Raw genomic sequence first — 54949 nt, forward strand, 5'->3', positions numbered from 1 at the left:
GCAAACACACTGTGCGTTGATCATGCTGAATTTCTGACATCGTAGGCTATCTTTGGACGCAAGACCGGGAAAGAGGCCGTCTTTGAACCTCTCTCATTGTACGACATAGGACCACCGATGAAGAGCCACGATCACAGAAATCGCGACGATTGTTTCACGATGGCAATCTTTCGTCTGGGACAGCCAATAATCGTGCAGTGTATCCCGGGCTTAAGGCAGTGGCTGGAAGTTGTAGTTGTAGTTCTGCTCATTATCACCAGGTGTCTTCAATAATCAAATAATCACTCAAATGATTGCTTAAAGGGGTCATATTATGAGATTTTTTTAAGATGTAAGATAAATCTTTGTCGTCCCAAGAGTGTGAAGGTAAGGATTTAACTCAAAATACCCCACAGATAATTAATTACAGCATGTTAAAATTCCAAATTTGTAGGTCTGAGCAAAAGTGAGTCGTTTTGGGTGTGTTTTTTAAAATGCAAATGAGCGGATGAAGTCCAAACACTGATCACAATGATGGTGATTTGTTGTAATTGAAACTCAATTGTGCTGTCAAGTCCTTCTTTTCTCTCGGAACTAAATGACAGTGCTGTGGTTGGATAGTGCAGATAAAGGGGGTTGATCTTTATCACATTTTCTAGGTTGATAAAAGCACTGGGGACCCAATTATAGCACTTAAACATGGAAAAAGTCTGATTTTCATGCTACGACCCCTTTAAGTATCTTATTAACTCTAACACTGCTTCGGTGTTACTTTTAACACCCTGCTGGTGGTACCCATATAAACACCGAGCCGGTGTTAATTTAACACCGGGGATTTTGCTGTGTGGGTTTAATGTGGGCACATTAGGCAAAGTGTGGGTTTACTGTGGGAACATTGGGCAATAAATAGGCACCCTAGCTATAAATACATGTGTGTCCGTTAACATGCAAATGAGCTTAGCTCTGATGGATATTAGTCAGTGTGTCACTATTTGATTTGTTTGATTAGAAGGTAAAGAGACAAATAAAAGATCTGCACAATATTAGTTTACAGCTGTGTCACGAGCTGAGTCCAACTGTCAGCGGCCATCAACATTCAACATTAAAGTTCATAATGTATTAGTCATATCGAATTACTAACAACAACATTGCTATACACTTATTTTAATGAAGTGACCAGGAATGATCGAGAACTTACCTCAGAATTTGCCACAGAAACGAAAACTGTCGTCTGAGGAGAACATCAGTTAAATCCAGAATGCCCGGTGTTTGAACTCACGAGGCGCGTGCCCGCAAATAATAGGTGGGTTCGACTTCATGCGGCGCTGCAAGAACCGACACGCCGATGACGTCGAAGTACCGGGAGAGCGATTCGAAATTAGACTTCTCGACTTGCTCTCGCGGTGCGTTGCCGTCATTCCCCTGTCGGTTCTCGCAGCACCCCATGAAGTCGAACTAGCCTAATAAAACATAACGAAATACCATATGTAAAAACAAAATAAAGATGGAAAAGAAAGTGCTTCTTCAAGCGAAGCATTGCGTCCATACGGAACCGAAAATGACTGTATTAGAACTCGTTTAACATTAAATATTTATTTTATTAAAATAAACAGAAATATTGGACAGACTCTTATAAAAATTAATTATGCTTTTATGATAGTAAAAGTGTAGTAACTATGGTTTTTGATTTAACAACAACAATAAACATCAAAAGGAAATTATCTGATAAGATAATAGCAACCAATAATAATATTTTTTAATATAATAATTTTAATAATATTTATTTTAATAATTATTATTATTACTACGATTAATGGCAAAATAATGGGGGCTAGCTAGAGAATATGGGGCCTGGGTTGGCAGTTAGTTAATCCATTTAATAATGTTAACACTTTACAACAATGTACAACTTTACTGTAAAGTGTTACAAATTATTTCATTCAAAAACCTCTCAGCATCTGTTATAGATCTGCCTATTACAAGAAGTGAAACACAAAGTCCTGGTGTCCAATACAAAGGACATCAAATAAAAGTTGGGTTTCGTTTCATAAGGGTCAGAATTATTTTACATTTCTGAAATACTGATAAGTCTAGACTCTCATGTTGAAAGAACAATTGATGATTATCAAGACAACATATTATCTGCAAATAAAGTTTTTCTTACTACCCTTGTTGCCATAAAATGTGAAAATTGCAATTGTCATAATTTTGAAAAGAAAGTTTGTGTGCTCTGTAAGACCCATCCCCACAAATAATGGTATTAATAGAAAGCCCAGGATGTCCTCTTCACAGGACAGTAAGAGTCAAATAGATCAAACAAATTGTGCTCGACTTCGAGGTCTGAAGTTCATGTCCACTACAGAACACAATAATGAATTGTTGGGTCTCAGGAGGCTATATTGATATTTATTCATTATTACTATTTGACAGTAACAGAGTAACGCCACCAAATGTAGCAAAGTTAAAGTACAGTGTTTTTTTTTTACTAGAAATGTACTTAAGTAAAAGTACCCATCTTTAAATATACTCTAAAAGTACTAGTTACCAAAAATATTTACTCAAGTAAATGTAACGAAGTAAATGTAATCCGTTACTACCCACATCTGATGTCAAGATGCACAGCTGATAACCATAGGCCTACATACATCTGAATTATTCTTATATGGCTTAAATGGTTTTAATATTTGTTTGTTTACCCCAAATTAACCAAAGTTAATATTTAAGTTATTTACAATAATCTACTTTATTTATATAAACTTGTTCAAGCATTTGTTGAATTTCTAAGTGTTCAAACATAATGAATAAAATGTCACTCAAAAAATGTGTGTGCTCCAGAATTCAAATTAATCCAAGTCAAATCAATAATTTAATTAAACAGGCCAAAAGGCACTAAATGTAATGATGAGAGTAGGCAGTAGATCCAATTGCAGGTAAGATTTATTATAACAAAATAAAACAAGATAATCCAAATGGATCATTACAGAAACAACATCACAGTACTCCACTAAGGACAACTGAAACACAAGGGCAATACACCTGGGTAACAAGGAAACAAGACACACCCAGGGAGACAATCAGACATGGACCAATAAAACAAAAGAACTACAAAAGACTACAAACATGGCAGACAACGACAAGACTTCAAAATAAGAGACATGGACAGGGGAAACACAAGACAGGACTGTAACACTAAACTAGGGTGGCCATTCGTGCCAGTTCCGCCGGACACGTCCCGAACATGTTTTCGGGTTCGTTCTCCGGAAGTCTCGTTGGTCGACCGCATACGTCATCAAGGTTTAATATTTCAGGTTTAATTTCAGAAAAGCAACCATTACATTTCAAGGTAAGAATGAAACTACTATGATTAAATGACTTAAAATATATAAATCTTAATTTTCTAATGTATTTTAACTGAAATGTGAGAACCTCGATGACGTATGCGGTCGAAGCAACGCGACTTCCTGAGAACGAACCCGAAAACATGTGCGGGACGTGTCCGGCGGAACTGGCACGAATGGCCACCCTACACTAAACCCACCTGTTAGATGCTGTATATATTTAGGGGTGATTTCTTGGAAAGGTCTCAGTCTCAGACTATAATGCATGTTTGATCTGCCTTCATTTAAAAACCTCTTGTATTGACACATCTTAACATATATCAGTGCCATTGTTATGTCTCAGGATGCACAACAGTATTGTTATTTTGTATGGTATGTTTGTAAAAACTACTTAAATGTCTCAATACAACTAAGACCTAGTCCTGGATTAATCTAAACCCTCTCCGGAAAACTGCCCCTTAATCAAATAAAATGTTCTGATATGTAGTTAGTTGACAAAAATATGACCAAAACTAAATATAATTTTAGTCAAAAATAGAAATGATAAACTTTGAATTAAACAGTGTATCGAAGTTTATACAGTATTGAGGTTTATGAGATCACTGCACACAGTGTTAGACTTTTAGGGGCAGTTTCCTGGAAAGCATTTAGATTAAACCAGGACTAGGTTTAGTTATATTAGGACATTTAAATAGTAAAAAAAAAAACAATTCTGGTGTGCATCTTGAGACAAAACAATGGCACTGATATATGCTGAGATGTCAGAAAAAAAATCTGCATTTTAGTCTGGGACTAGGATAAACCGACCTGTTGTCTCCTATATCAGATGTAGTTGAGCTGTGATTTTGAGGTGTAGTTGTGGTCAGAGACAGATTGTGTTTCTGCATCACAGTTCAGGAGCATGTGGACGTCTCATCCTCACAGTTGCTTCACTTACTCGCATCGATGCATCTGAAAATAATATAAACAAACATATTTTGACATTAAAATACTTCATGAGAATTAATATATGATGGCATGATAAAACAAGACCGTATACACACAACACCAGTTTTAATTAATAACTCATCATCAATATCTGAATATCTTTATGCGTCCGAAAGTAGAAATCCCTCTCAGATGAAAGTAAAATGACAAAATGAATGCAATGCCGTCACATTCATCGGCGACAGATCCTGGGATGCATTGAAGGTTTTGATCATCACAGATTTCATTGCTTCTGGTTGATGGCTGCAGTCATCATTGAGCATCACACTGAACCGGAGCTGAGTCTGGAAACAAAAGCATGAGACATGCAGACAAAACAAACTGATGTTAGATTGGAGGCTGTTGATATATAATGTACACGTTTTACAGTAAGATAGATGTGTGTTTGGTTCGGGTCAAGCTCACTATTGAAGCACTATTGAAGCATAAACATGTTTAGGTAATAAATCAGGTGAACGCTTGGTTAAACAGACGAGTCTCGATCTGACTGATCAAGTGTGTCTGACTCCCTAAAAAAGGAAGGTCATTCAATACAGATAAAACAATGGACAAAATAAACTTTTAAAAATAATGCATATAAATCAACTAACAAATAATTCACTGTATAACACTTCTTTCTTTCTTTCTTTGAATCTTCTTCATTGCTGCAGGTTATACAGTTATATTCAGTTATACAGCTGTCTGTTTGTGGCCATTTGGGAACCATGCAACTCATGATGTCTGCTTATGAGTTAATGTTATTGCAACTGGTGCTTAGTTATGACAATAATGTTAAATGTTATGTTGAATTGTATACCTGTATTTTAAGCTTGTACACTGTACTCATCTGTAATCTATCCTGTTTACTGTTACTATTATAGAAGAATGGAGAAGTCAATTTTTTTAACATTTACATTTTTCTAATTTATAAGTTTACACATATTCATATCAAAGCATCCTCAACAGATTACTCTTATAAACATGGAGAGGACAAAGCTGTGACAGACGTCCCCTATCCCCTCGATTATAAAGCTCACATTTTTGGTGAACTAAGCCTGATCCCCGGAGAGGTCTTAACATTTAAATCTGTTGCTTGACAACAACTACAGGATGAGATTTTAAGATTCAAATAGATCAAAGAAAAGTATTAACAATAAATTACAGCTAACTGAGGAATCAAAGTATTAAAAACAAACCCAGATCTCAGTTTTAAATACTTGTTAACCAATAATCTCAAGTTTCAGTTGTGTACATAATATTTAATTTGTATTTCAGGATAGGGGGGTTGCTTCATTGAAGCCTGCTTCATTTTTTTCTCTTCACGGACAAAACTTGTCTACTGCAGACCGTGAAGGCTCAGTGAAGGCTGTAAATAAAACAAACAGAGATTTAATGCATGCATATTACGCTACACTTTAAATATAAATTGACATTGGTTATGTTCAGAGCCCTTGTAGGTTTTTACCTGCATGGGCAGGTGCAGGCCGCACTTAAGGAGATGAAGGTCTATAAATACATAAAACAATATTATTAAGACCTGTTTCTGCAAATATTTCAACACTGAGCAAAATGTTTTATTTAGAAAAACTGTAAAACAGCTAAACATTATAAAATGGTTAAGTAAAAACAAAGAAAATTTGCTAAACTTACTGAGCTACAGAACTGCGTCTGGCCTTTTTGGATTTTACCTCCATCTCCTCAAATGAGCCTGTGTTGTTTGTCTATAAAAAACAAACAGAGATTTAATGCATGCAACACAACAATTTACATATAAATTGAGTTATGTTCAGGATTATTGTAGGAATATTTTACCTGGTACATAGCCTCAGCCTGCTTCTTGCGAGAGAGGGCTGGGCCAGCTGAGAGTGTAAAAAACAAACAGATATTTAATACATGCACATTAAATTACTTCTTAACTTAAAATTGGCACTAGTTATGATCAGAGCTATAGTAAATTTCTACCTGTGAGACACCAGCGGGCAACAGCTAGACCTGCCAAACGGCCGTGGTCTGGTCCTGCCGAGCGGGCGGGGTCTGGACCTGCCGAGCGGGCGGGGTCAGGTCCTGCCGAGCGGGCGGGGTCTGGTCCTGCCGAGCGTGCGGGGTCTGGTACTGCCGAGCGGGTGGGGTCTTGTCCTGCCGAGCGGGCGAGGTCTTTTCCTGCCGAGGGGCGGGGTCTGGACCTGCAGAGCGGGCGGGGTCTGGACCTGTCGAGGGGGCGGGATCTGATCCTGCCGAGAGGGCGGGGTATGGTCCTGCCGAGCGGGCGGGATCTTGTCCTGCCGAGCGGGCGGGGTCTGGTCCTGCCGAGCGGGCGGGATCTTGTCCTGCCGAGCGGGCGAGGTCTTTACCTGCCGAGCGGCGGGGTCTGGTCCTGCCGAGCGGGCGGGATCTTTACCTGCCGAGCGGGCGGGGTCTGGACCTGCCGAGCGGGCAGGATCTTGTCCTGCCGAGCGGGCGGGGTCTGGACCTGCCGAGCGGGCGGGATCTTGTCCTGCCGAGCGGGCGAGGTCTTTACCTGCCGAGCGGGCGGGGTCTGGACCTGCCGAGCAGGCGGGGTATGGTCTTGCAGAGGGGGTGGGGTCTGGTCCTGCCGAGCGGTTTAAAAACAGACAGAGATTTAATGCATGCATATAACACAACAATTCACAAATAAAATTAGTTAAAACGCACAGATATTTAATACAGTACATGCACATTAAAGGGGACAGAGAATGAAAAACCATTTTTACCTTGTCTTTGTTGAATAATGGTAGTCTACCCACATTCACAAACATACAAAAAGTGCTAGACATGCTAAACATCTCAGTCTCATAGAAATTCCTCTTTTAGAAATGTCAGCCAGAAAACGGCCCAATCTGAAAAACTGATGCTTATGACATCACACCCCTCCACTTTAAAATAATTGTCTACATTTTTTGAGTGGCAGCAAAGTCAGCCAATCAGTAATGTGAATGCAAGTTAAGCCAGTAGGGGGAGCCAAATAGGTGCAAAACCACTTGTTTAAAATCCCCCACCCTAAAAGAGCTATCTGAGAGAGATTTTAAGGAAGCTTCAAAGGCATTACAGACTCAACAAAAATGTTTTTGTCTAAATGTCACATCACAGAACAAGGATAAATACCCTGTTCAATCATTCTATGTCACCTTTAAATTACTTAACTTAAAATTGGCACTAGTTATGATCAGAGCTATGGTAAATTTCTACCTGTGAGACCAGCTGGCAAGAGCTAGACCTGCCGAACGGTTAGGGTCTGGACCTGCCGTACGGGCAGGGTCTGGTCCTGCTGAACGGTCGGGGTCCGATCCTGCCGAACAGTCGGGTCTGGTCCTGCCTAGCGTGTGGGGTCTGGTCCTGTGGAGCATGCGGGGTCTGGACCTGCAGAGCGTGCAGGGTCTGGACCTGCCGTGGGGGCGGGATCTGGTCCTGCCGAGGGGGCGGGATCTGGTCCTGCCGAGGGTGCGGGATCTGGTCCTGCCGAGAAGCCGGGATCTGGACTAGCTGAGAGATTAAAAAACAGACAGAGATTTAATGCATGCATATAACACAATTCACCAATAAAATTTGTTAAAACAAACAGATAGTTAATACATGCACATTAAATTACTTCTTAACTTAAAATTGGCACTAGTTATGATCAGAGCTATGGTAAAAATCTACCTGTGAGACCAGCGTGCAAGAGCTAGACCTGCCGGGCAGCCGGGGTCTGGACCTGCCGTACGGTCGGGGTCTGGTCCTGCCGAACGGTCGGGGTCTGGTCCTGCCAAACGGTCGGGTCTGGTCCTGCCAAACGGTCGGGGTCTGGACCTGCCGAGGGGGCGGGATCTGGTCCTGCCGAGGGTGCGAGATCTGGTCCTGCCGAGAAGCCGGGGTCTGGACTAGCTGAGAGATTAAAAAACAGACAGAGATTTAATGCATGCATATAACACAATTCACCAATAAAATTAGTTAAAACAAACAGATAGTTAATACATGCACATTAAATTACTTCTTAACTTAAAATTGGCACTAGTTATGATCAGAGCTATGGTAAAAATCTACCTGTGAGACCAGCGTGCAAGAGCTAGACCTGCCGGGCAGCCGGGGACTGGACCTGCCGTACGGTCGGGGTCTGGTCCTGCCGAACGGTGGGGGTCTGGTCCTGCCAAACGGTCGGGTCTGGTCCTGCCAAGCAGTCGGGGTCTGGACCTGCCGAGCGGGCGGGGTCTGCTTCTGCCGAGGGGGCGGGATCTGGTCCTGCCGAGGGGGCGGGATCTGGTCCTGCCAAGAGGCCGGGGTCTGGACTAGCTGAGAGGTTAAAAAACAGACAGAGATTTAATGCCTGCATATAACACAATTCACAAATAAAATTAGTTAAAACAAACAGATAGTTAATACATGCACATTAAATTACTTCTTAACTTAAAATTGGCACTAGTTCTGATCAGAGCTATGGTAAATTTCTACCTGTGAGACCAGCGGGCAAGAGCTAGACCTGCCGGGTGGCCGGGGTCTGGACCTGCCGTACAGGCAGGGTCTGGTCCTGCCGAACGGTCGGGGTCTGATCCTGCCGAATGGTCGGGTCTGGTCCTGCCGAGCGGGCGGGGTCTGGACCTGCAGAGCGTGCAGGGTCTGGTCCTCCCGAGGGGGTGAGATCTGGTCCTGCCGAGGGGGCGGGATCTGGTCCTGCCGAGAAGCCGGGGTCTGGACTAGCTGAGAGGTTAAAAAACAGACAGAGATTTAATGCATGCATATAACACAACAATTCACAAATAAAATTAGTTAAAACAAACAGATAGTAAATACATGCACATTAAATTACTTCTTAACTTAAAATTGGCACTAGTTATGATCAGAGCTATGGTAAATTTCTACCTGTGAGGCAGCAAAGGGCTGCCGAACGGTCGGGGTCTGGACCTGCCAAGCGGGCGGGGTCTGGTCCTGCCGAGCCGACGGGATCTGGACCTGCCGAGCCGACGGGATCTGGACCTGCCGAACGAGCGGGATCTGGACCTGCCGAACGGGCGGGATCTGGACCTGCCGAGCGGGCGGGGTCTGGACCTGCCGAGCGGGCGGGGTCTGGACCTGCCGAGCGGGCGGGGTCTGGACCTGCCGAGCGGGCGGGGTCTGGACTAGCTGAGAGGTTAAAAAACAGACAGAGATTTAATGCATGCATATAACACAACAATTCACATATAAATTAACATAAGTTAAAACAAACAGATAGTAAATACATGCACATTAAATTACTTCTTAACTTAAAATTGACACTAGTTATGATCAGAGCTATGATAAATTTCTACCTGTGAGGCAGCAAAGGGCTGCCGAACAGTCGGGGTGTGGTCCTGCCGAATGATCGGGGTCTGGTCCTGCCGAACGGTCCGGAGCTGGTCCTGCCGAGCGTGCGCAACATGCTCCTCACTTGTAGGCCAGCCCAGAGGACGGACAATCTGGACAGGTCTCTGCTGTAAATAAAAGGAAACAGGAAAAACGCATTTAGACCACTTAAAATTAGCACTAGTTATGATCAAAGCTCAGGTGAATTTCTACCAGTGAGACACCAGCGATCGGTCTAGGCAGGAACCGCTGAGGGTGCAAGGACTGGACCTGCTGAGCCAGTGCGACACAACCCTCAAGTGTGGACCGGCCCAGAGGAGCCACAACCATGACAGGTTTCTGCTGTAAATAAAAAAACAGAAAAAAATGCATGTAGACTACTTACAATTGGCATTAGTCATGATCAGAGCTCTTGGTATAGGTTAAAACAAACTGAGATTTAATACATGCACATTAAATTACTTAACTGAAAATTGAGAGCTATGGTAAATTTATACCTGTGAGACAGCAGCGGGCTGGTCCTGCCGAGCGGGCGGTGTCCGGTCCTGCCGAGCGGGCAGGACGGTGTCCGGTCCTGCCGAGCGGGCGGTGTCCGGTCCTGCCGAGCGGGCGGGGTCCGGTCCTGCAGAGCGGGCGGGGTCCGGTCCTGCCGAGCGGGCGGGGTCCGGTCCTGCCGAGCGGGCGGGGTCCGGTCCTGCCGAGAGGGCGGGGTCCGGTCCTGCCGAGCGGGCGGGGTCCGGTCCTGCCGAGCGGGCGGGGGCCGGTCCTGCCGAGCCGGCGGGGGCCGGTCCTGGCAAGCGAGTGCGACATGACCCTCGCGTGTAGGCCAGCCGAGAGGACGCACAACCTGGACAGGTTGGTCCTTCCCTCTGCTTGTAAATCTCGGCTGTAAATGAAAGGAAATAGGAAAAAATGCATGTAGACTACTTAAATTGGCACTAGTTATGATCAAAGCTCTAGTAAAACTCTACCAGTGAGACACCAGCGAAAGGTGTAGCCCGTAACTGCCGAGCGGGCGAGGGCTGGACCTGCTGAGCCGGTGCGACACGACCCCAACGTGTACGCCGGCCCAGAGGATGCACAACCTGGACAGGTTTCTGCTGTAAATAAAAAAAAAAGGAAAAATGCATGTAGACTACTTAAAATTGTCATTAGTCATGAACAGAGCTCTGGTAAAACTCTAACCTGTGACACAACCACAGACAGACTCCTGCCAGGTTCCAGGGCCCGAGGACGCTCAGGCTGTGCAGAAGCTGATAAGATTTTAAAAACAATTGTGCATATAAGAAAAACTGATAGCACTGCTTGGAAATTGAAATGAATTTTTTTTATAACTTACAGATTTCCTCTGACAGAAGAGGTCTGGGGGTGTCCTGCATTAAGGCTCTACTACCTACAGTAGGAGCAGCAGGATGACCTCGACGTCGCTGGGGATCCAAGGAAGGTAGCGGCAAGGGATGTACGGGTCTATAAATAAACATTGAATTATTCAAGGACTACACAATTGCTGTTTACATATTTGTTTTAATAAACATGGCTAAAACAAAAATGGCAAATGATTAATTAAAACAAAAGGTTAATAGCTGAACTCACGAAACGTTAGATCTGCGTGTTACGCGTCTAACGGTCACTTTCACCTCCTCATACCTCACTCTGACAGTCCGCTGTAAATATAACAAACTGAGACTTAACAAATGATCATTAAACTACTTTTTAGCTTGAAATTGGCTTTAGGTATGATCAAATTTGAACCTGTGCGATGTCAGCAGAGCGTATCCTACCAGGGCCCAGACAACGGAGGAGAAGCTTGGGGTATACAAAACCTGATAAGCAAGAACAAAAATTACAAGTTTAAGAACAACTGTAAAGCCCTTAAATGTAAATAAATATTTATCAAAAAATTTCAAAACTTACGTATTCCCCTAGCTTGCCAGTTGGTGGAGACAAAACGGGACTCAACTAAAGAACAATCATTTCGAGCATGCAACGGCCTTGGTGTAAACCCCTCAAAACGTGTCCCACTTGGCTGTAAATGCAACAAACAGAGAATTAATACATGCATTTAACTACTTGGTAACTTGGCACTAGTTATGATCAGGGCTCTGGTGAACTCTAACCTGTGAACCATAAGTGGGACGCATTTGAGGAGTCACTCCCAGAGGTCGTGCAGTACTCCGAAATGAAGGTCTGTAAATACAAAGAAAAACAAAAGTTTCCTTTAGCACTCGTCTGAATCATAACAAGCCCACTGACATTATAACACAGGGGTAACCAAACTCGTTCCTGGAGGGTGTGTGTCCTGCAGAGTTTAGCTCCTACAGGACCGAGTTTGGGTACCCCTGCATTAACAAGTACATGAATTTAAACAGATTCTTTATATTATTTACTGTGAATGTTTTATGTTACCTTTTAGTGAGACCGCCGTTTACTGTCACAGACATCCGCTCCGAAAACCTCATGAGAGGTCTTCGGGGTTGGGCATCTGGACCTGTATATGAAAAGCACTTCATAAGTTTTACAGTTCAAGAGTAAAGGAAAACAACAAGATCGTTCTTTCTTCCTGTATATTATCCAGAAGAGTCAAAATGAGATTCAGTAAGGTGTTAAAGGACATGCAATGTCAGCAACATTAACAACAGGGTTTTAGAGTCAATATCACTATAAAGTGCCTTTTGCTGTCCTCAGAGTCATCATGAGGACAAATGGCCAAACATTTACGCACATTCAAGTACAATGATCTCTTGAAATATGTTTTTGATTGGATGTATGCGATTTTGGCATGCCCCAGACACTGCTTAGCTAACTTTGTGAGTGTAAAAAGTGAATAAGTTACATACATTCCAAAACCTTTAGATTTTTCTTATCGTCCGCAACAAGTTACTTGATAAAACAAATAATTTTTATAATTTATATTCAATTGTCATTATAACATTGAGCATTTTGCACAGGTTCCTGAAATTGCTGTCTACGTACACTGTCATTTTGGGGTAATGTTTAAATTATTCTAGTTGCTAATGATATAATATATCTGAGAGGAGTCTAAAACAAAATGATAAAACACAAATGAATTATAGCATAAGCATGAGTCTGTAGCATGTCCTGACTAAAATGAGATTAAATTATTGTCTGAAGAAATACATTCACCATAGTTGTCTGACTAAATATAATCAACTTTCATTTTTAACAAGTGTTTGGGTTATAAATAAACTTGTACACAAAATACAAATAAAACCAAAAGCATTTCTAACAGCCTAAGATCTCTTTAATACAAACACATGAAGTTAAATGGAAAAACTTAGATTGTGTAGTCTCAAAGGCACTTTATAATGATATTGACCCTTTACATGAACTGTCAAGTTTTTAAGTTAGTAGCCAAAAACGATATATCATGGGGAAAAACTGAAAATGAAATTAACTTTAATTTTTAACAAGTGTTGGGGTTATAAATAGACTTGTACGGAGAATACAAATAAAACAAAAACTGAATTTCTAATAAATATCAATACAATACAAATATCACAATAACCTGATACACAAGTTTATATTCATTTAAATTTCCATTCAGACAAGTTACACAGCTAAAACCAGCCATCCTGACAATCTTAAAACAGCTAAAAACAGCCAGTCTGACCATCTTAAACCAGCCATCCTGACCAACTAAAACCAGCCAAAAAAGTGGTCAAAACACAACCAGCATGATAAACCAGCTTGAGCTGTTTATACTAAAATAAAATAAAATATAATAAACACATCTCATTTTACTGTATAGTTAATAACAGAAGAAATTAGTTTACTTACAGGTCTCCAGCGCGGTGCCAGGTGTCGAAACGGGGCTGTCAACACGATGAACCGGGTTAACCTCGGACCCCACAGCGAGCATCGGTAGACTCTCGCTATGAGGTCCGAAGGCTCCCTCCGGTTCACCGAGTTGCTGCCCGGTGGCGCTTGCCTCGGGCCGCGCGACCCGAAAACAGCGCAACAAGTGAACAGAGATCCAATTAAAGAGACCAAATAAGACCCGCGCGATCAGCCCGCCAAAGAATGGCTGACTGACAGCAGCGGGCCTATTAGGTCCTCGATAACGCCTCATCCTCAAAAGCAAATCGCAATCGCTAAAGACAACAAAAATAGCACAAGTGCTCGCCGAACTACAAACCCACGAAACTATGGTAACTGACGCGGGCTTATATAGGGACATGAAAGTGACGAAATAATCACCCAAGCGCTCTGTCAGAGTTCTGTACGTGACATCACAATGTGCGCCCTAATAACGCTGTGCAGTTTAATTAAAGAGTTTGACAAACTATTTACCACAATAAAATACAAACATGGGCAGAGCTGACCTCAATGCTTAACTCATTTCATTTTTTACACTCATTTCTTGTTTATTGTATTGAACAAAAACAAAAATTATTTTGCATGCAAAAAATATAATTATTATATACCTTATATCATATCACGTGTAATGCTGAAACATGGAATCAGGCCCGTATGTAGATGCATTTAGTCCAGTTTCACTTGCATATTTTGCAGTAATACGTAAGAGGGGGCACCTGCATTTAAATTGCAGAATAAAAAACACATAAAGGTACTCAAAGAAAGTACATTGTACAACGGAAAGGGGCCTTCATAATCTTACAGGCAACATTTTAACAAATACACTGTAACCAATAATGCACAGCAGTCTCTGCACTGTTCTCTAATGGATGTCTATATAGATGAAGAAACCTTATACAAATGTGGAAACACATTATACATGTATTCATTTCACCAGATAGTATCCAGCATCACAGCATGAATTGTTTTGACAAGTTTGTTTACCAAATTCAATTTATGAAACCTATGTGCTGACTGTTCATTACATCCAGAGCCCAATATACTGCAAAGCTATGACATTTACCATCTGTTCATAACATCACTGCACAAGACCCAGAGCTGATCATGACACTTTACATTTTAGACTCTGCATGTTCTAGATAAAAAGGGAATTCATTAAAAATGTATTTGTAATAAACCTAAAAATAAAAAGCATTAAAACACTGTAATGTAGTAAGTGCAGAAAGTACCATGTTACATTGTGAATATAGTCACAAATAAGAGAGACTGTTACACAAGACTTAAATGCAACTTTAATTCACTGTTTCAACCACCCTGCAATAACTGTCTAATAGGTTGTAGAATGAAAAGACCTGTTTTACACAATACAAGTCTCAATTAAAGTTCATATTAAGTTGTTATAGAACTGAAATAAATAGCAATTGACAGACATTAAATGAAACTGATGGCAGATGAGGTGTGGGGATGATGCTGGGTCAGAGTTGAATCTGTGCATCTTAGCAGATCAGAGTGGTTCATCCTAAGTGCTGCATGAAGAAGAGAAAGTATTCAAAAAGATGTGAAAAAAAATTATTGTATAAGAAAAAATGAAATATTTCCCACAAATCAACATTGGACCATCAACCCCAAATTAATAAATAATGCAATTACATGCAAACAAACTGTTCTTCATATTCTGTGTGGGGTTAGTTTGCAAGAGTGACAAAAATACATTTTTCATAAACATTACCATTTGTTCATTGTGTCACTTAAATTGACTTCCAAAAGCACAGTTATCTTACACAGTCTTAGTGTTTTTTTACATAAAAATATATAGATTGATATATTTTTATTTTGGAGATACAAGGACAAATGTCTGCTTGCTGCCTTCATCAGTGTGACCAATAAATGATTGTGTTAAAAACATGGAGGATAATCAGGTGATATAATTATGCTGCGTTACAGACAACTCGAATTTTGGATGTTATGTCATTAAATATCCTACCTCCGACCTCAATGCGTTCCAGTCAATCACGTATCACATTTGCATGTTTAAAACATTTACTAGATATTTTAACATTCATGTTCATATATATTATGTGCTGTAATAGTTTAAAGTTTGTTCGCGGTTTACGCAAGACTGTGAAAGGCTAGCCACACCTTGTCTGCGATGTCAAATGATGCATCTTGCTGAGGTCGGTGTTGATCAATCTGTCCCAAGTTGAGAGGTCGGATACCCAACTTTGTTTGCTGTTCCAGATTTCTTATGGGTTTGAGGTCGATAATATCCAACATCTTGTCTCGAACACAGCATTAGTTCACAGGCTCCAGTTCAGTTCTGTCTGTAACAACATAACACAATGTGAACATCATCACATCAGACCAAGTCGTTTATATTAATTGCACATCCAAAGACAAACAAAAATATGAAAAACATAAAAGACTAAAATCTTCATTTAAATCCAAAGGGGGCATGGTCTTTAAATAATACACCCAAAATGCCTCTTTGTAAGAGTTTTTGATATCTCCACCACAGTTAGAATTCAATACTTTCTCAACACTTATAAATTATAGTTCAATATTATGGTTGTGTAATCAATGAAATGTCAGGCACTTTTATTTAAAGATCATATCCCCTTTGGGTTTAAATGAAGATTTGGATCTTTCATGCCATGAAGGCATCACACCGAAACATCTGTCATTGTATTGTTTGATTAGAAAAACAGGTCTGAGCACCTAAAGCTGGGTTCATGGTGAGGGTGTTGACTGAACTCTAATGACCCATAGATAAAATAATGAATAATGTTTTTTCTTGTCTGTCCTCTCCTAATTTGTGACCATAGTATAAAGAGGATAATCTATGGGTAATAAGGTATTTAGTAAGGCTTACATTTAAAAAATCTTTGATCTCACAGACAATCTTCACACTGTCAGTTTAAATTAGATTTTTGTGCATATCCAATTTGAATGACTGACTGTACACACTGTGCATCACAACTCGTCGGGTTTGATTAAGTAGCAGGTTACTAGTTACTCATGAAAAAATAAATCACACACACACACACACACACACACACACACACACACACACACACACAAGTTACAACGCACGCCACACACGTGCATGCCACAAGTGCATGCCACACGTGCACTGCCTTTTTTGTTCGTTTTTCTTTCTTTTTTTAAACAGCAAGGAAAATCATCAAACTGTTATCAGAAAGTTTGTGTTAACAAGTGCACACATTTATTTATTTAATATAATTGCAACATTTTGCTGTCATAAAATCGCACAGGCTGACATCGCGATTGCGATGCGATTAATTGTGCAGCACTATTTCACTGTGCAGCATTTCTTCATTACTGTATTTTAACTAATTACGAAATTTGTATTTTATTTTTAAACTGGCATTCGCGAATTAATCGGTTGAGTCGATTCCTTACAAAGTATTGCAAATAAATGAGTCTTTTGAGTCGAATCTTTACAAAGCTAACGGGCCAAACGTTTTGATTTGGTTCGCGAATCAGTTTGAATGAATTGTTCAGATCGCTGCAAAAACTGAATCATCTGATGCTATGTAGGAACACGCAGAATATAAACAGTGTTGGGTGACGTTGATATTAAAGCAACACCAAAGAGTTTTTTTTACCTTAAAATAACGCTTCCAAAACAGTTTCAGTCATTCATCCACTCTAAACAGGGTGAACAGCACTTTCACATTCGCTTTACAGCCCTCTATCGGCCAAAACCGCACTAAAGAAGTTTCCAAACGTCGGGCAGTGGTCCTGTAGTCCGAGTGAATACTACAAAAACTTGCTTTACGGCAGACCTACAATCCAATCAGAGCCAGCTATGCCTCAGTATTTATGACAGTGGGTAATGGACAATTACGCTTCTAACCTGTAGGGGGAGCAAAGAGCCAAAACTCTTTGGTGTTGCTTTAATTTACCACTCTTTTAAAGGGGTCATATATTATGAGATATTTTTAATATGTAAAATATATCTTTGGTGTCCATAGAGTGTGTATGTGAAGTTTTAGCTCAACATACCCCACAGATAATTAATTACAGCATGTTCAAATCGCAAATTTATATGCTGAGCAAAAGTGTGCTGTTTTTGGGTGTGTCATTTAAAATGCAAATGAGCGGATGAAGTGCAAACACTGATCACAATGATGGTGGTTTGCTGCAATTGAAACTCAATTGTGCTGTCAAGTTTTTCTTTTCTCCCTCTTTTTCTCTGAACTAAACGGCAGTGCTGTGGTTGGATAGTGCAGATAAAGGGGGCGGTATTATTGTAATTCGCCTTACTACCTACCTCACAAAACAGGCGAAATCTGAACGACCTAATTTTTCACATGCTTGCAGAAAATGGCTTACTGAAATTAAGTTACTGGGTTGATCGTTATCACATTTTCTAGGTTGATAGTAACACTGGGGACCCAATTATAGCACTTAAACATGAAAAAAGTCAGATTTTCACGCTATGACCCCTTTAACTAAAAGCAAAACTTCACACATGTACCCGCAATTATATACGCGTGACCTGTTCGTCAGACACAGTTAACGCGTGCAACCTCCAGAAACACTGTATCACAGATTGAAGAAAATCCATCGATGATTGACGTCTGATTCGCTGTATACTCTACTGTATGATGTAAGTGCTTCTCACAAAACACACATTACATGACAACATAAGAAAACATTAGTTTTGTCTGAATCAGCTTGTATCATGTAAGTGTAAACTGTCGATGACCTCAGACCATCTTAGGAGATTCTAACTTTATACGTATGCAAAACTCTTGTCAGTTTACTTATAAGCTACATCAACATTGAGAGTTAATTTGTTAATTTGAAATGCTTGTCTATTCTGTGTTTGTATAGTTTTCTGTACTGTTTGTGTATGTTGCCTTCATAAGTATTGGGAAAATACAGGCAAAGTTCCTGTTTGCTGTGGAGTCAATAAATGTCTAAACATTAAAAGATGCGCACCACGGAAATACCAGAGCGAAGATGGATGCAGAGGAGATTGACAGTGATCTGGTAGCTGAAAAAAAACTCTACGTCTGTTGTATGGCGGTATTTTGGATTTAGGATTACTGACACTGAGCAGTTGCTACATCACGTGGCAACACGAAAATATTTCTAGTTTTACAAATACACATTTTAGCATTATCCCTAAACTGTGTGTGGATTTTCCTTAAAACCCATCAAGTTGACTCATGATACCATTTATCATAACCGCACATCGCAATATTAGCATAAATAACCGCAATGGGAAAAATTACCCAAATCGTGCAGCCCTACAGTGAAAACAAAGTTAAAGTACAATTAATTTTTTTCCACCTAGTAATGGTACCTTGAGTCGAGAAGGGCATATGGGCAGTTGCTCGGGCAACCCCCCTGTGCACGTCCCTGCAAGTCACAAGTGTTTTGTTTTAGACATATATTGCAGGTAATGGTTCAATTAAACAAACTATTATTAATAAACCTACCCTATCTTGCCAAGGCATAAACGTTTTAGTTAATTAGGAGATTATCTATAATTTTGCAAATGGTTTTTAGTGTATTTCATTGCTAAAAACAACGTTATTTTGTGTATTTGGTATAAGTTAAATGTGTTCGCGTGATTAATGGTTAAAAAACATTATTTTCCACATACCGACCGTACACTTTTGTAGTTCCAGGTACGTTATCCCTCTCTTCATGAAACGGAAAAAAAATCATCGATTTGAAAAGCGCTGTGTTCCTGATTGGCCAGCTAATCTGCACGATATAATTGGCCTGATTACTGGGACGTCGCACCCGTGGAGGACTTTTACCGGTGTGATGGTTCGATTTTCCCGCAGTTTTTACACAAGACGCTCCTCCGTTTGCCGCTCTCTGTCTGCGGTTGCCTCTTCTACCCCTCCCCTTTCAAACATGACACGGCTTAGGAAAAAAAAACATGACACGGCTTTGAGTGTGACGATGATGATGATTGGCTGTTCTGACTTAAGTCCCGCCTCTCTTGGTGGGTAGATTGATCGGTCAGCTCGTGCTGAGAAGGCGGGAACTTATGGTTATTAACATCTCTCTTTTCAAGGTACTTTGAATAACTGTTTATGCGTTCGAGGTTTTTAAATAAGCTTGATATGAGTTTGGAAAAATGTTCTGTTTATGTTTTGTTGACATGTCGAATGTTTCCGGTATTATGTTGAGTTTTTAGACCAATGCTAATTGCTAATTTGGATATTGTCAGAGTATAGAACTCTTTGATATTGTTCAGCTTCAGCGGCTAGCTAAATTCGGTTATGTATGTGGAAAGTGACTGTGATGAAGAATGCAGGGACTTTATAATATTCAACAGCAAGTAAATGGAAGATGTGTTGTTAGGAACAGAAAAGAAGATGCAGTTATTTCACGCATCCGAATGGGACATGCGGTACGTGACAATCTCCGCTGTCGTGGCTGTCAGTTTGGTTCCTCTCGACAAAACTTCGGATTACCTCAGGCGACGTGCGGAGTAAAAACATTCTTGAAATTGTAATATACATTTAGTTTAATTGCTAAACTACAAGTGAACGAAATTTCAATGAATTTGAACGACATTCCATTGCCAGTATTTTGTTATTCTTGAAGACATAGACTTGGTCTTTGTGTCATTGTAAAGTTTTTTTTTTCTAGCTCTTTCTATCTGAACAACTAGTTTTAGCATTTAACCATGTTTAAAATTTTTGTGACATACCTAGACATACTAAAACGGTAAATTACATTATTTACACCACCAGAAAGGCTTTGTGTGGGTGTTTTTATTATAAGTATAAGCAAAATTTAGCAGTCTTATGCTGCGTTCCAGGCACCCTGTAACCCGTAAATCACAACTTCAAAATGACGACTCACGACTCTGAACTGGGAGTACCCCAGCTAACAATTTTTGGTTCCCAGAACGTTCCCGGAACGTTAGGTTTTGGTTCCGGGAACGTTCCCAGAACGTTAGTTTTTGGTTCCCAGAACGTTATTTTTGAAACGTTCCCTGTTGGTTCCCCAGGAAAGTTTTCTTTACGGAAATAGAACGTTATTTTTAGGTTCTCAGAACGTTCCCCTAACTTTGTCAGAACGTTCCGGGAACATTCGGGTAACATCAACCTAACCTGCTCAGAACGTTTGCAGAACCTTGCCAGAACGTTCCCGGAACGTTCTCAAAACCTCTAGTTATTCCCTATATTTAGGCACCATTAATAATAAAAATTCACAATTAAATCATTAAAAAAAAACACGATTTCACTATATAAACTAAGTTTATTTATATATAATCTATTTAAATGAACAAATAATCACACAATCCATGTTGATCCATGGATTCTTTATTAGTAGACATAAAATCAAAATCATTAATCACAGGAACATTTATAGAATTTATAGACTTAGATAATAATATAATAGGGTAGATAATTTGCTTATATAACACATAAAATTGGCAATAAACATGTAGAACATTCAACATACAAAAAAACATTTTAATATATTAAAAATGAAAACATTTAAACAATGAACTTCAGAACTCCACAGCAATCTCTGCCATCTGCAAAAGTAACAAACAATAAAGGCAACGTAAGTTAGTGTAACATTAGGTTAAACATTTAGATGAACAATTCAATGACAAAAGTATTATCATTAAGTTGCACGACCCCGTCAAATGGTCTGATAAAAATGCATATACAGATTTGAAACGCGTTTTGTGTAGGCCTACTTCTTCGTAAAAAGTTTTAAATATATTTAGTGCGCTGCAGTTTGGTTATCAGAAGAATATTTCATTTTAAATAATTATATTGGTATACTGATAAACAAGAGACATACAAACAAGAAAAAGTTCAGCGCCAGGATATTAGTAATTTTGATAATGATTCTTTACGACATTTTATTTTAAACTATAAAGGCTATATATATATATATATACGAACAAGCAGAGTTATTAAACCAATATGATAGTGTATACAAGTAAAAAAGTTTCACACCATAATTTTCAAAAGTATGCTATCTTTTACGCATGGTTTCTTTAAAAGTAGGCTATTTTCTCTACAACAACTGATTTAATCAGCAAAATGATTCTCTTTTACCTTAGTATTTTTAGAACAAATCTATTCAAAAGGTTTTTTTTTGTTACTTCGACAGCTACAAGTTGGTAAAAGTTTAGTACTGCAATAGTACAGTTTTTATACAGATTGAAACGAGTTTTTATTTTAAGATGTCGCTGTGGGATTGAGTATGGTGGTTGCAATTTACATTTATATTTTACTGGTAAACGGCTTAATTCATTCTTGCAAGCGCTTCAGACGATGTCGCGTTTATAAATCAGGATTTTAGCAGCCGTTAAAGGAACAACTGGTTAAATTGAACACAAGGTGTTTCTGGGTCGTGTTTTGTCACTACTTTATAGTATACTCGTTTCATGTCTGACAACCGAACAGATAATATGTAAAAAATAGCATGCAGTTGTTTTACAGTTTTTCTCGATTGCGGAAACACTATAAACAGGCTTTTGAACTAAAATTTCAAAACCATAACGCCATTTTTCAAGAAGCACAATCATTCAAAATCAATTTGCTGAACAATAAACACTACTCCCCTGATTTAACACATGAGTTTTAAATCAGTGAAGTTTTACTTCAAAACTCTACACACAAATCCCTACATCTCTCGGGGCTTACACCATGTGGTCATATGGAAAGCACTAGCATTCAATACTGTTCACTCAAGTCAGCACAGCTAAGGCTCAATTAGCAAAGGAGGAGGAGGAGGAGGGAAAGAAGGAGGAGGAAGAGGACTTGTTGAAGGAGGAGGAAGAGGAGGAGGACATGGTGAAAGGTGACAAGCAGTCTCAGATTCAAGCCACTCTAGCTGACCATGTCCTTGTCCATGGTATGATTATGAGGGAGGCTGAGCCACGAGTAAAGCCTAATTTGAGTCGCTTCACTGTTGCCTCCATGGTTTTGAGTGTAGAGTTTAATTTTGACCTGAAAATATAATACTTGGAGTATTGTGTGAGATGTTATGCAATTGTGTTTACTGTTTAGAGAATATGAGGCATAATTTCAGTAAATGTGTTTAAGCAACTGAGAAAAACTGTAATATGCAATATAATGTGACAGATAAAAGAGAAGAAATTAAACATATTTCAGGTGCCAACACTCGATCAAACGCAAACACATCACATATATGCTAATTAGCGTGTGACGTAATCGCCACATGCTCTAAAAAAGTCTCTCTAAATCCTGTGGGAAACACTGAATATGATTACCATTTTAAATTTCTGTGTGGGGCAAATTTCAGGGCTAATGCAATTAAGTCTTCCACGTCAAGGGCCTTTAATGCCTTGTAGTTTTTCTGTGTTGATTCTGTAAACAAAATAAAATAATCACAGTCAATAATTTCTATAATGTGTAGATTGTAAATACAATTCGATGAAAGAATTAAATTAATTTTTCAGCTGATTATAAAAAAACACAATCTCATGGCAATTAGTACTATGTATGTTACGAGGTGGCTCATTGTACTGATTTAATTCATTCTTATTTTAATAATAGTCATAGGTATTTGTATGATTTACTGTACAAATTCATAAGAATTGGCCTTGTAAAATATGTGCCATTTAAACCAGGGATGGCGAACATTGGTCCTGGAGAGGGCAGTCCTGCAGATTTTAGCTCCAACCCTGATAAAAGCTTACCTGCCCGTAGCTTTCTAGTAACTCTTTAGACCTTGATTTTAGCCTGTTCAGGTGTGTTTGATTAGAGCTGGAGCTAAACTCTGCAGGACTGCAGACCTCCAGGACCAACATTTGCCACCCCTGAATTAAACATACAAGTTCATCATGTCATGTCATAATCATACTCCTGTATAATCACAATTGTGATGTATGGTTGTAACTGTTGTTATGATTACTACATGCATAATTATGCAAGTTGATATTCTGATCATTTATATGTTTTTCTTATTTTATAAGCACATCAGTACCAGTTACAAATCACATCAGTCCTAACTAGGCCTGTCACGATAACAAATATTGCTAGACGATAAATTGCCTCGGAATTTATCGCGATAGACGATAACATTGATGCTCCGGGACCATTATAATAATGCAGATACACCTTTTCAAAGATCTATAAACTTTTATTTCTAAACAATAAGTAATACTGGAACTGGAAGACATTTTAAATATCCACACGAAATGAACAAAATAACAGGATGATTGCGTTTTAGGTGCATATGCATGTTTGTCGTGTTGCCACTTTTAAGTGCTACGTTATTACCACAAATGCGACATAACGGCTGGGTCAGGTTTAGTGGTTCGTTCAGGTTTAGTGGTTCACCTCGGTCATTAGGTTTAAATCCAAAGTACTCCCACACTGCAGCTGTAGCGTTTGGTTTTGAAACTTGGCTGTTTAAACTTGGTATTAAGATGTGTTTTTGATCAGATCACAAGTGGACGAGAGAGACATATCACGTTTACACCTGGTATTTAAATCCGTCTCTTTTGTCCACTTTCGACCGCTTCTGTCCTGAATACTGTGAGGGGGTGGTCTGTCGAGACGGTGGTCGAGTCTTTCCGCTGTCATTTAAACGCCAGCGGGAGTAATTATGAGTTTATATGGACGCAAACTAATATTATGTCCACTGCTTGTTTAGGAAGTAAACATGCTGCACAGTATTTTCTACATGTATATGTTAGAGCTTTCTCTGAATTTTCAGCGCAATTGATGAAATAAGATCGCGCAACTTTCACACGCTTGCAAAATGAAACGGCGGAGATCACCCGCTTTAGTTTATCAATGAAAGGTTAAAAATAGCACTGTTCACCTTGTGTCAGAAAAGTCAGAAAAGACGTAAAACATTGTGATCCGACTGATGAAAACGCATGTTAATGACAAGTGTAAACAGCCTCTAGTAAATCCATCTTTTTCTTCAACTCTCGTCTCAACTAGTGTTTTCTCCTGCTACACTCCTTAAGCCGAAAGTATACTAGGGACGTCCGCGTATGCGCGCCGTCCGCATGACGTCATTTTCGTCATCAGGAGGGTCCGCGGCCGGCCGCGCGGAGCGTCCGCGTGCAGCCCAAAATTTGAGACCGCGCGGACAGTGCGCGTACAGTCCGCGTACGACAGCGCATGCGCTTGAATATATTTAGACAGGGCACTCCACTATAAACAATTATACAAAGGAAATAGACAGCATTTACACACACACTATCATTTTTCTTCTTTAACTTTTACTTCTTCCAAGAACAGAAAGCTGTGGAGCATGTTTGTTTGATTCCTTTTCTTTGTTGTCTTGTTGTTTTTCCTAAACTGTGTTTGCAATGGTGGATCAGTTACTTTTCTTCACCTATCCAAATGTTTTAATGTACTGTAAATGTCGCCAAATCAGTGCTGCCCTGACAGCCTGTTAGACGAATAATTTGAATAAGAAATCATTTGTATTGCGTATAGTGTCGAACGCGGCCATCCGCGTGTAGCCGCGGGGACTATACTCGGAAAGCTGCGCGGACGCGTGCGCGCGCGAGCCGGACGCGGAAAAAAAGTATACCCGGCCCTTTACGCGGCGCTCATCCTCCTCAGTACGCCTACTGTGATAGGCTAAGCCAGGAGTCCCCCCTCCCCACACAGATCATGCGACTGACAAATGACTGACGAGGGTTCACTCCTTGTCACTCGTTGCACGGAGCGGTCATCCAGTCTCTTTGGTAGAGAGAGAGAGAGACAAGGAAAACAAACAAGCATGCAAATGTGAATTATTGCGGCCGAAAAAAATGATCGAGCTCATTTTATTTACCGTGCGATTAATCGATTTATCGTTTATCGCGACAGGCCTAGTCCTAACTAGGGATGCTCCGATCAGGGTTTTTGCAGGCCGATACCGATCACCGATTTGTTGTCTTCGTGATCGGCCGATACCAATGCCGATACCGATTTTTCAAGCTGATGTGCAAGCTTTTTGATGACTGTTACTGGTAACATTTTTTCTAGATAAAGTAATAACACAGATGTTGCCTTTGTTATATTACTTGCAGTAATTAGGTTTATTATTGTTTTAATAGAGAATCAAAAAATTAGCACAACAAATATTTCTTCTGCAAAGAGAAATTGAATATGCCTTTAAAAAGTCTTATGTCAGTTAAAAGTGATAAAAATAAAACACTTCAAAGTCTAAACTGTATGAATTAAACATACACGCATTCGTATGAAGTATAACAGTTCTTTAGTGAAGAGCAGAAAGTGATTTTATTGAGAGATGAATTAGGATACTGTAGCTTTAAGACGTGAGAGAGATCACTCTGTTCACGTGCACTGATGACTGAGGCTTCTGTGTGTGCATGCGCCGGATGTACATGGACAAGAGCAGCTGTGAGGAAAATGAAAGTTTAAACGCTCAAACTTTAAAACGCATGCAAATAATAAACTTTTGGCATGAGGATGCAATTATCCGCGATAGATGTGTGTTGTATACGCTGTTTGATGGGAATGTGAAGACGCGTCGCGCTGTTGATCAGATCGCGTCCTTATAGAAAATACGCTTATCTCTGCAAGCGCAAAGAGAGAAATGCAAATCTTCATGTCACACACGAGCGATGGGTTATAAAAATGCTCGCATTGCGTAAAAATGGTCTCTAACTGCAGCCGCATTCAGGAGCCCTATGTTGACAAAGGTAAACAGAAAGATCGGTTTATGAGATCGACAAATTTAGCGAGGACCGATCGAGTCATTTAATGACGTTATCGGCCGATACCAAGCGGCCGATCGATCGGAGCATCCCTAGTCCTAACGTAATGTATTTTCTTCTTGGCCACTTTTCTTCTTGAGCATGCCTTAATTTACCCATTTCTAGTAGGCATACTGCATTAGTAAATAATAAATAAACCTATACTGGGTTGTTTCAATGCAGTGCTTTATTTAAAAGGTAACCCATGTGTTCTGTCCAATATTTACCCAGCATTGGGTTAAAAATAACCCAGCAGAATTTAGAGTGTGATATTCTGGTCCAATCTTATTCTGTCTCTTTTAATTGGATATTGCTGAGAATAAACGGACAGAAATGAGTTTAAACAATGAGACGAAAAAGAAAGCTTGCCTATTATTAAAGGGCAGATTCTAAGCATTTGGAAGGCTTTCTTACCCTTCCTCCATTTCATGCTGTAGGCAATCGGGACTTCAGTGGACTTCACCTGGGTTGGCTCCCCCAAGGGACCGTATGTAGTTAATCTAAAACAACAACAACATGTATTTTCTAATAAGTAGAAAATAATTATGAACACATACTGACTATATACTTTGTTGCATTTATGCATTTGGCAGAATTGTTTACTGTAGTAATTAATTATAGTCCTACTGTGTGAGCAATTTAAAATTAACAATTCTAACATACAGCAATTGTTTGCATTCTTCTAAAATCACAGTATCTTATTAAAATGGTTGTGTTAAAACAAACCCAATCAGTGTTTATATATTACATTAAAAAACACTAAATGCGTTGTCCAAAACTAGACACAACTCTGTGTGTTTACAACAACGTTGTATTAAAAGTAACACAAATGTGTTGTTCAAATAAAAACACAGCTGTGTCTAGTTTGGGACAAGGCAGTGAGTTTAAATGTGTCCCAAAAATAACAATGATTGGGTTTGTTTTAACACAACCGTTTTTAAAGTCTAGAACATATTAAGCAGTCAGTAAATCATTATTTTATGCATATAAATCATTATTAACTTGTGAAATATAATATAAATGTCCATATTGAAAGTTTAGGATTGGAACATGCCTAGCTTATGTACGTATTTACATTATACATATTCAGATCATTTGCATCAATATCTGCAATTTAGCTCAGCTGCCTCCAATTTCTCTTGATGGTTGCTGATGGGTTCTGATGAACACATTAAGATATTTTGAGGAATGTCTGTAACCAAACTGACCTGAAGCACCATTGACTTCCATAGTAGGATAAAAGAATACTATAGAAGTGAATGGTGCTTCTGATTGCTTTGGTTACAAATGAATCCAGAAGTTGCAAAGATTGCTGTGTCATACCCAAAATGACCTGAGGCTGTAACGGCTACTTCAAAAGGTGTTTAACTAAGTACTGAGTAAAGGGTCGGAATACTTAGGTCATATCAACTTTAAAACCCTCCCCCCAAAGAGATGCTGAACAGAGCAAACATTTACTGGTAAATTGCAGTTAACAGATCATGTGTGAAGTTGAACAGAACCTTTCCGGTAAATCAGTGCTCCTAATTTACCAGTAAGAGAGGTTGTAAGATTACCAGTATTTTACCGGTAAGCGCTATGTGTGAACGAAAAATATAGGATTACCGGCATTTAGAACAGACGACGTCAGACCGTGCTGACAGCTTCGGGCCAATCATAATGTTTAATACAAATGATGCGTTTACCCCCGCACTGTTTACGGACGTTTCCACACACATGCTCCTTGAAAGTCGAGCACACCTGAAGTTTACATCCATATTTCTTCACCAAAGCTGTTTAAAACAGCTTACCACCTACTTGCAGAATTCCCGACGTAGCACGCCCTCTGTGAAGCCTAAAGTGCAAACAGTACTGTTGTTTAAAATGCATTTTCGGTTTGACGTCGCCTCATGCAATGTTTTTTAGTCATCATGAGCAACTTCGCGACTGTTTACCACAGACGTGAAAACAACAAAATACAGACCGTGGATATGAACGACGTGGATTGTTTACAAATACAACACTGAGCTCGCCGCACCCCACAGGAACTTCCGCTTTCTCAACGAATTTACCGGTATTTTGATACTGATGTGTGAATGATGTCTTACTGGTAAAAAGACGGAACGTCACTGCGTGTGTGAACAGCACATTTTTGTATTTACTGGTAAATTCATTCTGGTAAATTCATGGTAATTTACCAGAACTACTGTGTGAAAGAGGCTATTGACTGGTTGCTTTAGGTGTGGGTCAAACAGCCTTTTGTGCAGTCCCTTACCAATAAAAGCTAACATGGACTCCAGACCTTCTGGACTGTCTGTGAGAGACTTCAAACTCGCCCAGACCAACACGGCATCATGTTAGCAGACATCCCGACCTGATCAAAAAATTTGATTAGGAGATGTTCTGGTCCTATTTTTAATATATCTTTTACAAACTTAACACAGGTGATCTGGCAAAGCAAAGACTTATGAAACAGCATCTTCCCAAATCTCCTCTTCAGGCTCATCTTAGCGATCATTGCATTTGATAAAGTTTGGAAAAAGAAAAACATATTTCATTAGTATAGAATCATAAATGTAATGTTTTGGTTAGAAATAGAAAAAACTGTGGCCCAAGTACAACTTTGAAAGAAATAATGTTTACATTATTTGTCATGGTACACTGTCACTTCATTACCTTTTGAGTGGTACAGATTTGGGCATCTGGAAAGACACGTGACTTCACCTCTGTGTATTTTATCACACTTCTTCAAATTGCATGGTAATCTGCCTACAATATGAAACACATAATAAAATAAAAAACAAGTCATGGCCCCTTTTCAAAAGAAAATATAAATTGTGAAATACAAAACACTGCATCTTAGTTATTACGAGTAGTAGAATTTGATCTGAATACAAAACAAATACTAAATGAATTGTAATATTGTAGGGGAGATGCTTCAAAAATAAATTGTAAATTATTGATTTCTATTACAAAATGCTAGCTTGGTGGTGCGTTACAATGGTGGGTGGTAGGTCATGGACATAGCCATCATTTAAAAAATTATGATTAAAGCCATAATACATAAAGATAGAAAATAATGCTGTTATGTACACCACCACAAAGACAAATTTTATATGTCAATATGAAGCCTCTCTAAAACTTATGTCAACATCCACTCTGAACTATGAATTCACTTCTGGCTCTGTCTATTGAAAACAAAGGGTTTGAAATATGTAAGCCTAACTTACATACTGTAGAAGGAATAGTGACATTAAGGACCACAATGGAAATAAGTTATTTTAACTTTATTGTGTTATCCTTGACAAATGTGTTATTTCACTTTTTGTCCAATAAATCAAATCAAATCAAAAAGAAATGAATTGCTGTGCTGAACAATAACCATTGTATCCTAAATTATTTTCTTATATTTTCCTAATTACAATGATAAACCAGATATGCACTTTTTGGGCGCTTATGTATTGGATGCAAATATAAACACAAAATAATACTTACTCTTCAGCCAATGGAACACATCACAACACAACACAACAAGAAAATGACCTGTAAAGAAAAGTGAACATAAATATACAATACTTATTAATCCAGAATTGATGGCTTCTGTTTAAATTCTTAACCGTTTTAACAGGCTAACTTACTGAAAACTGTGTGTCCGTACTGTAAGTTAAATAACCCTACATTTACGCGTCAAACCCTACATTTAAATAACTTGCGTTATAATTAACTAAACAATGTCAAATAAATTTGAAGAACGAGGATAACACATTTTTATAGAAGGTAAAGACAAATTTAAGATCTTTACTACATTAGCTCAGATGCGTCACGAGCTCAGTCAAACCACTGCATCAACGGTCAACATTAAAGTTCAGAATATTTGAGTCATATCGAATTAACTGTTAATAAAAACAAAACAAACATAACTGTGAACTTATTTTAATGACTTAACCAGGAATTAATAAAAACTTACCTTAGAATTTACCATAGAAATGAAAACTGTCGTCTGAGGTAAACGGTTAAAATCCACTTTGAACTCACAAGGACCGAGGCGCGCGCACGCAAATACGTGTGTTCGACTTCTTGCTGCGCTGACAGGTAAACGTCATTGTACCGCGAGAGTGTAATTTCTTGACTCGCTCTCGCGATACATTGACGTAAAGAGGCGGGATATGGGTAAAGCTGAGGTGAAACCACGCCCGCCTAGCGCGAGTCTAGTGACAGCAGTGGCTGTTCAACCGACACTCAAGCGGCCACGCCCTTAATTATGCAGAAGTTTAAGGCTTAATATAATTTAAACGGATGAGTTACAAAAACATTCACCCCCCTCACAGTTGTCATGACGGGCAAAATTAGCTATATAGGCCAAAAACACTTTTTGTACCAGGCTGTAAACATATTATTTTCTACTGTAAAGTTGGCAATTTTTAACATGGGAGTCTATGGGAATTGACTCCCTTTTGGAGCCAGTCGATGAATTGCAGTTTAAATCACTTCCGTGTTGGCTTCATTAGAGAGATCGGAAGGTTGCCCCTCGCTAATAACACATAACAAAAGACAACATGTTAAAGAACAATAAAGATGGTAAAAAAGATGTCCCACGTCCAGACTGAACTGAAAATTAGAACTTGTTTAACAATAAACATTTCTTGTATTAAAATAAACAGAAATATTGTGCTTTTAAAACATAGCTTTTTAGATCTTCACCCGGGGGAGGGTACAATTATTTCATAAACATGCATGCACATTTTGTTCTAAATGGACAGAGCTTTATAAAAAAATAAAAATAAAAAAATGGTTTTATTATAATAAAAGTGTAGTAACTGGTTTTTGATTAAACAACAACAACAAACAGCAAAAGAAAATTATCTGCTAAGATAATAACAAACAATGATAATTTGGGGGCCCATTTGGGATGTGGTGTGAGTTTGCCTTGCCCACACTGTCCCACAATATACCTCACAGTGGGCCTGCATGGGCATGTTTTGCATACAAAAGGCTGAGGGAGCTGTCTGTGGAACCATAAAGAAAGCAGATAAAAGGTTGTATGTTATTATATTATTAAGGGTATTCTTAAAATTTATATTTGAAATGGTGCTGGGCAAAGATTAATCGCGATTAATCGCATACAAAATAAAAGTGATTATTGGTATAATATATGAGTGTGTGCTGTGTCTAATTATTATGTATAAATATATACACACACATTCATATATGTATTTAAGAAACATTTACATGTTTATATATATTTATTTATATTTTTATATAATCTATAATATAAATAAAAAAAGATATATAAATAAAACAATTCTGAAATTAATATATGAATGTGTGTGTGGTTAAATATACATAATAATTAGATGCAGTACACGCACATATATTATGCAAAAAAAAAAATCACTTTTATTTTGTATGCGATTAATCAGGATTAATCTTTGCCCAGCACTAATTTGAAACGTTATATTTTAGACATTGTGATGAAAATATAATAAAAATAAAACAACCATAATAATGCTTAAAAAAATAGCCTAATCCATCTCCTAAATTCATATGGAAATCAAATGCCCCACCAGTGTTAAAATCAATCAAATAGTATACAAAAAATATTTTTAGCTTCTTAAACATTATATAATATGAGGAACCTAGAAAAATATTTACCAAAAAGGCACTTGTTTTAAAAGGGAAAAATAAAGATACAAAGATGATTTATTTGCATGTGTCTAATATATTTTTAACTTGATCAATTACTTTTGTTAAATTTTATAAAAATAAGTATTTTCATTAAATGAGTTTTTACATTTTTATCTAAAGGATTCACAAATTAAAATGTCATAAAAGAACCATTTACCATTCGCCGTACTGACATTATTTCAACCAAATTTCAACGTTGATTTTTAAGCATTGTATTAACCTTTAGCAATCGTTTACCATTCACCTTTGTTTCAACATTGTATCAATGTTGAAAAAACAACTGAGGTTATTTTAATCAAATTTCAACGTTGAAGGTTGGTCATGCCTGCTTGGTGGTCAGGCTGGCTTGTCTTAGCTGGTTTAAGCTGGCCAGGCTGGGAGACCAGCTTGACCAGCCATAATACCAGCCTGGCCAGGCTGGGAGACCAGCTTGACCAGCCTGGTCAGCCTGGGAGACCAGCTTGGCCAGCCTGGGAGACCACCTTGACCAGCCTGGGAGACCACCTTGACCAGGCTGGGAAACCAGCTTGACCAGGCTGGCCAGCTATTTCCATCTTAAACCAGCTAAAACCAGCCAACCAGCTTAGCCTGGTTTAAGCTGTTTTTTTCAGGAGGTAGGGAACGTTCCGGGAAGGTTTCCCTTAGGTTATAAAAAAAAACCTAAAAATAACCTACAGGGAACGTTCCGGGAAGGTTCTCTTTAGGTTATAAATAAAAAACCTAAAACTAACCTGCAGGGAACGTTCCGGGAAGGTTCCCCTTAGGTTATAAATAAAAACCTAAAAATAACCTGCAGGGAACGTTCCGGGAAGGTTCCCTTTAGGTTATAAATAAAAAACCTACAAATAACCTGCAGGGAACGTTCCGGGAAGGTTCCCTTTAGGTTATAAATAAAAAACCTACAAATAACCTGCAGGGAACGTTCCGGGAAGGTTCCCTTTAGGTTATAAATAAAAAACCTTAAAATAACCTGCAGGGAACGTTCCGGGAAGGTTCCCTTTAGGTTATAAAAAAAAACTAAAAATAACCTGCAGGGAACGTTCCGGGAAGGTTCTCTTTAGGTTATTATAAAAATAACCTACAGGGAACGTTCCCAGAACGTTCTTATTTGGTTCCCAAAAAAATAACCAAATGGGAACCATATGGGAACGTTAGGGGAACGTTTTGTGTTTGTTGGGACATCGATCTAATACGAGTTTACGGGTGGGAAGTCACGGGTTTAACTGCCGTTCCAGTGCACTTTCACAGGTAGAAGGTAGTGCTGCACAATTAATCGCATCGCAATCGCAATGTCAGCCTGTGCGATTATATGACAGCAAAATGGTGCAATTATATTAAATAAATAAATGTGTGGACTTGTTAACACAAACTTTCTGATAACAGTTTGATGATTTTTCTTGCTGTTTAAAAAAAAAAAACCGGACAAAAAAAGGCAGTGCACGTGTGGCATGCACGTGTGTGGCGTGCGTTGTCACTTGTGTGTGGCGTGCGTTGTCACTTGTGTGTGCGCAGCGCGGAAATACCAGAGCGAAGATGGATGCAGAGGAGATTGACAGTGATCTGGTAGCCGAAAAAAAACTCTACGTCTGTTGTATGGCGGTATTTTGGATTTAGGATTACTGACACTGAGCAGTTGCTACATCACGTGGCAATACAAAAACATTTCTAGTTTTACAAATACACATTTTAGCATTATCACTAAACTGTGTGTGGATTTTCCTTAAAACCCATCAAGTTGACTCATGATACCATTTATTATAATCGCAATCGCACATCGCAATATTAGCACCAATAACCGCAATGGGAAAAATTACCCAAATCGTGCAGCCCTAGTAGAAGGTTGTAAAAACAACCCAGCAAGAATGCATACTCCCAGTTCAGAGTCGTAAGTCGTGGTTTTGAAGTCGTAATTCACGTGCTCAAAAACCTGCCTGGAACGCAGCATTAGTCACAGTCCTGTCAGACCCATGTCACTATCAAGTTTTTTTTCTATCATTTTGTCACGCAGTATCATTAAGATGAAGAAAAGGGAGACGATTGACACCATTTTCAAGAGAAATCCTGTAAGTGAAGTTGACAGCTGATACATTTTGAAATTAAACAACAGCAGCCTATTACCATTAGATATTAGCCTCTTTCACACAGTAATTCTGGTAAATTACCATGAATTTACCAGAATGAATTTACCAGTAAATACAAAAATATGCTGTTCACACATGCAGTGACGTTCCGTCTTTTTACCAGTAAGACATCATTCACACATCAGTATCAAAATACCGGTAAACTCGGAGAGAAAGCGGAAGTTACCTGTTGCGCGCGGCCGGCGAGCTCCGTCCGTGTCGTATTTGTAAACGGTGGGTTATGACTTAATATCCACGGTCTGTATTTTGTTGTTTTCACATCTGTGGCAAGCGGTCGCGAAGTTGCTCGTGACCAAACAACATTGCGTTAGGCGGCGTCAAACGGAACCTGCGCGTTTGCACATTAGGCTTCACAGATGGTGTGCTAAGGATGTCGGCAATTTGGCAATTAGATGGTAAGCTGTTTTAAACAACTTTGGTGAAGAAATGTGGATGTTAACTTCAGGTGTGCTCGACTTTTAAGCAACATGTGTGTGGAAACGTCCGTAAACAGTCTGGGGGAAACCGCGTCACCTGTATAAAAAACTTTCTGATTGGCCCGCCCGATCTGTCAGCGCGGTCTGACGTCATCTAAATGGCGGTAATGCTATATTTTTTGTTCACACACAGCGCTTACCGGCAAATTACCGTTAATCTTACAACCTGTCTTACTGGTAAATTGGGAGCACTGATTTACCGGAAAGGTTCTGTTCACACATGACATGTTAACTGCAATTTACCAGTAAATTACCAGTAAAGACTGTATGTGTGAAAGGGACTATTGTTTGCATCTATTTCATGATATTACTTTTCAATATTCACATAGGTTTGCTAGTGCCACAGCTGTAACTGTTTGACCCTATTCCTTTACCAATGCACCCTTGTTTAGGGGAGGAAGTTGCTGGAGGCATCAGTTTCAGAGAGAACACAGGAAGGTTCACAGGTGAGCAATGAAATGAATGTTACAGTTTGTGAAAGAGGTCTATGAAGGAAGAGAGGCCATGTGTGTGTGTGTTTGTGTCATGGGTGGCGCTTATTTCCATCCCAAGTGCACGTGTGTATATGAGGTGTTTATATCAAATTCAAAATTTCATCTATCCCCCGCACTTTTGAAAAGCTTACTATGACCCTGGGCCTGAATACCTCTGGCGTCAGCCGGAAATGTGACGCTCCTTACCATGTTTGAAAGATTCAATCGCAATGCAGTGCTAACAGGAGTTAACTTACAGGCTGAGTCGGAAGCGGGAGGAATTATGATAATGTCGGTCATGTTGCCTACAATCTGTGTGTTTTTTTTGTAGTCCAAGAAAAGAGATTTACGTTGGAGACGATAACTCACGTCATCGTTTACTTTGGGATTTGTACCTTTTGCATATCGTTAACATGTACTAATACACACTTACACACCAAAGAAAATGTAAAACCGTGAATCGATGCTCTTTAAAACACTGTAAAGTTATACACAAAACCATATCCGCACTGCTGGGGCAGGCCATCTTTTGTCCCTTATGTCAGAGTGAGGGAAATATTGCAGGTCAGTGGGCATTATTTCCAGGTACTAAAAAAGGCATGTGCTATTAAGGTGTCAAAGTTGTGCGACTTCGTAGGACAACTTTATTTTTATTCATATGAAGGTTTAACAAACACATAGATTGATCAGTCTGCAACAGTTAACAACATTGTCTTTTGTATTTTAGAGTTTTAAAAAATTCACTAATGTCAAAGTTCAACATGAAGGGGGGTGGTCCACTGCAAAAGCAAGCATTTGAAATAACTGCAGTTCTTCGTTATTAAAGGTAAGTGTGTTTGTGTGTGCTTTTAGGATGAATGGTGATTCAAAAAATGTATCTTTTTTTTAACTGGTTGAAAAATTTCTTTTAATATGACTAGGGGTGCACCGATAAATGCCGATATACACTAATAATACATGGCCAATAACTATTCTGAATCGCACAGCCAATATCACAGCTATTTCATGTACAACAGCTTTTGATCAGTAAGTCCTTATCAATATGAAATCACTGTTAGTTTGAGTTGTTTATAACATGCATTTGAAAAATCAACACTCGTCAAACATAATCATTATACATATTCATATTCTTTATGGAAATACCTGAAAAGGTTTGAAGAATAGCAATATAAATATATTCTTAAGCCATTTCCTGGAGCTGCGTGTCATAGCTGCGTGTTTATGGTAGGGCTGTGACGATAACCACATCACTGCATCACCGCAGTAATGAGATGCCTACCGCGGTGCTGAGGTCATCATCGTCATCACCGCACTTTTTTATATTTTCATAATTTATTTATTTTGCTGGTGAAAGTTACAGAAGTCATATTCTGTATGATATGAACTATACACAAAAGTCATTGTTAATCATAATTTACTGTCTATCCTGTGTTCAGGGCTTCTAGAGAAAAACAGCTTTCCGCACAAGGGGGAGGGACGGTCCATTAAACATATATAGGGGTTTATTATGTGCGCGTGTCTGATTATTGTTATTTAATTACTTAGTTTCAGTACTTGGTGTCTACAGAAAATGTTCAATTAAATACACACAAATAGCCTACTGTTACGGGCGCAATCTTCTTAAACATGAAGCCATTAATTTAAGTGCGTCATGCCCAGGTGCTCTGATATTTATTGCATGCCATGGAAACGGTACCAACTCACTCACAGCGCGAATAACAAAATCTCAAGTGCATCTCACAGCCACGCGCATTTCATTATTCAGGTGCAAGAAGGTGTCCGGCAGGACAAAATGTGCGTTGGTGATGATAAGAATAGCATAATTATTTAAAACTATAATGGGCAAACATGCCAACTTTTATTTTTTTATTATTATCAAACCTTTATTTTACCATGAAAGAAAGCACATTGAGATTAAAAATTTTTTGCAAGAGCGTCCTTGTCAAGATTGACAGATACAAGCACATTTGAGTTTGAACAAAAATCATCAACAAAACATACACAGATACACACACAAGCAAATCCATCAAAATTCCACTATCAATATGAAACTAGTTAAAACATCTACAGCCCGATGTTTCATTTTCCAAATCATGTAAAAGTTTTTTAAAAGTGTCCAACGGAACCAGTGTCCTCAGATTTAAAGCACTTTGCAAGCAATTCCAGGCAGAAGGAGCAGCAAACTTAAATGCCTTTTCGCTCACACTAGCCTCCTTGTGTTGCTCTCTGAGCAAATCAGATTTTGACATTTCCAAAATTTCCAGCTGTAAAGATGCTTCGTCTAAGGATGAAACCAGGCGTTTGGCCTCAGCAGTCCATTGTCCATCTGCTGGGACTGAAAATGGCTGTCTTAGGAAGAGCCCAGCTAACAGAAAAAAGTTCTAAGAACGTTCCCTGAAAGTTCCCAAGGTTCCCAAAAACTTTCTGCCAACGGAAAAAGTGTCCAGCTTTCTCGTTTTTGTGTTGTCTCAACGTTAGAGGAATGTTACATTTTACCATTTTAAAACGTTATGACAATGTCATGTTTTAATGTTCACACAATGTTTAAAACAACAGCTGTTTATTATATTGACTTGTTTAATTGTTATGTAAATGATAGAGAAACATTGCATTTTAATATTTTATAAAACATAATTTCTGAATGTTCAGTAAATATATTGCTGTAGAAAACACAATTCACTTATTAGGTTTATATGTTGATGTTTTGTTTAGTTTTAAGTCACCATTATTGTGATTAGTGTTTGTTTTAGTTGGACTCGTGACTCTTTGCTTGCTAGTTTTTTCCCTGGTTGTGTTAGCTTTGTGATAATACCGTAAAACAGGGGTCGGCAACAGGCGGCCCGCGGGCCAAAAGTGGCCCGCCAGTAATATTTTCTGGCCCGTCGGATTAATTTGAAATCCGTTTTTTTTTTTTTTTTTTTTTTTTAATCACACTTTTTTTTTTAAAATAACAGTTTACAAAAATGGCCCCGTGTATCATTCCTTCATTCGTTTTTCAAATCAAAACCAAAAAAAGAAAGAAAGAAAAACGACTTGTTTTTCTATTATTTATTTCCTGAACTAAAATCAAACGACTCGTTTTCTGAATGTGCGCTCAGATCAAAAATAACAAAAATGAATGAAAACGGGTTCGGACGAATTTTAATTGAACACCTTAGCAGACATATACCAATGAAATAAATTTAAACAGATCAGGTACTAACAGATTACATTTTAATAAGGGTTTTATAAGGGTTTGAATAGAAACCTTTCCGGTAAGTCTCATTCGCTTACAGTCCGACTTTTGAACTTTTTTCATTATTATTTATTCGCGTATAACACACTGACAAATAATATGTATTACCTGATAAAAAAATATTTGCGTCGTGGACAAGTTGCCACCGGCTCGCAAGAATGTCCTGAAAAAAATGCGTATAATATAGCTAGTTTAATCTTAACCGGCCGCTCTTTCTCGTTCTCTTTCTCTACCAGCGCATCCGCGATCATAACTGTCATTAGATTTTGAACACACTTCTAAAACACAATCAATCAAATAATTGCAGAGGTTTGACTTCATGAATCATTTGCAAATTTACCTCGTAAATCATGTCAATGCGTCACGCGTGAAGACGTTTAACTCCGTGACATTGCAAATTACTGAAAAGTAATTGCAGGCATTTAGAAACCACTACACAAAATATGATAAAATAAACTCTTTTACTGCAGTAATATTTTAACTATTACACTTTTAACGTAGATTTTAAAGGAATCTACTGTTCTGTTCTGTTACTTGAACTTGGGGCTCGAGCCCGACCTTAGGTTCGACAGCAAGTCAAGTTCGTTTACCGTTAATTATTAAGACTAAATGGGCAGGTAAATTCGTTAAAAAATGAAAGTAATCCGCCAAAATATGGTTTTACATGTCTATTAAAATAAAGCCATTATTAATTTTCCTAACGCATAGTTCTTTGATCTTTACCTCCTTTTAAAAATAAATTTGGCAAAGGAGGATTTTCAGCAATTTGTTTGAACAGCAACTCTGCAACCAATGGTTTCGGTTTGAGTGAGAGGCTTTGTCCTATTTAATTTATTATTTATATTTCATTTTTTTTTCTGTGACATTTTTTCTCTGCTAACAATACAATGTTAAAATAATATTTATATTGGCACGAACACAAATTTTTGTATAACATTTATAATTGTTATAGGCTACTTCATCTCTCTTTTTTCGTTAGAGACATTGAATTTGAGATTCTGGGAACGAGATCAAACGTTAAGTTTTGCGGACCCGTCAGGTCGGGAAATAAAGCAGGTGAACACAGAGTGTATTTTAAGCGGTTTACTGAATAGAACCTTGTCGGAGCTGGACAAAAAGCGGAGACCTCCTTAAACCTTAGGTGTGTATGTGTGTGTCCCGGATAAATATTAATAAAAAAGGAATACAGTTCAAAAGTCGGACTGTAAGAGTCTTTCATGAGAGCATAAATGCCTGTAATGTTACCACTAATAGTACTTGATCTGTTTAAAATGATTTAATTTATATATTATGCCTATAAAGGTGTTAAATAAAAAAATTGTCTAATCCAGTAATTAATTTTTTATCTGAGCACACAATCAGAAAACCCGTGGTGGTTAATTTTTTCATTTTTGTTTTTAATTTAAAAAACGATTGAACGAATAATACACAGACCCATAACCATGTTTTTAGCCATTTTTAATGCCGTCTTTCGTATTTTAAATAGGAAATAAAGACAATGTTTCTTGACAAAAGATCAGATAGCCTATACTAGGCTAATTCAAAATAAGACGTAAGTGTGCCAACAGCAGTTGGCCCGCCATCTACTGGCTAAAAAAAATTTTGGCCCGCGGCCAAAGTTACTTGCCGACCCCTGCCGTAAAACTTCAAATAATAGTTTGTGTAAGAATAACAGTCTTAAATTATTGGCAGCATAAATAAAGCAAACGAGGATATGCTTTTTATTGGTTGTTGCGTGAAATCTTACCCAGATACAACAGTGCAATTTTCTGATTGGCTATTGTGTAGCCTCTTTCTTTAATTTTTTGGATTGGCTCGCTCGACTAGAACTCCAGGGGAGTCAGGCTTGATAGAGAGAGCAGTGCAGCCAGATACATTTTGGGCGCTGCAGCATATTAAATATGATAAACAGTGTTTCCGCGTGAGAAATACAATGGGTGGCGGGAGTGCATGCATGACAAAGACTGAAAGCCCGGCTATTATCAGCGGCCTCAAAACACTACCGGCCTACGAGGGAAAAAAGTCCAGACTCTCCCGATTGCCACTTCGCTACTGTCATCATCACTTCAATCCTGACGACGAACCTTGTTGGGTTGTCATAGTGATGAGTAATGGAACGACTGTGTCTGTCACGTGATATCTACCGGTAATCAAAACTTTAGCGTGTGCTATCTGCACCATAGAACTGGCTTAAACAGACGATCTGACGGGTTTTAGAAGATTAAATACAACCCGAAACTAAAAAACAGACCCGGCCTTTATTTGAGACAGGCGTTTATTTACACAAACCTGTCGTCACACCAGGCGTCTAAAAGAGACAAGCGTCTATTTGAGACTCGGCTATTATTTGAAGTTTTACAGTACACCACATTTGTTATGAACATGTAAAGTTAATAGTGTAAGTCTGTGGTAGTTTGTACCTAATTAATTTACTAATCAAAAGTTTATTTTCTGTCAATAATGTAAATGAGATCCAACACTTTCACAGCAGTTTGTCATTAAGGAGTTTTAGAAACATTGGACAAAAAATATCCGCATTATAATTGGGACGCACAAACATCAAGAATCAGAGTATGAATCTCAACCATGGTGACAAATAAATGAAAAACTTCATGCTGCAATGCATGCTGGGTATCAACAAATTACAAATCTCATTCAGGACTCCCAGCATGCACTGCAGCATGGATAAATAATGTTTTTTTTACAATTTTATTTGTCACCATGGTTGAGATTCATACTCTGATTCTTGATGTTTGTGCATCCCAGTTATACAGCAGATATTTTTTGTCCAATGTTTCTAAAACTCCTTAATGACAAACTGCTGTGAAAGTGCTGGATCTCATTTACATCATTGACAGAAAATACACTTTTGATTAATAAATTAATTAGGTAGTGATCTTTACCATTATGTACCAACTACCACAGAATTACACTACTAACTTTACATGTTCATAACAAATGTGGTGTATTATCACAAACACAACCGGGAAAAAAACTAGCAAGCAAAAGAGTCCAACTAAAACAAACACCAATCACAATAATGGTGACTTAAAATTAAACAAAACATCAACATCTAAGCCTAATAAGTGAATTGTGTTTTCTACAGCAACATATTTACTGAACATTCAGAAATAATGTTTTATAAAATAATAAAATGCAATGTTTCTCTGTCATTTACATAATAGTCAAACAAGTCAATATAATAAACAGTTGTTGTTTTAAACATTGTGTGAACATTAAAACATGACATTGTCATAACGTTTTAAAATGGTAAAATGTAACATTCCTCTAACGTTGAGACAACACAAAAACGTTCTTAGAACGTCAAGAAAACTGGACACTTTTTCCTTTGGCAGAACGTTTTTGGGAACCTTGGGAACTTTCAGGGAACGTTCTTAGAACTTTTTTCTGTTAGCTGGGAGGAGGAGTTCACTTGACAGGTTAAAGCTCTGAAATCGCTCTTTGAAATTCTCTGCCAGTCTCATCACGAAGTCGCGCATTAACAGGACCTCTTGCATCTGGTGTTTCTCGCAATGCTGTTGTAAATATGGAAAGTGCAGCTTTCTCCCTTGACGATCCCGTTCAAAAAGGTCCAGCTTTAAACGAAAAGCCTCAACCGCTTCGTACATGTCAGCAATAGTGTGGTTTTTGCCTTGCAATTGCAAATTAAGCTGATTTAGGTGAGACATGATATCGCACAAAAAATGCATGAATGCCATCTCTGTGTTGTCGTTCAAAAACCTCAGAAATGTCTCTGCCTTTTGGCTTTGAAGGCTGCTTAAAAATGTACAAAGTTCATGTTGAAGTTCACACACTCGTTCCAGCACACGGCCCTTGCTCAGCCAGCGGACATCATTGTGCAGCAAAAGATCGTGCCGTTCTGCAGACATTTCTTCCAGCAAGGCTCGGAAGAGGCGATGTTGCAGACCAGAACTCGCGCGAATAAAATTGACCAGCCTCATCACAGTATCCATTGTCTCTTTCATTTTTCCAGACAATTTAGCACACAACACCAATTTATGAATTATGCAGTGAAATGCTATTAGTTTTGGATTGACAGCAGCTAGCCTGCTTATCAGACCTCTGTGATGACCAACCATTGACGGAGCCCCGTCAGTGACAACTGACACAAGTTTGCTTAAATCTAATCCATTCTTTTCAAAGAACTGCATCAGTTTGTTAAAAATGATTTCTCCGGTTGTGCGTCCCTGTATTTCCAGCAAACAAAGCAGCTCTTCGCGGAAAACCTTCCCATCAAAAAATCTGACAAACACTGATAGCTGTTCAATGTCTGTTCGATCGCAAGACGAGTCTATTGCAAGTGACATAACTTCGGCTTTCTTTATGTCGGATAAAAGATTGGACAGACACTCACCCGCCAGTGCCTCCACTCTTTTTTTTGCGGTGCAATCGGATAATGGCACCTTATGTAATAGCTCCTCAACCATTTTCTTCGTTTTCTCATAGTGTTTTAAAACTTCATCCACCATGTCAATCGCACAGGTTTTAATTAATTCGGCATCCGTGAACGGCTTTTTGGCCTTTGCTAAGTTCCAAGCCACAGGTAAGGATGCTGCGGTGGCATTCTCCTGTATGGATGTGGTTTTATGAATAACAGCAACGGATTGCTTGTAAGCTGCAACCAAGTGTGTTACCTTCTGTTTGCGAGTCTCAGAATGTTCAGGAAAATTGCTGTTAAAATTGCTGTGCAAGGAGTTGAAATGGCGTTTGATATTTTCTGCCTTACAGACAGCCACGTTCTGCGTGCATAATAAACACGTTGGCTTTGCGTTGTGGTGGTCAGGCAAAATAAAACAAAATTGTTCAGTCCATTCAGATTTAAATCGTCTATTTTCCGTGTCCACTTTTCTTTTCTTCACACTTGCCATATTTTCGTTGTGCGCGAAACACGAATGCAGGTAATGCTTGAATTTTTGCGCCAGTGACGTGCTTATGCTGACGTTACCATGAAAACCCTGAAATAAGCGCGGGCCAAACATTTTCCTCTCACGGGCCGGAAGTGGCCCGCGGGCCGCCTATTGAGGAACCCTGGTATATTGTATGTTTATATATTTAAAGAAGAACATTTACTGGAAGGCATTAAACTTTGGTGAAAATCATGAAAAACGCTGGCTGGCAACTTTAAAAAAAAACGCTGGCGGTGAATAAAGAGACAGTATAAAAAGTAAAACAGCCATCATTTAAATTCATGTTTTAAATCTACATAGCAATTTGCTCTCACTTTGCAAGCCATACCGTACCAAAGTACGTTTAACCCTTAAAGTCTGGTTCGTTTGACTAGTGTGATGGTGCATTCACACAGGGCGCAAGCGTTGACGCTTCCCATCACTTTTAATGGGTGACGCCATGCATTGTCGAACTGAATTGTGGATCCGTCTGTGCTGCGTCACTGCTGTTGCTCGCGGCAGAATATTTCTCAACTTTTCAAGCAGAAACGCATGCGTCAGCCAATCAGATCGCCTTATGCATAGAACCTTGGCAGTGCCAGCCAATTACATTTATTGAAGACCGGAGCATGTGTAGCGGCCACTGTGATTGGCCGTTGGCCACGCTTCAGACAAGCCTTCCGTCCAGCGTTAACACTTTCGTCCCATGTAAATGTAACCTGAGCGGTCTGTACCGGCGGTATGCTTAAGTGTAAATTATGCAACTGTTGTCCCTTAAAGGCGTTCTAAGCGAATCTGCGAGACATTAGTTTTTGTTGACGTTTGAATTGTTTTCAAACAGACGGAGCGTAGCTAACTCCTCCCCCTCCCCCTCCCTTCCGTGCTTTCATGAACGCGCCCAACCCCCACCCCCAAATCCTTCTTGTCGTTTATTGGCTGGAACACTTTGTTATGGTTTCTGTTTGTAGGTTTGGCCACTGTGTTGTTATTGCCGTTTGTGAAGCCTGGGCTGTCTACAGAGATCGCGTTTTTTACAGTTTGATCAGCGGGCAGGCAGCAAGCAGATAGTGAGGAGATGTTTGCTGTATGTAACAAAAAAATTTTTATGGTCTAAAACGCGTCAATTCGCTTAGAGCACCTTTAACTTAAGCTGTCACAGTAAAAACTCTGATATGGACAGCACAATGTACAGCAATGTGGGTTAATTTATGTCTTCTGAAGTAAAACGATTAGTTTGGGGGAATGCAAAAAATAACACCAAATCCTTAAAAATCAGCACCCCTAGTTAATTTAGATGCTAAAACCTAACACAGGTCCAGGCCTAGGCTTTAAGGCCGTTTCACATGGTGCGCGGCAAGCAGCGGAATTGCCGCGTGACTATAGCTTTTCTTGTGTAGTGGAAGCGTTTTGTGCAGCATTAAGTGCAAATATGTGCCTGCTGTGAAGAGCCGTGTCCTTAAAAGGGACAGTTTTTTAGGTGTACATGCAAGGCTTCACCGCCCCCATTTTGCCAATTTCCGCACGTCTCCTATTGAAAAAGAAATAAACACTCGCAGTTGCCGTGTACCGTGTAAAACGCACATTAGAGTGTGTTTATTTGTAAATGTAAAAAATGCAGCTTACCATTCTCAGCTCCAATGGGCAGGTTAAAGAGTATTTCTTAATATGAGAAAGAAAACAGAAGCACATTTTTCATGCCATTTAAAGGAGATATTTCACAAGACTTTTTTAAGATGTCAAATAAATCTTGGGTGTCCTCAGAGTATGTATGTGAAGTTATAGCTTAGAATACCATATAGATAATTTATTATAGCATGTTAAAATTGCCACTTTGTAGGTGTGAGCAAAAATGTGCTGTTTTGGGTGTGTCCTTTAAAATGCAAAAGAGCTGATCTCTAGGGCTGTCACAATGATTAAATAATAATCTCATCGCAATTGTTTGACAGAATCGCGATGATTTCAGATCACCGCAATGATTGCACATCTCTCTAAGAAACACAAGGGGGAGCTGCAGCGCCTGTATTAACGAGACAGTATCAGATTACTTTTAAATATGTGTTATGTGTTTTCATTTTTAATTAATTTGATTGATTAATATGCCTTACAAAAATATGTAAATTAAATAATCACAACAATGTGTGAAAATTATTTCATAAACAAACAAATAAAATGTATGATAATTAAATGTCAAAGCAATAAAACAGACAACGAATTGTCATAATTTATTAGACAATTAACCGTTGATTAAGGGGCGGTATTATCCCCTTCTGACAAAACTAAGTTACTGGGTTGATCTCTTTTTTTATATATATTTTCTATGGTATTCTACTAATATGCCACTTATGTTTATCAAAATTGTATTTAACCTATATGCAGAGTTTAAGGCATTGTTGGGTCAAATATACATTTTTTGGGGATAATTTAACCCAACTGTTGGGCTCGTGAGTAACCGGAGCCTGTAGGTTGAAACAGAAAACTATATACAGATGTCAGTGAATCAGCTGTGTGACGCTCCTGTCGGGGCGATGTCCATTGATCAGCAATCTTTAAAGCACTGAACAAAGCTGCTCTTATTTAAAAAAAAAATACTTTTATTATTATTTATTGTTCGCTCAGGTCAACTAATGTAAGTAAATAATGTTAACACACTTTATTGCATAGAGTTACCTAAATATGTTTAGTTGAGTTGGTGTACAGGTACAGTAGATGTAGTTTGTAGTTTGATGGCGGCTGACTTTATAAATGAGCAAGGTCGCGCAGGGTGCTTAAATCATCCAGTGATCCAATTTTTCCACCAAAATGTCATGTTTATGACTCAATCTGATTTAAATCGATTCAGTGGTCAAGCAGAACTGCAAGCAGTTTGGAGGGCTTACGAACATGTAGCGTTTCATCTTTTTAAAAATTGTACTGAGGTCAACGTATACCATAAAATAGGAAACACGACTTTGCATCGCATACGTGACAAACGAGCACGAGTGAGAAGTGTTACTGGAACTTGTGGGTTGTGTTTATGTTGGTATATTTGTGTTATGGCAGCTGTTGATATGAAGCGGAGTGACTGAAAGGAGGGCGAGTGGAGGGCGGGATCGGCCTCGCACATCCTTTGCATCTGTAAATGGGCCGTCAAGCTTCTCCTGAAACATGGAGTACTACAGCAGGAAGGAAGCATTTGAGGCAAAAATGGAACCTGGCTTTGTTTGTTCGTCCATTTGTCATCCTTTTTTAATGTAAAGTGAGAGGACCATTGTTACAAGCAGTGCAGATTTATTTCAACAGGTTATAGCATTCACACTGTTGTGCATGTTAGCAGCACGGCTCTCTGATCATAAGTGTAGCAGCACAGTAGAGGAAAAAACATTGAAAATGCAATATTAAAGGGGTCATATTATGATATTTTTTTAAGATGTAAAATAAATCTTTGGTGTCCCCAGAGTACGTATGTTAAGTTTTAACTCAAAATACCCTACAGATAATTTATAATAACATGTTAAAATTGCAAATTTGTAATCCTGATCAAAAGTGCGCTGTTTTTGGATGTGCAAATGAGCTGATGAAATGCAAACACTGATCACAATGATGGTGGTTTGTTGTAATTGAAACTCAATTGACCTGTTATGTATTTTGTCTTTCTCTCGGCAGTGCTGTGGTTGGATAGTGCAGATAAAGGGTCGCTTACTCAAACAAAGTGACTGGGTTGATCTTTATCACATTTTCTAGGTTGGCAGAAGCACTGGGGACCCAACTATTAGTGATAGACCGATATATCGGCCAGACGATATCCCGGGCCGATATTTGCGAGTTTTATGTGTATCGGCATCGGCCGATATGTGGCTGCCGTGTTCGCCGATTTTTTCCGGCATTATTTACAGACAGAGTGCTGGAAGCCGCAAGCGATTGCAGGTCATGTGACTAAAAACAACCAACCTTTCCATGACAACATCAAAAGATGGTTCCATAGCACCCTCACCTGTTTTTACTATTTGTTAAATATAGTTTTTTTAAGTTCAATAAATGTTACTTTTTTAAAATTGAGACTTGTAACATTTGGCATCATCGTGTCATTTTAATGGTGTTAATTGAGTGAGCAAAAGCAGTATCGGCTCCAAATATCGGCCAAAAAACCCCCCAAAAAACAAATCGTCAGCCTATATTTGTTATGAAACAAAAATCGGTATCGGCATCGGCACTGAAAAATCCATATCGGTCGATCCCTACCAACTATAACACTTAAACATGGAAAAAAAAGTCTCATTTTCACGCCATGACCCCTTTAACATATTTACTATAACAATTTAATTTCAATTTAATCTATAGACTTTTTATAATACAATGTATAATATGTGCGTGTTTATTGTATCATTTTCATCCGTGAAACTAACAACACACGGTTCAAGTAAGGGAACATTTTGGGGGTTATAATGTTTCCAGCTGCGATGAAAATGATGCTGTACTGGTAGTGCATATTGAAACTTTTTCACAACCTTGACCAATAGAGAATATCTTATCTCATTGTTCTGCCCCAAAGCAGATATAAGTTTATTTAGATATCACTGATATCAGTTTATAGCGCACCAACTCTGAGTCTGCTGGTCGTTTGCATTCACACAAACTTGAAGATCTCGCTGGGCACCACCTTGTGCACCACCGCGGGTGGCACTTTTGCCTTTCTTTTAGACATGTTTGACACGAAGTATACAAAGCTTACCTCAGCAACACAAGTTTTTTATGTGATAAGCTGTGTTAATGTGGTTGCATGACTGTAAACAGTGGGTCAATGTAATTAACATTCATGAGGTAAAACATGGTTATTTAAAGTGACCGCTCCCAGCGCTTTGCCTGTGCATCACATCGGAACCGTATTTAGAACCGAAAATAACAGAACCAGTTCTGAATAAGAACGGAGTCTCGCTTTCCAACCCTACCCAAAGGTCTGTCCTTCTTGATACGCATGTCAGGTATACAGGATTCCTGACTGAATCCAGAGCAATTGACATTTGTGTAAAGTAAATTGCAGTGGCGAACCGTGGGTACTTCAGCTGGGCCTTCAAAATATGCAATGAAGTGCAAATGCCTCTCCATCCATAATACTAGGCTATTCGTATTTCGTTAAATCATACAGTGAACGTGTAAAAATTCTGAGCACGCAAAGTTAAATTAAAGAATGTGCATTGTCTGCCTTTAAATGCAGTTTTAAAGTTTAAAATTACTTTAATCTAACTGATAAACACAAATACAGATTCTGCTGCTCTGTAATGACAGGGGCTCTGTAAATTTGCATTTAACAAGCTTAAATTATGTTCTTTAATTTATATTTTATTTTTTGGAAATATATATTTAGCTGTAGGATACCTTGTTAATCTTTTTCATAAGGGAAATTATAGCACCCTGCGTTCTCAGTGCACCTCCTTGTGGCTTATAACTGTTGTTATAAGATATCCAGGGCTCGCAAAATCGCTAGCCCGAGCCCCGAGGTCCAGGGGCTATTGCGAATTCTTGTCGGGCTACCAAAATGTATCTCCGCCCTGCCCATCAGGTATATTAATATTTGAATGTTTTCGCATTCTCTCAGATTTAGATAGGAAATTATATTGTATGTAATTCGGCGGCGTCTGTCAGTCATTACTATCCTCACGTAACAAGTGAAACTGTCAGGAAGTAAAAGTATAATTAAACCCATAATTTTTCTCGTGTTCGCGTCATATGCACAGGCTCCTCTGCACGCGCTTCTCACAGCTGTGCTCTTCACGAGTACGCGCATAAGTAATTTCGTTTTTACCTCAGCCCTATCAAGCTAGCCACAACGTCAATCACGTTTTCCGCCATTTACCTCAATCACTATCACCGTAGAGATTCGGGCCATTAGACTGTATTAATATTAACGGTCTATGATCTTCGTCTTTGGTGTTTTACGGCAGCTCGCATCCAGTTTGTTGCATGATTAGGACTTCATGAAGGCTTAAAATGTTTTGTTTTTTGCCCGCCCACTTGAAATCAAAACGTGATTGGTCGATTTGCCCGTCACTCTCCACACCAAAACACATAGCTTGGCCTTCCCTGGGATTCATGAAGTCCTAACCAATGAAAGAGCCAGATAACAGGGCCGTAATAGAGACAGACGATTCTGATTGGATTAGATGTTTTCATGACATGAACCTGACAGTAAGCTTAACGTTAGAACATAGATGAGAGAAAATATATTACATGTATTGTATTAAATTGAATTAAATAGAAATTTAAAAATGTAAAAACATATTTTTATTGAATATTATTTATTTGTATTATTATAATAAAAAATTATTTTTATTAATTTTTTTAGGCCTTCTCTGAAGGCGTAGAAGGCCCTGAAGGTTCCCCACTGGTAAATTGTATATGAATGCAAATTTGTTTCTCTCCTCATGCACATTCATGTTTGTTTCATGACAACCAGTTTTTGGAATAATTAAATGTCTTGAAATAAAACACATGAATAATGTCTTATGGTGTGATAACTGTGGTATATGAAGAATAATTGACACCGGGCCATTGAATTATTTGAAAGTAAAGCACATCTGAGGTGGTAATGCGGCCATGATGATTTGTTCTAGTTTAATATTATCAGAAAGAAGCTAAAATAAAACTTAACAAACAGGCACTCTTTTCTTTTTCTTTTCATTTTTTCCATTTATTTCTTTCCCTACCACACATATATTTATGGTTTATTTGTTGAAATTAAATAAATCTGTTATTTCAGTTAAACTTGGCATTATTTGAAACTGTAATGCGGTTGCTAGACCTGGAAATACTTCATAGGCATGCCTTTGCTGAAAAAAATAGACGTCTTCTTGGGTCCAAAGAAATTTACCCGACCCAAATAATTTTTTATCCAAACCTCACTTGCATAAAAATTTTTCTTTAAAAAGCAGTCCCTCCAGAAAAACGCAATTATGCAATCGCATTATTCAATGCATAATCAGCCAAAGTCCGCATATTTATGCCGGGCCACATTTTTTCAAATACATCGCACTTTTGCACCATAAATTGCAGATTTCCATGCGGAAAATATGCAGGGTTTGCATGATTTCATTATCCCTGCATTTTTGTGGCAAAAATCACATATATGAAACGTTGCATTTACTTCACACAAGTGCAGCCATGACCCCTATTGCCATGGGAACGCTATAAAGTGACTTGATTATTTGACGATTATTTGAAGTTTTGCAAGTTCCTGCAGTTTTTGCAATTCCCACAATTTTTGCAAGTTCCCGCAATTTCATTGCATAAAATTGCATAAATATCCCGCATATTCCATTGCATTTTTTAAGAAAACGTGCAGCAAGATCAATGATTTTTGCCCGCAACAATCACAAAAAAAAAATTCTGGAAGGACTGAGAAAGACCTGACCTAAGACAAACCCAAAAAATTTGACTGAGTGGCATTTTTTACCCAACTCAATCCTAATGTAAATGACACTGATGTGTGTGCAAACAGCAGCCTCGCATGCAGTGGCCTCGCAACAAATTTGGTCCGCTGCTTCATTTATTTTCCTTTGTTATCTGTTGACGACACCAAGCTAACCGCTAAAATGTGCATTTAAATTGATTGACAGGTGACTCAACAAAAAATTTACCTACCAACAGCCACACAATGTCGCAAGCGCTCTTGGCAAACAGACCTCCAGTTTTCAGATCTATGTGGACCTGTGAAGATCTCTAATGCGCACACAATGTTTGTCAACCAATCAGAATGAAACATTCAACAACCCTGTGGTATAAGTAAGAATAATGAATAGCACATTCCAGATTAACCATTATTATACTTTAAGGTAATTGTAACAATAAAATACTCTAATGCATAATAAAAAAATTGCTGTATTTCTGTCAAAGATCTGTTCAGTAGTTATATGCATGTGCACGCCTTTATGCACCATGGTGTCCAAATGAAAACAACAACAGTGACAGATGAGCTTGTTTTGTTTTAATAGCAGACTGTTAACAAAGAGAAATGACCTGACAGAAATGTTTGAATATTAATTCACCTTAGGCTCCGTCCTGAATGTTCCTCCTTGCCATTGCAGTCCACACTTTGGTGACGTATTGGAAAATGTTAACTTTAAGTTCAGTCCGTAATATGAGTTTGGAATAACACAATGCTAAGTAAACATCAACAATATTGTGTTTTTTAGGGGTGTGCTGTTCCTTTAAGCACGTTAAGGAGATGCAAAACGCACTGCTGTCTCTGCTTTCTTTTATTCTCTCTTGTATTTGTTTATCTGTGTTTGTGTCTCACAGTCTCTTCTCTCTTCCTCCAGCTGAGTAACTTCTGAGTTTCCGATCATCTTCCCTCAGGCTCTATCCCTCAAACTGTCCAGATGAAGAAAATGCATCCCAACACAACACAGTATGTAGAATGGGCTTCAGAAACAGATGGGACACAGAAATAAGATAACAAGCACATTTCCAGGCATTTTAAAGTAAGTTTGAAAGCCGATGTGAAACCTCTAATGTCCTTTCCATCTCTTCTCCTGTCTGTTAGCCATCATGACATAAGCTCACTGCTGCTGTTTGTTAACCCTTATGAGTGATAAAGTCACAAAGTATTCCTTAATGTTGACCTGTGTGAGCCAGAGGAAGACATTTACTAAAAAATATAACTGCAAACTGGGCATACAGGGCCAAGAATGTGGCTTTTGTATTAGACACTGTATTCATACTATATACTCACCTAAAGGATTATTAGGAACACCTGTTAAATTTCTCATTTATGCAATTATCTAATCAACCAATCACATGGCAGTTGCTTCAATGCATTTAGGGATGAAAGGGGATTGGAAAGATTTAAGCAATTTTGAGCGTGGCATGGTTGTTGGTGCCAGACGGGCCGGTCTGAGTATTTCACAATCTGCTCAGGGATTTTCAAGCACAACCATTTCTAGGGTTTACAAAGAATGGTATGAAAAGGGAAAAACATCCAGTATGCGGCAGTCCTGTGGGTGAAAATGCCTTGTTGATGCTAGAGGTCAGAGGAGAAGGCAGACTAATTCAAGCTCATAGAAGAGCAACTTTACGAAATAACCACTCGTTACAACCGAGGTATGCAGCAAAGCATTTGTGAAGCCACAACACGCACAAGCTTGAGGCGGATGGGCTACAACAGCAGAAGACCCCACCTGGAGGGTACCACTCATCACCACTACAAATAGGAAAAAGAGGCTACAATTTGCACAAGCTCACCAAAATTGGACAGTTGAAGACTGGAAAAATGTTGCCTGGTCTGATGAGTCTCGATTTCTGTTGAGACATTCAGATGATAGAGTCAGAAATTGGCGGAAACAGAATGAGAACATGGATCCATCATGCCTTGTTACCACTGTGCAGGCTGCTGGTGGTGGTGTAATGGTGTGGGGGATGTTTTCTTGCACACTTTAGGCCCCTTAGTGCAAATTGGGCATCGTATAAATGCCACGGCCTACCTGAGCATTGTTTCTGACCATGTCCATCCCTTTATGACCACCATGTACACCACCATGTACTCATCCTCTGATGGCTACTTCCAGCAGGATAATGCACCACGTCACAAAGCTTGAATCATTTCAAATTGGTTTTTTGAACATGACAATGAGTTCACTGTACTAAAATTGCCCCCACAGTCACCAGATCTCAACCCAATAGAGCATCTTTGGGATGTGGTGGAACGGAAGCTTCGTGCCCTGGATGTGCATCCCACAAATCTCTATCAACTGCAAGATGCTATCCTATCAATATGGGCCAACATTTCTAAAGAATGCTATAAGGCAATTTGTGGAATCATAGTATTAGTATGGTGTTCCTAATAATCCTTTAGGTGAGTGTAGTTTGGAAGTAGGCAGTGTTGGTTGGAGTTTGTGTGAGTTTTCATCTCTGGCTGTAACCAAACTTGATATATATATATATATATATATAATCTCCTCGGGTCATGATGTTAAAGTCACCTACCAGGTTTCATTTCAATAAAGTTTTGTTGCTAAGATATGCCCTCTGTTTTGATTCGACACAGTTGGAAGTTGCATTGAAGTATGGCAGTTGGCATATTGAGACAGTTTAGTACAGTACACTGGACACAAACAGATTCAGTCATCCATTTCCTCCAAGCTGACATCTCTTGTCACCTAACTGTCGGCAGTCACTTCTTGGCACAGCACGCATGTGACGCACAGTATGTTCATGTCACAGATGGTCTTCAAGAGGAAGAGGTTTTCATTTACATGATTCTGACTATAGGTGTATTCTCACAGATAGAGATGATGTGCAAATTGTTCAAATCTGATTTAATAATAATAATAATAATATCCATATATCTGTGAAGAGACATTTACAAATGATTTGAGTCTCGTGTGACTGTACAGTAAGCAGATCTGGCCCATGCAGCTAAATCAAAAATGCCCTGGAGACACCAGACGGATGGTTGTTAAAGTTTATTAAATGTGGCAGATGGTACGGAAGAGAAAGTTTTTGATTAGTTAAATGCTTTTAAGAACTTGTTAGCGTATGCAAATTCATGTTTTAAAGGTAATTAGAAGTTAAGGATCTGTAGGAAAAGCACATTTAAAGTTTGTCAGAGTGTATTTGGTGGTTTCTCGTTCTCGTATTGCCGCATATGCATCATTAGTGATATAAATTATGACATTAAAAACATTTCCTCAGAGCGTACTGTTAAAAGTGAAAATTAAAAAAGATTATTTGGACTGGTTGATTTTATACAACATCTATGACAAAGTGCACACAAGTTTTTGGTAGGTAATGCACTGCACTTAGTCTGTATATATTTTCTACTAATTTACTGTCTGTTCATTTAAAAATAAAATAAAATTTGCATAAAAGTACCACAAGTAGTATACCTGTAAGTTAAAGGTGCCACAGAATGCATTGAAATAATCTGTTAAATTGTTCTCCGATATCTACACAGAAGGTATGTGACATTATTTTGGGCAAAAATGATCCGAAACGTACCGTTTCACATGTTCATTTATAACCCTCGGCTTTGCCTTTATAATGAAACGGTCTATTATTACCTTACTTGAAAGGGTCATGAATAATAATGTTGAGCTCTGCTCTTATTGGCTGTTTCTAAAAGCAGCTCATTTCAGTAGCTCTGTGTGTGTGTGTGTAAACAGACCTTATGTTTGAGTCTGTATCAGATGAAAAGACAGATTTTGAGGAATAATCAATTGTTTGGAGATTGTTAATGGACATTTCTGAGTGATAAGTTTGTGTTTTTTTCATTATGGACCTCCAAAACGTAACTGTTAAGTCAATAGTAGAGCTTCTGCCTAAATGCTAGCATATAGTGCTAAATCAACTGTAACAACTAGCATTGTAACAACATTGTACTTAATTTAATGTTGGGACGTAAAGTCACAGTTGGTGTTATGTTGAGATTGGCCAGTTTTTCAGCGGTCTTTTGCATGAACGAGGTTTACATAGAATAAGAAGGAGGAAACTATTGCGTTTGAGGCTCACAATATGACATTACCATATACAGAGTTCTTATTATTCATCTATGCCTAGATAAATACATACAGTACTGTGCAAAAGTCTTATGCTGCGTTTACACCAACCACGTTTGAGGCATCAAAATCGCGTCTACCGCGCCTAGTTTTTCTGCTTGAACGGTTTGAATGCATTTGCACATCTAGAGCGAAGTAGACGCGCGGAAAAAGCAAGCATTTGACGTGTGTCAGAGGAGAAATCCGCTTCTTGTGGGAGGGGCAAGTGCTATGCGGTTGACTGTTTGCAAGATGCGGATTTATCGAGAGAGTTACCTGTTTGTATTTGGTCACCTTACTTTAGGGGGGAAATAAACAGTGCCGGACGATAAACGTCACGTGACTCAAAAGTGAAATGTGTATTAACAATTTACCAGGTTGCCCAATGTCCTCACTGA

General features: G+C 38.7%; 1 long non-coding RNA gene across 2 annotated transcripts; it reads right to left on the reverse strand.

Annotated features, from left to right (window-relative positions):
- Positions 1 to 20822: 20822 nt before the first annotated feature.
- LOC135744834 (uncharacterized) lies at positions 20823 to 30830 on the reverse strand. Of its 2 annotated transcripts, XR_010530868.1 has the most exons (7): positions 30098 to 30830; positions 29626 to 29673; positions 28807 to 28899; positions 28406 to 28636; positions 26566 to 26651; positions 22693 to 22789; positions 20823 to 20976 (listed from the first exon to the last, which is right to left on the reverse strand). It is a non-coding gene; the product is annotated as an uncharacterized lncRNA (long non-coding RNA). The 2 variants fall into 2 exon arrangements; XR_010530867.1 differs by having other exon boundaries at positions 28406 to 28899.
- Between the last annotated feature and the right edge of the window lie 24119 nt (positions 30831 to 54949).

This window comes from Paramisgurnus dabryanus, chromosome 3, assembly GCF_030506205.2.
Source record: "Paramisgurnus dabryanus chromosome 3, PD_genome_1.1, whole genome shotgun sequence".
NCBI lineage: Eukaryota > Metazoa > Chordata > Actinopteri > Cypriniformes > Cobitidae > Paramisgurnus > Paramisgurnus dabryanus.